The sequence below is a fragment of the Anticarsia gemmatalis genome, chromosome 4, assembly GCF_050436995.1.
Source record: "Anticarsia gemmatalis isolate Benzon Research Colony breed Stoneville strain chromosome 4, ilAntGemm2 primary, whole genome shotgun sequence".
In the NCBI taxonomy this organism is placed as follows: Eukaryota; Metazoa; Arthropoda; class Insecta; order Lepidoptera; family Erebidae; genus Anticarsia; species Anticarsia gemmatalis.
The window spans coordinates 11260340-11332428 of record NC_134748.1 but is presented as its reverse complement, the minus strand read 5'-3'; the positions used below and the strand labels follow the sequence as shown (position 1 = coordinate 11332428).

General features: G+C 33.0%; 1 protein-coding gene across 1 annotated transcript; it reads left to right on the top strand.

The window, feature by feature from the left end:
* The first annotated feature begins 13179 nt into the window (after positions 1–13179).
* Positions 13180–71709, top strand: LOC142987809 (uncharacterized). Its single transcript, XM_076136747.1, has 9 exons — positions 13180–13320; positions 64473–64555; positions 65950–66514; positions 67262–67370; positions 67536–67618; positions 68193–68329; positions 70330–70510; positions 70900–71051; positions 71575–71709. The coding sequence occupies exons 2-9, from the start codon at positions 64495–64497 to the stop codon at positions 71676–71678; spliced, it is 1392 nt and encodes a 463-aa protein (XP_075992862.1). The 5' UTR covers positions 13180–13320; positions 64473–64494; the 3' UTR covers positions 71679–71709.
* Positions 71710–72089: the final 380 nt, after the last annotated feature.

Genomic DNA, 72089 nt, shown 5'->3' with positions numbered 1-72089 from the left:
AACATTTATTATACGAATATGAATAATGTCAGAACAACGTAAGGTTTGTAGCACACATGACAACTCGTAAACAATCAAAACATATTGAGAGGTTCGGCACACTTTGTACGAAATCATCAGCGCATCATTTGTAACTCCTTCAAATGTCGAACTCTCGATACTTGCTGGTACCGACTGTATAGAATCACGCTACAGCATACGTATGGTGGCGTAATGTGTATCTCAGTTGACAACTAGTAAACGTCAAATTGATAGCCACTACGCAGTATTTTTTTCAAACAAACATACACTATTTGCCAAGCGGTACACAATTTGCATTTTGGATCTTCCTAAACGCCTTTGATTCTGGTTACCCAAGAAACAAATGATAATATCCCCAAACCTGATATTTAATCACTTGTGCGATCATAGATGTTACCTTGATATCCTTGAATCGTGACGAAATAATACATTATACAGAATGTTGAAAAAATATGGTTTATGAGACAAGTGTGCTACAAGCGTAAGTCACCATTGAATGCGAGATCAAGTCGTACATCGTGTAATGGATCAATAAGGCAATATCTTTGTGGAATATAAAAGAGCTTTGATGTTCGTATTCAGAGAGCGTCCGAACAAAATATGAAATACGACGTAAGTCTTTAAATATATCGTGGGAGTATTTTTTTGGTGAATTTAGACTTTTTATTTATTGATATTTTGGGAACATGCTGTATGTAGTATGTTACTTTTAAAGTATATTGTCGAAATCCATTCTTAAGATATGACTTAATTCTAAACTAAAGCTTTGTCACATGTTTACATGAATTTACTATCTGTTATTGGCAATTTTCCTATAGTCAGTAATTACTATTAAATACTGAGCCGACTTAATTTTTTTATATTATCCCATTTTGGCTGTCAAGATGCTTTATTTTGATAATATAGTCGATTCATTATGACAGACAGATGGTTCAATAAAAGAATTATTAAACAGATTAATTAAACTGAAACCAAAATATTATTATAGCAATAAGTTAAATTCTGACATCTGTAGACTGAAATCTAAATTTAATTTAGTTGAGAACCAAAACAAAAACAATAAAAATAACTTCAAAATTAATTCTAACAGCTGTTATTAGAAAAACACTAACCTACCTAATTTTGGTAGTTTTTTGTATCGTGGGTAGCTAAGCTTGAAGACCTAATTGAAGTATTCTTAAATTGAGTAAAACAATGGGAAAATTGAAAATCTCGGCTTTGGATTTTTTTATTGCATGATTAGTGGTCTACCTAAGTTGTTCAAGATGCCCGAAAGGGTTTTGACATAGCCCAACGGCTTTTAATGTTCTCTCTTAAAATAAATAAAACAAAATCAAGCCTGAAATTTGTCACTTACGAATAGAAAATAAATTTAGTCGCATCCATTACCGCAAAGCAGATTGTCCATTATCTAATAAACTTGAAACCTCATTCAAATATACATCCCACACTTCAATTTAGTTCCCAAACATAAGCTGCATACAGTCCAAGTTATAATTTATTAGTTTTGACAAAGTTAATACGTAAATTATTCATATTTGTTTGCAAAAACCGAATTAAAATACGGTTTATTCATCGTTTTCAAAGTTTTAACTCTTGTTTTCATTTGTCCCTAGTGGTATGTTTTGTTTTTCAAAATGGCTGATTTATTGTTGTGCTTGGGCAGTGACAATATAATATTATTATTTTGTTGTTTTTGTACTCAACTTAGATACGTTTTTAAAGTTAGCTTTTGATTTTATTATCTACAAAAACATGTCTAAAAAATAAACACACCGACTTAGTCTTTCGTTTTGTCCCGAACATACATATTGCCAGCGTGGTGGACTCAAGGCCTACCCTCGATTTCCTTGCCCAGCTTTAGGACGGTATTATGATACGTTTACTTCATGTGCTAAGTGAGCCACATTTGCTCAGTCGACTGTTTAGTAGCCAGATATTTTTTTTTCAATCATAATATTATTATAATAAGCATCCTCATTACCTACGATATTTTTTTGAACAAGAGACATATTACTATTGGAGATAATCCTGCATCAATGGTACACAAAGCCTAACTCAAACTATGCCGTAGTAACAATAGTAAATTAACATGACAGCTGTCAAACTTTCCACTACAACGCCCCGTGACATTTCATACGATAATCTCCACGTGTTTGTATATAACTAATAACTTGTTGTTCAAAATGATAGATATGACAGGGAGTATTACATAATATGTAGAAATTATTAGACACGTGTTAGGAAATGTATACACTTTAACCAGCTTTACACACACTCTATCGCACGTTCTTAGGAGCGTACAGGATTACGCGCGGGAAAGCCTCGCGATTTTTTTCTCGAGCACACCTATGATGACAGTATGCGTGGTCTTTCCTTTCCCCTTGCCCTTTAAACGCGCGCTCTTACACGTATGCTGTTTCAAAAATCTTCATAATCCATACTCAATTATTAAAATGAATTTCATAATTCCTTTAAACACCTATGCAAACACTTCTTAGGATATAAATGAAAACCGAATGATTCAAGCGGTGATGCAGAATGCGGAAATGAAGAATCCACATTTCCACTGCACACACGGTCTTCGATTCGTTTCTTGCGGATTAAACTCCGAGTCGACCCTGACTCCGGCTATGCGCAAAGTGCATGCTTATAATCCTAGTCCTCATTACGTATGTGTTAAATAATCTTCATCTACAACTAGAACATCTATTGCCATTATGAATTGAAATTGACATGAAAAACAATTTCTTTCAATGAAAAACTTAAATGTACTCAAATTTTCATAAAAATAACTATCCATTAACAAAAACATTTTGAAACACGTAATAGTTCTTTCACCAGTTTTACCAAGAATCAATTTACAGGGATAATACAATGAAGGCAAATATTGTGCCGTCGCGATATTGACGCTCACGGGTTCGAATCCGCGGTGCGGCCGTAAGCTCACGTAACGTACACAGCGTTGTACTTTAAACAGATACGGCCATGAATAATAATGATATCTTTTTTAATACATTTTTGAACTGAGTGTTAAGCTTCAGGCAAAATTGTAGTTAACGTGCTTAAATTGTGTTTATATTATATTGTATACTAGCTGAGCTCGCGCAACTTTGCTTGCGTCACATAAGAGAGAATGGGTCGAATTTGTGACATTTTAAACTAGTACTCTGCTCCTTTTGGTTGTAGTGTGATGATATATAGCCTAGCCTTCCTCAATTCATGGGCTATATAAAGCTGAAAGAATTTTTAAAATCGGACCAGTAGTTTCTGAGATTAGCGCATTCAAACAAACTTTTCAGCTTTATAATATTAGTACAGATTTAAATTTCCTTGGAAAATAAATTTTGGGTAAATAAAGATTCTTTTACAGCATGACATATAAAGTTACACACTGAACTTGTAGCTAAATATTCTTTCAATCCAAGGGATAAAAAACCACGAATATCATCCTTCAACTAAACGTGGTGTCATTTGGAGAAAGCGTCAAGAAATAAAACGTTAAAATCTTTAAAGATACGTAACATTAAAAGCCCTCATTTTATTATTTATTTATATGTATTTCCAATTTAGTTGTCAGTTACCACTAAACCGATTTTAATGCATTATAGCAAGATACTTCAAGATCTTTATTGAAACATAACCTATACACTTTTTTGGTTTAATGCAAATATTTTGGCAACATGAAACAGTAACCTCAAATAAGCCATAGTTGAAACTTGGCCAGCCATCCGTAAACCAACGCTCATTCATCGTACATCATTATAGCTTGTAATAATAAATTGTTATATATTAATTATGCCGTACGATAATTATGTTTCACGGGTAATTAGTTCGTCTACGGTTTTTGTAGTTATTAAGAGCTTTAGTTAATGAAGATAATGTGGAAAATAAGTTAATTTTGTGTTTTGCAAGTATGGTTTTTGCATGGATAACTTTATTACTGAATAAATGGGTCACAACTCTGATTGACAGAAGCTACAGATTTTTTAAAATATTTGAACACTTACAGTCAATTTGGGTAACTTTGAATCATTTGGGTAACATTGACAGTGGGAATTTGAACTAGTTTCGATTATTTTTTCATATGAAACCAACACAATTGATAAAACTTTGCAAAACTAAAATAAACCTTTCATTCCCACTGTCAATGTTACCCAAATGATTTAAAGTTACCCTAAGGAAAACTAAACAGAAATATGTTTTATATTGACATAATATTCTAAACGTAAATATAATGCTTTTGATGAAAAATCGAATAATATGGTAGAGTTGTTTACCCGACTGCACGATGCAAAGGGGGGTAATGTCTTTATCAATGTTTGTTCCTATTTAGTATTGTCGATGCTATATTATTTAAATAATTTAAGTGTAATATTCTTAAAACCCACTATTTCATGAGCTAGTAAGTCCATAATCTTAGTTCACCAACCTCGCCAAGTTAACTTTAGCAAAAATAAACCCTAGCTTTTCTCCCTTTCATTCCTTTAAATCATAAAAGATGGCTCTCTACCTCTCAATAAATAAGCGGAACCTAGATATTTATCTAGACGCGCTAAATGACTAGATTTACGATGCTATCGAACTAAAATTATTGTCTAACGGAACGGACGACAATAAAATGAGTCGACCATACTTGCTACTGATTTATCACTACCAAATGGTTTCCATTTGACAAAATGTCTCTGTTAAACAATGGGGATGTTGTGGATCCAATTTCGGGAACATTATTTATGTAGTTATATATATACTTTATCATTTCGTGTGTTTCCTCAAAGGGTTATGGAGGGGAAGAAGAAAGTACATTGACGCCAATTACAATTTTTGGTCGGACGGTATTGTTTAAAAGCCTTATCCACGCTTATTCGGTGACCGTGGCGATTTCCTACTGCGGTCGTCTGTCCACAAACTAACTATCAACTATAGCTATCTATATATTTTTATGAAAATCTGATCAGTTCTTTTAGCGGGTACCGTAGGAGCTAATTCGCAGCAGATTTTTAATGTCAATCACTCAATATTCGCTAGTACCAACTACCAGCTCTAGAAAATCGCACTACAGTAATTGCTTCAAACCAACAAAACACATTTAACGCTAAAATCTATCACACTTCCCCAAAACTTGGAAAATAATAGCCATACATTTACCCACTTTCTAGTGGGACCGATTAACCTAAACTTGCCGTCCATACTAAGTTGCGAGTCTAAGAACTTATAAAGGTCTGTAACTTGTACTGAAAGTTTCCCAACTCAGAGAGGTTTATTGTTACATACCTTTTGTGCGTGTGATATATGGCCAGTAAATTTCCCCCTAACAATAAGTATTGGCAAGGCTGTATAATCTTTGCGTGATGTTAAGAGCTTGTTAATTTTCGACCTTTTTTTGGTGTGACTTTGAAAATTCGGAGGTTTGTTGCAGCAGTGTTTTGTTGAGGAATGTTTGTTCCAGTTAAGAGTGTCGTAAGTTAATTATGTAAGTGGACTTTTAATTTGTTGCTCATGACAAATCAAAATAAGCACAAACGTCAACTTACTTAATGAAATACCTACATGTTTTCTCTACATAAATACATACACATGCACATATCTCAAGCGTTGTAATTGGTAACTCGACGCATGGTTGAAGATCCTAAGTAACACAAGAATAGAAAACAGCATTTTTTTTAAATAATAATCTTTTTTTATAGACGTTCTTCAAATCCACCACACTCCTTAATATTTATATCAATTAAACTTTGTATAATGACACAACATAACTTGAAACCGTTAACCTAGATTTCATTAAAACCTCAACAACATACCTACAAAAAGATACAAATAAAAGGCACACCACAATCGTCCCTCCAATAGTGACCTTCTAAAATCAATTTCCCGAAACATTTACTAGACCTTTTGTGGGCAGCCTATTTTCTGCCTACCGTCACAGGCTGTCAAGTGTGTTATTGACTTGTGGCCTGTGTATTGTATTTATGTATTGGTTTTGTAGTCTGAGCTGGGATTAAAATGCGGGCTTACAAGACAGTAAGCCCCTTATAGGAATCTAGGGGCGGTAAAATAGAATATTTTAAATTGCTTTCGATGATATTTTTTTGAGATTGACTTTTTTAAGTTTAATTATGTATATTATTGTTGTGGTTAGGTATTTTGTATAATTAGATACAGTTTTGACTTAGTAAAAAAAATAGGAAAAGAACGAATAGCGAAAATAAGAAGAAGCGAGTGCGATTTTCTGACATGTTAGAATTTGACATTTAAAATGCAATTCAATATTAGTTCCTATGGCACCCGCTAAAAGAAGGGATCAGATTTTCATACAGATGATAGTTTGCCGGTTTTTCGTTTTGGTAGAAAATTCACAACACCGCGTCGTCTATTTTAGCTATTGTCTAATCGTGAGCTGTGTGTGTAATTGGAAATTGCATGGCAACCCAATCTTTGTTTTTCTGTACCCTTAATTTATAACGATGTATGTAAAATACGCTTAACTATTTTTCTTCTTTTGTTCCGGTAAGAAAACAATCAAAAAAGTAAGTTTTTAAATTATACTTCTGACAGACTTGTTACATACTCTCTGAAGTATAAAGTATACCTACTCAGTACAGATACTGTTTTATGGTACCTACACAAAAAGTAAAAGTCTTCAAAGCCTACAAATTACCATGTCTCTGAAACTTATATTTTTACGATTAGATATGTAGTTCAGTCTGAATGTTTGTTCATGAAACTTTTTATGATTGCGACAGGCTGTACTCAATTCAGATCGTAAAACAAAAATGTTCTTCACAAGTCCCAAGACAGTGGGTAAAGGATTATTATCGTAAAGTTTAAGCTTACTAGTTTAATCTCAGTATAAAGAAGGCCCTGTTTATGTAAAACTTTGCAAGTTATACTGCTGGTACAGTTTTCTTTGAAATTGGGTAGGTTGTTAGCAGCAAGTTTGCTGAAATAGCCTAGATGCTGTTGGATGTGTATAGGTATTAAATCAAATATTCTACCACTTATTTTCGTTTACTTATCATAAACTTGAGTTTTTTAAAGTATACACAATTTCAGCAAGGTAGTTATTTTTTACACAGTGCAGAGGGCACTAGGTCGACGTATCAACCAATCAGATGATCGTCGCGTCTCGCAATTTTTTCCAAGCGGATTTAAACACCGCATCGTTCGCTGCGGTCCAACGTCATTATTCAAGTGGTCTGGCGGCACCAATTCTGCATTCAATCATAAGGTATAAGGTTTTATACGAATGGCGGGGATGACTACTCGCCCACTATAGTTCGACAACTTAGTAGAGAAACTTAGACTTGGTGTGCATGATTTATCTAGATGATAATTATTTTTTGTATTTTCAAAATAAAGTATCCGTATCTTTAGGGCCCCCTTCAGCTGCAAACACCTATGGATCAATGGTGGCACCTTGCACACAAGATAGCCTAGTGTTGTACTTAGTGAAGGACTATGAAGCTGAAGCTGTTAAAGCATGTATTGCCGGCTCTCCCACACCTAAAATAGGATAATAAGACTATATTTACTCCATATTAATGTTTAGTAAATATCATCCCACATCGCTTAAAAAAGACTTAACACCATACAAAACAAACGTTTTAAAAGTACTTTTCGCACATAAGGGCGCGTGTATATTGATTTTGTTCCTCTACACGTTCGTTTTTCATCCCACGCAAGTTAATTGAATGTAAACAAACAGTATGTTTTCCAAACCTTGGGCCTTATTTTTGATAAATCGATTCGAAAGTGGCACAATAAAATTAGAGTACTATGTAACGTTAGAATAAGAGCTTCTTCAGTCTATAGTATCGATAGTATTATATGAAAATTATCTTTCACCTATAGCTCTATTCGCTACCATTATCAATTCGCCGGCTAGCTTCGAGATTTTTTTATGAAAATCTGATCAGCGCCTCTAACGGGCGTCGTAGGAGCTATTTTGGCAGTAAATTTTAAAAGTCAAACTTTCGACACTCGGCAATAACGTAAATGGTAAAAATGTAGTTCGTTTGGAATATGTTAGGGCCGCTTACCTTTCAGTTTCTGTGGCTGGCACCCAGTACGAAAAGTTGAAATGCATTTTTTCCACGAAATAAAAAAAAAGATCGCAGTCTTTGGCTTTGAAATGTATTTAGTGACCTTTATTAAGCTTGGACATATTGAAAAGTAAAGAAAGGTTACATGTATGAACATATTATATTTATGTATAAAGGTAGAGAAAGGTGACATGCGTTATAAGAGAAAACCACTTAAACAAACCTGCCTTTTCGTTTTCTTCAAAAACATTTTGTTTTTCCAAACTTATTACACTTTTGTTAAATGGAATATAAAAAATTACCATAAAAATAACCCCCGAGTTTTAACTTTGGTTAAACAATTACCATATCTCATGTTGAAAATAAAACTTTAATCATTAATTTAGTATTTTTACTGCAAAATCCGCCATCTTAGTCTAGACGGGAGATAAGATTTAAAGGCGTGAAATAAAACACCCTTTACGTTTAGTGCAATATATTATAGGTATTTTAGTACTGAAGTGTCTGATAAGTGTGTAATATAACTTAGATAAAAAGTAGTAGGTATATAATTTACTTTTTTATTTTGATTAATGTCTCGAATCACCATCAAATTGAAAATAATAAGAATGATTTCCAGTTTGAATCACAAAATCAAAATTTTGAAAGTATTGTATTGCCTTGTCTGATTGACAGTTGAGAATGGCTTGTCTCACTTAACCCCGGTTTCAGTACCTCAGAAACCGAGGGATAGTGTGCTGAGAGCATAAATAAATTCCTTTTTGAGTTAGCTATCGTAATCTCAAATTTTCTACACTAGATTTAATCATATAAGTTACGTGTCGTCAGCTTGACAGAAAGCTTGAGTTATTTTTAAATGTTAGTTCCTTCGGTATATGCTGAGGGCGCTGATTAGTTTTTCCTAAAACAAATACTCTGCAGCTACTCAATACCTACTCAAGAGTCAAGCCAAAAAACGTGATAGAAGCCTCCCTACCACCCTATTTTATAATAATACAAACTCCTGGCGTCATATCTAAGAAATCTCTAGATAAACTGATCAGAATCTTTACGAAGAATTAACAGTACGTCAAACGCGTTTATAAAACATTTCATTGGAACTCAGCCTCTTGAATGTACTGCGCTGCTCTTGACTTGGGTTAGGTCCAACGCAAACACTACACATTCTTGTTAACCTTCCACCGTTCAGTGAAGTACTTGAAGCCGAGAAAATACTGACATGTGAATGTGTTCTTTGTAGGCTGTAGAGGGTTAAAAAGTGATAGTTCAATGATTAAGATCGACTAATAGATACTTAATATTAACGTATTTTGATTTTAAGATAAACGGTAGTATTGGCGAATTTGAATTTTGTTTTTGCGCATACAATAGTTATGGGGGTTTGAAATTTAATATTTTGGGCGTGTTGCCAAAGTAACTAACATACCCGTAGAATTGCCCATAATTTCCCACTTAAGCTGTAGACAAAGAAATGCTCGAATAAAAAAATAACCAAATAATGTTCTACGTCTATTGATCATGGATATTTTTTTCACAGACCCTAATTAAACGAGTAATAGATTTGTAAGTTACAGTTAGTTTTGTCATTGATCACTGCCATTTACAATAAGCATTTAAAGTTGAAATAAAAAAAAGTTTTAGAAATACAAATATTCAAATTCGAAATGTTGTAAACTTCGTACAAAGTATTTGAAAAAAAACATATAACAGAACGACAGATGACAGCTTAAGTTAAACTGACCCACTGAAAATACAAATTAATATAATTTAACAAAAATGCTGATTGCGTCTAAACAATAAAAAATATTATACATCTCTTTTTAATCTCTTTAGTACGTATAGCTGTAATTAATTATGAGTTATATTAATCTCTATGTTAATGATATAGTAATTAATACGAATGGCACAGACTGGGGTGCGTTTTTTTGGAAATTATCTTTCATATGACCTGTCTGGGATGTTTTTGGGATACAGTCGTGAGCATAAATAATATGTGCACATATAGTTATATACTAGGGACGCTCCCTTAGTGTTGTGGTTCGAAAGAAAATGAAATGACAAATATAAAGAATAAAATAAGAATGTATAGTTTGTACATCTTAGAGAAGGTTCAAATAGTCGATGACTCAGAATTTGGGCGGCAAGTAATTTATAATTTACTAGCGGCCGCTCACGATTTCGACCGCGTGTTCTATAGAGTTTCCGTTTCGCTACCTTTTTTTAAGTTAGGTAGGTACATCAGTTGGTCACTCAGTAACGGAATAGTTTCAATACAGTATATTGATTACCGCTTTCAAAAGTAATAGAGCACTATTACTCAAATTGTTTCAAAATGCCAAGTTACTATCATAATAATATCATATTTTAGTCATATAATATATTATTGTTTATATACATAAAACACATAATACGCTTCTCATTACCAAAACATTTCTCCCTTACCTTAACCCCGAAAGGGATAGAACTCCTCAAAACCAACACCATCACTGTTAGACAAGCATCGCCGAGTGTTTACACTAGCTGAGGGCACTTAACCCATCTTCTGAGAAAACAGCTAATTTAATTTCTCATGGGCTTGTTAACTTTTACTTTTTCCCTTTGGGAGTGCGTATTGGGTTTGGTGTTACTTTTCATTCTTTTGGGCTTTTATTTTGTCTGTGTTGTATGGAGGATGCTAATTTTCTTAATTAAGTAAATGTGCATAGATCATAAGTTTTCGATATAGCGTCATATTCTATGATTATTTTTTTAATCGTAAAAAGATTTAATTTTACTTTTTTTATTAGTAGTAGGTTCATTCATAAAAAGCTTTAGTTTTACTTTGCTTATTAAGAATAGGTGTCGATGGTCAATTGATGTTTTCAAAATCTGGATGTCAATGTTTAAGTCAGGCTAAATTCCTTTCATCCTAAGTTCTCGTATTAAATCTCATATTAAAAGCATCCGCGAAGACATGAATAGTAAGATCGCTAGATTGTCTCTTGTCAGCCAATTCTTAGACTGCGTTTAGAAAACAGGAGTTTTCAACACCAATAATATAATAAAAAAGACACTAAAGAATCACACACTTTGCGTAACCTTGTCCCAACCATAACTTTTAAACTCTCGCGTTGCATGTTTAATATATGTATAATAAAATACGGGCTTGTCCCAACGTCGGTCGTCACTGCAGTGCACATCAACCTTATAAGACAAATTGTCAATCATATGTTCCAATATTTGCCACCTGAATTATGCCTTACTAATAATATACGGTACCCACAAACATGGCGAGAATTTTAAAGTAATTGAACCCAGGTAGTACGGGTATATCTGTAAAGTGATTTCCACAAGGGTTTTTGCTTCAGCCAGTTACAGTTTGTTACCAAATGTTGTTCAGTACCCTTGAGTTTCTAGTTTTAAGGGACAAAAATGTTCATACATTTACTTGAGGTTGGTATTTTAACTGGGGTCGGGATAGTAGTTTTGTTTAGAAACTATAACTCGGAGTTGACAACGATCACTTAAGATAACGTCAGTTCTCCTAATTATAATTTAGTCATCTACATTATTTCTAGCTAATTTGATGTGTCCAATTAGAATGCTACCATCTTTAACTACGCAATACTTTTCCAGTCAAACTTAAAAGATTTGTGATAGGGGCAATATCACGCGGATATTACTGTAAGTGCGATTCGGAACGGTCGTATGTACAAATCTTTATCAAGAACACCGAAGTTTAAACAAATGAGCTACATTAAAAAAACGAAGATCCTATTTAAGTTCAAACTTACTAAACATAAAGCAGTTAAAAAGGCCCGACACCCTTACGTAAACTACATTTAACACTTTCGCTGGCAACAAACCTACTTAGTAGGTTTTCTGGACCCACCCGGTGAGTTGCTGGCAACCAATGTGTTAATGGCAATGTAACAACTAAAAAAACTGCAAATGTTTCATCAAATCTCCAGCCCAAATAACTGATGACGTGTTCCGACTAGAAGTTGATCAATCGTAAATACACACGTAAAGTAAATAATAAGAAATAACAGCCAATCAATCATTTATTAAGTCAATTCTATCTCCTATATCAAAGTTTGTTCGCACAAATAAATAACAAATTGATATCCAACTTTGTAGGCTGAAGGTATTTGGTTTCAGTTATCATGTTGAACTTTGTAGTTTTCCTACCAACCTCGTTTGTGAAACCTTAGAAATGTGGATAATATAGTAAATAATTTTATAACTTCTTGTTTTTATTATAACTTGTTCTTGCCTGTGATTCCGCTCGCGGATATATTGCTGTGTTATTCTGGTACGTAAGCTACAATACTGTCAAATTCCATTAAAATTCAATCAGGAGTTTTCAAAAATCTACGCATTATTCTCAAGCCTGGAGTTGCTTTTATTTACACAAAAATAAGGAGTGGGTTTGGAAATACTTTTTGGCCCAAATCTCATGGTATACTTTTTCTCAGAGATAATCACAGACTGAACTGTATAGTAAAAACGAATCTTATAGAAATAAATAAATCTTACAAAGGGCAGTAAATCTATTGGAAATCGAACCCCAAAACCGTGGTTCATTTCAGTAGTAGCATAGCAACTACGTTACCGCTTTTATTGCGAAATCAAAATGAAATCTTTATTCACACGGCATAAAGTAATTTTCCACACATTAAATGCTTCACAGATGTATTACTAAATAAAATGTAGGAGCTACATAAATCACACATCAACTCAAATTGCCATAAAAATACTTAAAGCGAGGTACAATTTCACCTCGTTATAACAGCGGGAGCAACCAATTTTCCCTCAAGGAAATTGAGGTTTCACATTAAAAACATGTTTTTTCATAATACACTCCACACAAAAGTATTATAGCCGTAGTACTTTTAATATAAACACATATTTTCCCCATTATTACGCAAGTTTAATTATTTTTCCGAGCGAAATTATTCTTCTTAATGTAAAAAGTTGTATATTAACCACATAAGAGGAAACTTCTATGAGCTTGCAAAGTATAAAATATGAGATGTTATATTCAAAAAGTTATGAATGTAATAGTTTCATTAAGTATCATTGGTGCGCGGCGTTTGCTACGACGCGTAGCAGTCAGTCGACTTCTGGTGGCGTAGAGGGCTACACGTCGTAGCCGATAAGCGTAGCGCTGTAGCCGCGTAGCAGATCGTGTAAGTTGGTGGGCGGGAAAGATAACAATTGGAGTGTTATGTTTTAAGTGTTGTGGTTTGAAATCGATGTTTTTATTATATTAGGGGTAAGTGTGCATATTTATTATGATAAGAAAATATGTAAAATATTGTTTAGTTACTAAGAAACTAAATTGAAACGAAACTTAATTGACATTACGTCTGCATTAATTAAAGAAATAAAAAAATTAAAGAATAATATAAAAATAAAATAATAAATTTAGTAATTTATTTTAAATGTTGTCATAGTATTATTAGCAAAAGAAATCAATAACAAAAGCAATAAAAATCAAACAATAAAATTATAATCCAAAAATAAAAATTTCAATACCAAAAAAAATTACATGCAAAAATATTTTTCTTTTAAAATAGTGAAAGTTTTATTTGTCAATTAGCGCGATCAGAAAGGTACGGTCGGACACACACGCCCAGTTTCAACACGCGATATGTCCATACTAGTTACTCGAACTAATTAAGTAATTAAAAACAATAATACGGCGTGTTGCTTGCTTTTATTCAAATTGATTCGTGTTTGTTTTAGTAGTAGTTATATAATTAGTGGCCAAATGTGTTGTACGAATTATCGGATTAAAAATAATTGGTACCTCATTATTTTTTTTATTTAATCATGATTCTTGATTAATTATTGCTGGCTTTGAATTCTCGGTTTAGTGTGGTGGATCCCATTTAGCTGAACCTCATTTACCAAGCTTACCCGCTACTTGAGATTTTTGAGACGAGACTGATATAAACATTTTTCCGACGGATTTGGAAATGAATATTCGTTTTTTTTAGGCATTTTTTATTGATTTATCTCATAAATCCTACTAATATTATAAATGCGAAAGTTTGTGAGTATATATGTATGTATGTATGGATGGATGAATGTTTGTTACTCTTTCACGCAAATACTACTCAATCGATTACGATTATATTCGGTATGTAGGTAGCCAAAGACCCAGAATAACACATAGGCTACTTTTTATCGCGAGCGGCCTCTAGTTATTTATAAAATTATTTATTTATAGAAATAATGGTAGTTACGAAGCCATGCACACTAGATATACCCTACATACTCTGTTTCTACAAATACCCTCATTTTATTCACATGATTGAATAGAAATAATATCGCCTTAAGTCTCTTGCTGCCTGCTGCTGCCAATCTTTGTATTCTTAATAGAGACATACTATCTACTATTTTACTGCAAACCCAAGCATTTGTAAATAATATTAGTCCATTCTAATCCGAGCTCGCGTCTTTTCAGCTGACAATTAGGCAAAATCAGTAATACAGTTAAGTACATACGGAACTATAGTTAGACGTTAATTTACACTAGCCAGTGCAGCAGGGCTTTGATTAGAAAAAGGTTTTAAATATTTACGATGTGAGTTATGTCGTTTTTCGTTGAGCCAAAAATAGGAAATACCGGTGTTCTTTCTATCAGTAAAGTAAAGACGTTCTCGAGTTCGGTAATGTGTCTAGCTTCTTCTTCTTATCGTATGGTAAGTGGTCAAAAGTCAGAGTTGTTCAAGCCGCCCGAAAGGCCTTTGACATGGCTTAACGACTGTTATCTTAGTAGACAACAACCGGGACCGATTTTTTACGTGCCCTCCGAAGCATGGAGACGCCCAGCTCAAATACCACTATGCGGTCACCCATCTATAGAATGACCGCGCCAATGGTTGCTTCACCTACAGATCGTTGTCATACCAGTGAGCCGAACTGGCTATGGGCGCCTCGCCCATGTAATGCGTCTAGCAAAAAAGTATGAGATAAAGAAGTAAACTCATAGATATTTTCTTTAAATTGTTTGTTTATTACTAAACAATTATTATAATACTACTAACTATGCAATCATAACTAATCGCCGCGATTACCGCAGCACGATATTCTTTACTCAGTACTATGGTATTGCTTCCATATCGACACTTAAGATTTACTTGAATTAATAGAAAGAAGCCTAATTTAGCTAAAGATTTCTAATTAGTTTTCTATACTGTATAGTGACTCGATACGTTGATAGAAGTAGGACATTGCCGTATACAATGAATGCACTGAATATATTCTTCAAGCATTCAGGAGCGGCTTTAAATTCGACACCGTATAATGAAAAATTCAAATCAACTAAGCATACTTCTTTGTCAAAACAGAACCTAATAATAACTGACTAGTATTCTAAGGGAAGCATCGTTTTTTACTTGTGCTTATTGATTTCTAATCATACTGGAGACGGCTGGCAGTCTAGTCTTAGGGCTTTTTCTACAGAGCCTAATTTTTGTTTTGGAGCAAATGGCTTTTATGATATGGTTAGAATAGGATTTGATAAGACAATATTGTTTTCTGTGACACGAATTTAAAAAATAATTTATTTAGTTACGAACTACATACATTTTATGGTCATGTTAGTATTTGGAACCCGCCTAAATCATAAAACTATTTCGAAAATGATTGATGATATGAAATATTTTTCAAAACTTTACGCTGTTATTAGATTACAAGCTGACCCGCGCAACTTCGCTTGCGTCACATAAGAAAGAATGAAAAAAAATTCCCCGTTTTTGTAACATTTTTCGTTGCTACTCCGCTCCTAATGGCCGTAGCGTGATGTTATATAGCCTTCCTCGATAAATGGTCTATCTAACACTGAAAGAATTTTTCAAATCGGACCAGTAATTCCTGAGATTAGCGCGTTCAAACAAACAAAGAAACGATCAAACTCTTCAGCTTTATAATATTTGTATGTATAGATTAGTGTAGATAATAACTAATAACAATACGATTACTTTTGTGCACTATTGGAGATATTCTAATGATTCTATTAGATTTTATTAAAATGTATTTTCCTCGTGTGAGGTTCAATAGATGTTCTCTAAAGTCATCATATTTCATGTTACATATATGTATTATTTCCTCAATAAGACTAATAAAATAACTATTTAACATTCAATTGTATTTTAGGCGTATTTCAAAATGAAAAAAATACGGGATGAAAGGTCCGGAGTATACCGTCGCCGTAGCTCAGCTGAAATTGGATCCTCGTGATCAGTTATAAGATTATCTGACAGATAAGCCGCTTCAAAGATAACGAAGTGAAGGCAATATAACTCACCATTTGAAAAAAAGGTAGGAGAGTTCACCGTTGAAAAATAATTGCTAGTTTTTATCATTGTTAATATTTCTGTTATCTCATAAGTCTGGTGTAAATTGTTAGTGTACGTAAAACGCTTGAGATTTACGATCATATATTTGAATTAATATTGAATAAAAATTGTACAGATAATATCTCCAGTTTGTGTTGTTTGTCATTAACGTTTTTGAAACTTGAAGCTATTCAAATTAACATTTTCGTAGGCAAAACACTATTGCAAGTTCAAACATATCTTGCAATATCAAGTATAGAACGCTACTAGTTGTCTCCAACTATCACTACAGATATAAAGTCAGTCCAAAACATATCTTGCTCTAACAACTCCGATCCAATCATCAGCAGCGCAATTCTGTATAATCTGTACTGTCGAGTATCGAAAGTTTGACATTTAGAATTTACAGCCAAAATAGTTCCTACGACGCGCGTCAGAGGCGCTGATCAAAATTTCATACATTTCTCGATGACAAGCCGGTTGTCGGTAGTCGATACTAGTAGGGATACGAGATACAGAAAACAAGAAATACCTACAGATGTTACAATATATGCCATGAACGTCTCCTATCAATGTAATCAGTCAATTTCTACACGCTGTCGAGCCTTCCCTTTCATTACTTACGCTACCTTTTCCCGGCTTCGTTTCGTTCATGAATCGAATACGTAAAAGTTGATGCATTTTCGTAAGAGTTTTATACTAATGATGTGTTATTTTCGTTTGATTACGTTTAATACCAAATTGGTTATTAGCAAAACATGGTTTTTGTATAGATTGATTCTTATTATTTTACTCGCTTCTAGCAACTACTTATCAGTAAAAATTCTGAATACTAAATTAAATGAGTGAAAAAAAGCTTTGATTTTAGTTTGAAATGGATACAAAACCTTGTAAATTAAAATACATGATGATATTGATATTATAGATGCATTAGTAATAAAGCCGAGAACGAATATGTCCGTGTATGTATAGGTATTACCGTGTAAACCAATTTAGACATGCAAGATATCTATGCTTTGCCAATTTGATACGGTGATAGCTTATGTCCCGGAGAAGATAAAAAGCGTTAAAATACGTAACACGCGGAAATAAATCGCCACAAAACAAAGCCAAGTCATAAAATAAAATTGGCAATACCGAAATTGTACCAACTGTTCAAATTTACACGACTCATAAATAAAAACATTTCCCATAAAACCTTTTCTAAAATCCCATTGAAAAAACGATTTACGGATCTCTAATAACTAGGAAACGGCGAAAACGTTTTTTCCGTACACTTTTTTTAAAATGAAATGCTGAAAATTCCATTTAGAACAATAGCGTCTATCAAAGGCAGTATACTTGTACATTAATCCACCCAAATTGGATCGCGGGTGCCGCTACTACAAGATGATGTTAATGGGTTTACCTTTAAAGGTAAATACGTATTAGAACTTTTGAAGAGAACGCTGCATTTGTAATGTTCTAGTGAATGATCGGTGCGTTGTGCTGTCAGTTAAGGCTCGTTGTGTTCAGTGAAGTAGATTGTGTTGAGTCAGTTAATTTTTGTTCACTAATATGGCAAAATTGAAATTTCTGGATAAAAAAATAAACATCATTGGAAAACTAACACTCAATCATATGATTCTAAATTATGCAAAGTTGTACTATGGTATTCAAATAAACATACTTAAATACTTATAAATACATACATATATAGGTAATTGACAATCAGGCTCAGAACGAATGCTCATGCTTATAATCATTTCTGTTACCCCGGCTGGGATTCGGACCTATGACACGCAGTGCTTTTATAACGGCAAACTGACCACGATAACCACTTGAAAATAAGCATATGATAAGAAAACTTAAAATCTACTATATCTATAACTTTGACGTACTCCATTGGCAGAAATTCTTCTGAACATTATACAAAATTGAGTCACGTTTTAATATTTGTCCGTTAGTTTGAAGAAAAGAGTATGAGCCTTTTATAAAACTAGGTATTTTCTTAGAAAAATAGAGTTTCTTCTAGACACTCTCACCTTCTTGTTTTTTTTCTTTTCTTTGTAACGGTCGCTTTTTACCTTTTACCTACGAGAATAACCACTGTTCGATAAAATGTTGCAACATTGCAAAAACTATCTCGAAAGCTTGCAACAAAGTACTCAGGCTGAGTTTACACTGCCGTGGTTAGAAATGGAATAGAAGCAAGAAATCAATGAAGAAAATGTAATCATTAAAATAGTACAATCAAAGTCCGCATTTCAAAAATGTTTTGTGTTTCGTGTTTCATATAACAGAGATTCGTTCTGTCACTTTTAAATGTTCGGTGTTACATAATATGCGTTACATGTAAATGGTCTAATATGTTTACACCTTTAATACCTCGTGGCTGTAGGGTACAAGCAAAAGTTGGTTTAGTTTGGTTTCGGATCTGTTTCAGACCGCATTTTAGGCTTTCCAACAATCTAGATTGTATGCCAAAGCCTTTGTGCTTTTGAAAAATTAGGACATAGGTAAACCTTTTGTTTATGTACTTAATAATGAACCGAGTTGAGGCTGGATCTATTTCTTTTTCTGTATTTTGTATGTCTGTAAAGTGTTTCGTTACATTCGAGACAATAACTTGTACAAGAAAAGTATTTTAATTTTATTAAAATTAGGTTGAGAATATATAAAATAAATCTATATCAGTTAGAAACAGTCGTAAAAAATCTGAAAGTGTAGTTGATAATAGCTCTAAGAAAACGATTAACTTTTAAAATAATAATCTAAAAATTCTACGAAAACTGTAAAAGCCTTTAAACAGAACCAAAAATGCGAAATCTAGATATTTTTAATTTTAGTTGGTATTTTTTCGCAGAATTGTCGTGCAGTCTACCTATTCTTGGATTAATGTATAATTTAGGTATTCAATGTAAATTTTAAATGTCTATCTCCATTGTATTCAAGGAAAGAAAATTGACTCGTTGATACAACCAACATAATATAACCCTAGCTTTAAAAAATATGTTTTTTTAAATGTAAAATTAGGCTAGTTTAATAAAACCTTTGCTAATCATAAAATGTGTGCTTTAGTTGCTTACTACATACATAATATACGGTTAGACATTGATCGGCCTAGCAAAACCGAATATGTGTAGATTGACTAAAATACTAAAATTAAATAAATTTGTGTGCACCAAGCTTAAGAAATATGAAACATTTTAATGGAATACAAATCAATTTTGCTACTGAATAAAGTATTCGGTTATAACACTTACAATAATGTATTTTTTTATATTCTCTTCGCAAACTACAATACACAATAACAAATGAATAGCCAAGCAGAAGTCGAATATAGTCTGACAATAATCTTTAGTAGGTATTCTAGCTATTCAGGGTTCGAGGTCAGAGCAGTGAAATGGACTGAAAGAATCCTAACGTACTGAGCAGAATGTATATGATTAAACTAGACTTCCCGCTGTTAGAATCAAATTGGGTTCTGCTGCTTATTTTTGTTGCCTTTTTGACTTCTGAAAGATTTTATTCTATTGATTGTTTTTCTGCGAGATTGCATCGCAGTTGAAAAAATCCAACATAATAAAAAAAAAACTAGCCATGGAAGTCTTGTGTGAAAACCTTATCAGCGTTTTATAGCGCATTCGGCAAAAAAATATATTTATATAAAAACATAAAGTGTAGGCAGAGTTGTATAAAATACACCCAAGTTTCGCCATTAACGACGCAACTAGTATTTTACAAATCATATTTTAACGACTAAAGTAATCATAATTGCATCTATACTAAATGTGTTTAAATGTTTTTTTTTGTGTAGCGTAACGTACGGAGTAGACTACACTGTGCACAGTTGAAAAGATCTTTTAACGCTTCTACGATAAAATATATTAGTTTGCATGTTTGCCAAACTCAAGCAAAGCCAAAGCAATAACTAGTAGAGAAATAAAGCTGCTCTGAATTTGTCAAACACTGCTACCAACTTATTATACACTCTCTAAATCTAAATGAGTCTCAGAGGCTTTGAACGCGAGTAAACGTTAGAAACTATTATGACTCTCTAAAGGCGTACTCGTAATTAAAACTGGGTGTCGATATCGTCTTAAAATAGATAGTCTTAATTTGAGACTGATGACAGTCTGTATTTATCTGAGACTAAATTGAGGTATTAAAATTATAGAGATTTCGTATTTTAATACAATATTTTTAGTTATTTGTGCCCGTGAAATAGCTATAGGCTAGCCTACTATTAACATTATTATTGGCGTAACGTGGGTGTATTTCATAAACCTCTGTCTACACTTAAGGTTTAACAGGCGTTATATATGTATGAATGTACATATTTGTAGTATTTCTGATTCCTTATCATTTAATGAGCAACCAGAAGCTAGTCATTATCATTAATGTTTCAAATCGGTAGAAATAGTATCGCTCTTAACATTTAATAATATAATATAACTACTATACTACTATATAATATAACTAAATATAATATAACTTTACACCTATTACTATTTTAGCTTAGCTTAATGGGTCAACTACAATGCAAGTATAATCTAATCTACGACGTTAACTATCTCTTAATATATATTTCAAACAATATCAATAAAAGCAGCAAAAACATAAAATGATCTGTCGCTAAAATAGGTAAACCAAAAGAGAGTGGGCGTAGAATTTGATTAAATCAACAAAAATGATGTATTTGGACGACCTCATTCTGTTCTCATCTCGAGGGATTAACACATACAGTTTAAAACCCCTGGATTTGGTTATGTAGGATAATCATAACATTTGGGACGAATAAAATCTAAAATTGTAGGTTGTTGATCTCTTACGGCTTGGGTTAGTTACATAACTATTCCATACTAGTTGTACCACGTAGTTTCACTCGCGTATAATCTGTGTAAAATGCCAATTTGTTGATAGGAGTTTGTTTTGACAAAATACTTGCCTAGTTTGTTATTTGGCCAACAACTACGCTTACCCTTTGACTAAACCGCTGTATGAATCTTAATAAACGTCAATATGTAGATAGTTGGGATACTCATAAGGACTATTTTTTTAAAAACATGCTCCTTAGAGCTGAATGAGATATTTTGTTTTAAGAGACCACCAGACATTTGATATTTGAACTAATTTTACAAAACCTACTTTAAACCTTTATCAGATATGTGAAAATCCACAACAAGCCTACAACAGGTCTTTGACCCAAAAATGGTATTCAAATGTTATTCATTAATTCAAAAAACCTTTTGTAGCAGTCTACTTGTTTATCGCAAAAGAAGAGTATTATAAAGTAGAATAAATATATTTAAAACAGCCTAAAATTAAGGTCTTGTTGAAAGGAATAAAAATTATACAGTGAAAACAACTGTTTTGAGAAGCTAATAAAATTTAATAGAAGTGGTAATAATCTTTAAGGCTTTATAAGTACTATCATTTAGCAATCTAGTTCAGACTTAAACAGCCATAACGCTGACGGGTCAGTAACCGAAAAGTAGGTTAAGGAACTTTTGGTGCGGACATTTTATGGATGGGTGACCATTGCTTCTTGTTTTTAATCTGCCCGGTTATTATTCTAAAAAGTAGTTATACCAACGGAATGATTTTAAAAGCCTTGAATAACTTAGCTGTTAACCAACCACAGGATAAATAAGTTGAGTATGTTATGGCAAATAATTATCTCTGTGTAAAGAAAGATATTTATTCGTATTTTATCGTTTAATTAACTGCACCAGTAGCAATTGCTTACGTAGACCAGACTTCGAATCCCGGGGCGGGCAAATTGTTATTGTGTTTTTATGTTAATATAAACGCGGTAGAAGATATTTTGAATTTCAAAATGTGGTCGTAAAATGGCAACACTCCAGCTGCAGGGAACAGTTTATTAAAATAAGGAAATGGAAAAACATTGTTTTTATCAGAAAATAACTGTAAGGAATAATAAAAGACATTAAAGTGCTAATAAAATCATGATAACCAATTTAAAGATATTCAACGTTTTTCTATAGACACTGTACAGTCAAAAGAGTTTACTTTTCTTTTTTAAGGTATTTTTTTTTTTCAAAAGTTTTCAGGTTAAGCTAAATCATCGAATACCGACTACCGAATAGTTGTTGTCATTGATATAAAGTTATTTGAAATTCAAATGTAAAAAAATTAAGAGATATCTTTTGTTGAATCAGGTTTTTAAAAACACCCATTGCTCAAAACTAAATAGTTCAAATGTGATATTCAACTACTTCCAATTTTACCATAATACAAGGATTTAGTACATTAAGTAGAGTATTTAAGAAGATAAACGAAGTGAAAACTTGGGTCTATTATTTCTTATCTTGATTGAAACTTGTCCGGATTACCAAGTGCTTACGAGTTGGCCTACTAACATAAGCCTAGGTAACTAATGCGATACAGTAGTTTTTACGTCTGGAAAAACAGCTGAAATACAGAGAGATTTTGTGTTGTAATAATTCTGCTACTGAAAAATATGTTTTTTGTTACAAAAAGAGTACAAAACCTGATTTTTCCCGTTCTAGAGTATAAAGATATTTTATAAAATGAAATTTTGTAAGTCGTTTTTATACATTTGCTGTCATTTTATCTGGGAGATTGGTTTAACTGACACGTATTTGGAGACTGAACTGGTAGGTATTAACGTCGATCTTATAATTAAAACTTATTTTTTTTTAATTCACGCAAGAATAAAGACAAAAGATAAAACATATTTAACAATTAACATTTATAAATTAGCTAAACTGAGCAAAAAAAATTATAATACCCATTTAAAAGAAAATACTCATATTGGTAGGTTGGTCAAAATCAAAATAGAAATATTTTAGTTTATTCTCGACAGTGAATGTGTCTGCAAGTGAATGTATTGCTAGTTCGAAAGATACAGCCAATCGAAATATCTGGCACGAAACTTAGTTCTCTTTAACAAAGTATCCGAAGCAAAACGCTTAGAAATATCACGCTTACAAATTACCCATTTATTCACATACAATTGTTTTACTTTTTTTGTAATAATGGTCTCTTTAGCCTGTCTCAAAACTACTGAACGGGATATAATGAAAGTTCATGGTACCGTAGTAGTTCATCTAAATAAATATATTATATGCGTAATGACTGTAATATTATGTGCTTGACCGCACTAATTTCGAAGTCGAATTAAGAAAATATTTTTGTGGGCGGGCCTTGTTGCGGTTAAATAGCATCACGCTATGACTCATAAGAGTGATGCAGTTGAAAAGAATATTGTAATAAGTCGAAAACTAAATTACACTCGAGTGAATTCGCAGGTAGCCACTAGTTTAGTATATTAGTCTTAAAACAGGCTTCTTAGAAAACAGGAGGAAAATCTCGACACGTTATAATATACGTTTTCTTCGTCGTCTCCAATATGCATGTGATTGCTCAACGTTGAAAATGATGAACGAGTAACTCGAGTTTCTTTCTTACTATTTATTACCTGCAATGAGTTCTGGGAAGTGTTGCCTTGTTCTACAATGACGGGGTTTTTCTCAGAGAAAATGAAAAACTGTTTCTTTGTTTAAAGCTCTTCTTAAACGGTTCGTAACGATTGTCATGAATGTCAACATTTGACCTGAATAAATGATCTGAAAAATTCACTATTATGGCTATAAATTGTTGAGCCAACAGTCACAATTTGTGTTTGAAATGATGACGTGAAACAAAAAATATATGTTAGTAGTCAATCGACCAGATAAAAAGAAATTCAAATAGGTAATTATCTCACAAAACTAGTTGAGTGGGAGCTAATTAATTTGGAATTACTTATAAGCTGCACGTATATGTGACGTCATGTGTTTATTCAAATCGAAATTACCGTTGTAATTTTTTGAAAAGCATTAAAAATGAAAATGACGTATACAAATTTTATAATAATCTATCAGCCGGACTAGTAAAAATTGGTGTTTTAACTTACTTTCGTGTTACATTTAGCCAAGAATCATGCAACGCGAAAGTTTCAAGACATTCTAAAACTAAAATCAGATGTGTTTTAAGTAAACGTGCAAAATTCTTAGCGCAGGCTTTAAGCTGTTCAAAACTAGGACAGATGCAGAGCGGTCGAACTCAAGTACCTATTATGAAAGAACGTGTTTGTTTTAGGCAAAAAGGAGTTTAGTGTTCGTAGAGAAGCAGTGTGAGGCTAATTAGGGTATAGGAGACATTATTTGGAATATAATATCTAAACTGATTTGGGAAAAAACTGGTGGAGTTATCATAGAAATTTTATTCTATTTTAGCCTGTGGTAGTTTGGAACATAGTTATACCCGATCGTTTGGGCCACAAATTGCCTGTATGTCAGTCCATTAACGGTTAAAAGTATTTAAGGAACATTTGACCTGCGAACTTTTAAAGAATGAAACCACAATCTAGATAAAATCCTTCAAGAATTAGCTCGTTCCAATAGTAAGATGAAAGCCCGACGGTCATACCGCACAAAGGCTTAAGCAGCGATATTGCACGTGAATCTTTTTAAGAAGACTTTAAATCTTTTGAAGGGAAGTAATTCTGTTTGCACCGTTTTTAATTTAGTATGCAAAGGAAAAGAACAGTGGCTTAGTATGAAATTGAATTGGTTTTTTTTAGCTCATTTCTTTGGTTTCCGTGATAATGGAAATAGAAAATAGTTTGTTGTTTCGTGGTAAATTAAATGTTAAGAAAAATGCTGTAAGGGATATAATAATACTTATTTTTTTCATTCGTTTTAAATAAAATCACACTTAGAAAATCAGAGTTAGCGCTTTTGATGTTCGAAACCATAAAACATCAAATTAAACCGTATTTATTCGGTTACTGCCCGAAAAAGGACCCTAACAACTTATGTGACTTTAACCGTAGCGTCATAATTTCCACCTATTTACTTTATTTCTCTAACATAAAACATATTTTGATTTATTTGTACAAATAAATTCTTATCTAAAAACATTTACAACACATTCACGCTACGCTAAACCACACGTCACTGTCATTCGTCACGGCGAAGCGCCGCGGACGCGAGCGTGACGGTACACAAATAACGTTGTCACGCTGTTGAAGTCACCACGGTGACGTCACAATTGTCTTTGTTACATGTAAATTCAGATGGTAATTACAGCATTTTGTAATTTACATGCAATTTGTTGAAATTGGATTTTCTGATAGATTCGTTTGTGATTGCTTGCCATGTCAATTACTGATGCAGTTTCGGATTTGTACGCTGTGTATATGTTTGCGAATCGACACATATAAAATATATATTTTGAATATGGTGAATTTTTTTGTGTCTTTTTTATAATAATATAATAATAATAAATTTAACCCATTAATATCCCACTGCTGGGCAAGGGTCTTCTCTCGTAATGAGGGAGGGGTTAGGCCTTGAGCCCACCACGCTGGCTAAGTGCGGGTTGGGGACTTTACATGCCCTCAATAAATGTATGAAACAAATTTTAGGCATGCAAGGTTTCCTCACGATGTTTTCCTTCACCGTTGGAGCATGTGATAATTATTTCTAATACACACATAACTTCGAAAAGTCATTGGTGTGTTGCCTCGGGTTCAAACCTGCGACCACTTGCGTGGGAGGTGTCAACTTATACCACTCGGCTATCACCGCTTTTTTAACTTTTTATAATTTAGACTTCTACAGCATTATAAACCACCACTACAAATCTTGACTTCTGCTTGAGCCTGAAAAATTATTTGAAAATGCTTTGAATGAGTAAACCCAGATAGATTTTCATGAAAATAAGTAAGACATTAATATGCTGAGTTAAAACCTCACTCAGTCTATTTATATAAGTTGTAACAAAAGCCTTATACAAAAGACTGCTGAATTAATTAACATACTAAAGATAAATATAATAAATACGACTAATTAATTATCAAAGTTACTTGAACAAGTAATTGTATGATAGTTTAAACACGCTAAACCACTTGTCACTGTCATTGTGTGTGTCACGTTGTGGACGCCACCGTGACACGGCACAAATAATGTTGTCACGCTGTGTGTAATCTAGCTGAAGTTACTATTACCTTCATTTGTCTTGCCAGCGTGTTGTGTACCGCGGAATATTGTGCTGTTCAATTGTTTTCATTGTATAACCGTCCTTATATATCAAAATAAATATCAAAATTGTCAGCAGCTTACCACATTAGTAGCTTGCTTGAACTTTAATAAACAGTTCAACCAAACTTGGAACGATAATTACTTTTTATGTTTCACAAATGTATGTATCGGAATTGAATACACGACCTTCATGTGTAGTAATTGTACCATGTTAGTCATAAACTTTTGCACCATAGTTGTTATCAGGCTTTCAGAAATTTGTCATACCTAATACCGTACTTACTTTTCAAAATCACCCGCTAAGAAAGAAAAATGAACTGCAAAAACCGCTTTAATTACTCTAATTCAATAAAGCCTTGTTCTAAAGCGAAACAAAAAACCATTCTTCATTCCTTCTGCAATTAATTATGTCATTAATTAACAGAAAACGGCAAAGTCCTTGGGAATTACATTTGACACGATTATCTTATAATTGGGTCAATAATTTTAATGAGTTTTAATTTCAAACACAATTATTTTCATTGTCGTTATTGATGGGTTATTTAGATAATACAGTTTTGAGGACAAAGAGTATTAAATAGTAGCTATTTATCTTACTATTTTGTTTGTCCTTTTCCAAAAAGCATAAGATTTTAGAAACAAGTTTTCGTTGCTACAAAGCGCGAGTTGGTTGTATTGTTCCTAAGAATTATTTGGGCACTTTATTACTACACTATTAGTAAATTAATTTATGACTCCCACGCTCAAAGTATCTTTTACTATCTATGTGACTTTTACGTTACGACCAAGCCACGCTTGTTAATTATGATCTAGTGCTTGTTGACTCAGAGAAAGAAGCTGAAAATTTACCGTAAGAGTCCGGCTGTTGATGAAATATGATACATTTTTTTTGCAATGCGCCTTGGCAACCTTTAAATAAGGTTTCGATGAATACAAGCATAAAATTACGCGTTTTTCAAATAGTGGTAGGCAGAGCCCAGAGGACGCCACTTGGTACGATACTTACAAACTTCCCTTGCCTCATTCACATCCATAGAATCAAAATAGTCAATTATACAGAGAGTGAATTTACCTTAGAAGAGCTGGCAGGAAACTTCTGATCATTCTTTTGAACAATACTATAAATCTGGTCACACAAGATTATGATTATTATTAGGCTTCAATATGTCTCCAAATTCCCAGTTTACTATCATCCGAACTAAACCAACAAGGTAAATTCTCCATTATGAGATGTGTTACCTAATAACAATTCAGTCAACGAAGATAGCGCAATTTGAACGCTTCGCTATTATGCATCATAATGATGGAAATAGCGTGACACAGGATTGCACCACGGTCTGACGTGAGCGCCGTGACGTCGTTCAATTGGAAACTGTCTTTAGGCATCAATATTTCAAGTTGATGTCGCTGTGAATGGGCTGGAATATGAGATGGATATTTCAAATGTTGTGGTATTATTGGTGGTTGGATAATTAAACCTGAAATGTGTTATTTCTGTGTGTTTTATAGTGGATATGTATTATATTTTATTATGTATCTTGCTAATATAAAACTTTATGTTTGAAAAAATATTTGAAAATCAATATTTTTTTATTGTGTACAGACTTATCACGGAGAAGGAATTATAATCAATAATTTAGTTTCAATAAACGGTGCAGTGATGTAATGGATAAGTGTTGATGCACCAGGCATTGCTTAATTATGCTTAAAGAATGGACCAATATAATAAAACCATAGTAATATGTGTGAAATGCTTTTACTATCGTAATGGAAACGACTTCTCTCAGAGTTGCAAGATAGTTTAACATAACAGATTTATGTCTCTGTAGCTTCGAAATACATCAAACAGTAGCGCGTTTCTGTACAGTCGTTAATTTCGAGTATCGGGAGTTTGACATTTAAAACGTACAACAAAAATAGTTTCTATGACTCCCTCTCCACGGTACAGAAATAACATATTAAATGTAAGTCCCAACAAAATGTCGTGTCAAAAACATAATTAACAAATTTCCAATTATAAAGCAAATCTTGTACACCTTCGCATAACAGTACATAATGACGTCACTCGCGTGTATTTAGACACCTTAAGCCCTCATGACCTTCGTCTAGACGTCATAAATATGCATGATACAAACATACAATGTTTTTGTGAAAATTTCGTGGAATCTATACTTACTAATATTATAAAGCTGAAGAGTTTGTTTGTTTGTTTGATTGTTTGTTTGTTTGTTTGAACGCGCTAATCTCAGGAACTACTGGTCCGATTTGAAAAATTATTTCAGTGTTAGATAGACCATTTATTGAGGAAGGCTTTAGGCTATATAACATCACGCTACGGCCATTAGGAGCGGAGTAGCAACGAAAAATGTTACAAAAACGGGGAATTTTTTTTCATTCTTTCTTATGTGACGCAAGCGAAGTTGCGTGGGTCAGCTAGTTCTTCAATAAACGTTATCAGGTGAATGAACAAATACGCCCACGTGGTATTTGTAGAGATTTGGATTCTAAATTATGTTTTCTAGGTATATTTTTTTTGTTTTATTACCTTATTTTAAGAACATTTTTTAAAGTAATATTTACTATAGGTAGAATATACAATTATCTTGATAACAGGACATTATGTTTTAACACTTGTTGGAAAGTCTTAATATGTAGCTAAACTCATGTTAAAGAAACTGATTTCTCATGAAGATTTTTTTGTAACTAACGCTTTCTGCACAAGGATAATAATTACTATAGGTGCTGTTAATGGCTTAGGAGCTAAAAATATTCTGAAAGAGAAATATTAAATATATAATAAACTTCGCTACAGCCAAAACTCGCAATTTTTTTAATTTTTTTTTATACGTGCATAGGCACCATTAGCTACTTATCTACTTATCCTTGAAGATCGTACATCCAGGCAGAGGTTCTACACCACATACGTACAGAAATTTACACAAAAAATACCTTAATAGTATAACCACACCTCAATCACCTTAAATTACAGTAAAACGTATCACCTTTATGGCTTCCCAGCCATTATAATAATACGTCTAGACTAAAACAAAACTATCAGGTGCAAAAGTCCTTCAAACGTCCCAATAACCTAACTCTAGTATAATTATTATTCTACTGTAAACTCTGGTATGACAATTAGTACAAACTAAGGTGATCTGAATTTAATAGTTTGAAGTAATGATAATGACTTTTGATAGAAGTGGGTTTTACTTCGTGTGAGTAATGTTTTCAACTTAACGATGAGTTGTAATGAAAAGGTAGGGGGTTAAATTCTGAGTAAATCCCTATTATCTATACTATACTAATATTATAAAGCTGAAGAGTTTGTTTGTTTGTTTGTTTGTTTGAACGCGCTAATCTCGGGAACTACTGGTCCGATTTGAAAAAATCTTTCAGTGTTAGATAGCTCATTTATCGAGGAAGGCTATAGGCTATATATCATCACGCTACGACCAATAGGAGCAGAGTAACAGTGAAAAATGTTACAAAAACGGGGAAAATTATGATTATCTTAAGTGACGCAAGCGAAGTTGCGCGGGTCGGGTAGTTATGTTATAAATTCAGATGTCTGTTTGTTTGTCAGTCTGTTAAGTTTTCATGTCAAATCGATTTTGTTTAATATTTGTGAAACGATTGTTGAAGTCCCGCGGTTAACTACGTAAGATGCAAGCTTAGAACACTCGGCTATCAGCTTTTATACTTTTGACTGTCTGATCTCGTTGTTCAAAAACCTGCCAAAAATTGGTACATTTTTAAACAACTTTCCATGGGTATGGTGTTTTTTCGACTACTTTAATTGCGAACGTATTGAATTTTTGTGACGCAATAATAATTATTTTTTCTGTAAAACCTTCATTTTGCTTTAGATTTTTGAAAAAAAAAACTGAGGGTATATTTTTAGTATTATTCAAAACTGCAATAAAAGAACTACGAATTTGTACTTGCTTACTTTGTATTACGCCTTTGTTAATCTGGGTGTGCGAAATATTCCGTTTTAATGACTGAAAACAGTATATTTGGATGTATTAACGTACAAAATACATTGCGCTTTGTATTCATTCGTATTTTTCGGATGTAATATATTGTAGGCAATGAATGCAAAATTATCGATACAGTCGAAAACGGGTTGTAATTACGTTGCTCATTTGGTATATTGTAGTGCAATTAGTTTTAAAATTGGAACACTTTATCTCCCATTGATGAGAGAGTTGCTCTTTAATAATTGAGTTTATTTTACGAAATAAAATTGAAATTACTTACGAAAATATTAATGGATACATATCTTAATTAAATCATTATTTTTGGAGTCAGCAATCACTCATGAGAAGCGAAATTTAATACGTAAAGATAACGAAACGAAAGTCCCAGAAAAGGTTACTTTTTATCAAAATCACGCGTTTTTTCCGCTCTGTCTACTTCTAAGTACGCAGAAACGAATAAACGCTACGATCCCTCCAAACTTTTATGGTTCATTTACATCTTGGATAGGACCACCGATTACTAGTTCAAAAAACACCTTATTTCATTCTCATAAAGACCCTGGCACGTTTAATTAAAAAAAAATCTACCAAAAAAATCTGAAATATCGAAAAAAAGAACTTCCCTCATATTTTTGATTTATGCATCAATTGGTTAGAGTCACAGTGCTAATCGAATCAAACTGAGTCGGCTGTGTGAACAGCCTGTATAAAGTTTGTTCGACAACGGCTACTAGCGACGCCAATCAACGAAATAGTTATTCTAGCGAAAATATAGATTTGAATTTGTGAAAAAATATTTCGACATTTTCTAGGTATCGTATTGCTTTCAACATACTTGAGTTATTGTGAGACCACCAAATCTTTAGGAAATTATTAATACTTATTTTGAAACAAAACGCCACCCGCGACTTCGTATGCGTGGGAACCCTTCCCGTAGAAATCCCGATCCCTCGCGAACTCCGGGATAAAAAGCCTATGTATTATTCTGGGTGTTCAGACTCTTTAGCTACTTACAAATTTCATCCTAATCGGTACAGTAGTATTTGCATGAAAGTGTAACACTGTAACAGTGTAAAAATCCATACAAACTAACAAACTTTTGCATTTATAATATTAGTAGGATGATGTTATAGAGGGCTCGTACCCATATATGTTACAAACAAGACATTTTGTATTTATATTGGTAACTATAACTAGGTAAATCAAACTAAATACAGTCATAAGCATAATAACATGAAAACAAGATTATTACAGTTATTATTCAAAAGTTATAACAAGCGGAACGAAACACTACTTTTTTGGTACAGTTAGCAAAAACTTTGCTGACAAAATTTAAATATTTCATTTATTTAACCTGCGTCAGTGCGACTATTCTCTGTTACCCAGTCCTCTTAGTCGCTTGTTTTATCTTGCCATCCCTCCAGAAACAAGATACCAAATTAATATACATATAATCAAAATACATGTATTTACCAAATCATTAAATGGTATAAGATCTCAGTTCTTCCGGAGTACTGGTAAATTACAGTGACCTGACATTTCGAGGCAAACGATAGCGCCATGACCGTAGCCAAACCCTAAATACCTCTATTTATTAATTGCATTTATATTTACTTAGACACTTAATCAGTAGCTATTTTTTTAAACTTATTTTATCAGACTGGACAGGCGGAGTCCAAAAACACCACTTTCCAAGCTTCTTACTTACAAATCCTTTATACGTCTAAACATTTACCGGTAAAGCATTCCTAGATCTATTCATATCACTCCAAGTAATCAGTAAAGCAGAACTTAAAATACGACATCAAAGTGACAAGTTTAAGTAGCACTCAGTACGTTTTAGTATTAGAACTTAAGTTGCTGTCTCTACTTAACCCTAAAATACGACATGCGATTCAGTAATTATATAGTTCTAACGTTTATGTACTTGGACTAAATAACATAGCTTTTATTTTATATTCGTTTGTGTTATTAATTAGTAACATTTGGTAGAACAATAATAAAGAATGTTATGACTTTATCAAGGTAGATGTGAAAGGTTTGGTTTAATTATGATTTATTATATTTTTATTTAACTATGTTTATTGTTCATACTAGGTACTTCTTTTTGCCTATTGTTGAATGAATCTGATTCTAGAACATACGTTTGCAGATAGTTCAGGTTAAGCGATTTGGCCGTGAGTAAAAGAAGCACCGTGCCTCGCGTCCGAGTGTCCTTTATCGTCAAGATCGAGTAATTAACGATTTTAAACTCTCGCGACTAGTACACCTTATAATATTATGAGAAACTTTGCATTCAAAACTATACTGCGCTCCTTGTGAACACGCTATGGGGTGTCTCGTTTTTTGATTTACGTTTTTTAATGTATAACTGTTACTGTTTACTAAATTTCCACGGACAAACTATCGAATTATAAGCAGTATAATAGTAGCAAACGTGGTAATTCAAGCTACTATAAGTAGACGTTTATGTTATACCGTATGTACATTCAAAATTACTAGTTCCAAGAGAAAACCCATACGCTTGAACAATAATATTATAATAATAACAAGACCTTACATGTACGTGTATACACTAATTAGTAATCTACATTAACATGCGTGTAGTGGCCTCAATAACAAGAAGCGCTACAGTAATTACAACAGAACATGCCAATTTCAAGTCGTTAGTTATACGAGTTCAAAATAATACAACACTTAGTACAGGTGTGAGCAAGAATACGTATACAAATTTTTGAAGAATTAATTTTTACCAGATATTTTCATAAAGTCAATGTGGAATGCTTGCATCAAATATTCACTTAATCACTTCGTAACCAAAAGTGAAAACTAAACTTTTTAATCATAAAGCTGTAAAATATGTACGTATACATTTTAAAATCTTGCTTTGCCTTTTTTATTTATAAAAAAAAATAACTATAACCCTCCCACTGACGAGCAAAGGTCTACTTTTGAACTGATTTAGGCTTTACTTCTCCAACATCAGCGTGGTGCACGCAAGGCCTTACTGCTTCACGAGAAAACCCTTCCTGGCAGTGCGACAGTCACACGGCTCGTTTGAACAGAATCAATCTATCAATACAGAATGCAAAAAAAAAAAGTATTATTTGTTGTAATTTAGTCACAAAGTTGGTATTAAAAGTATATACATGTTCGTGTTCGTGACTATACTTCGCAATTTGGCTTAGTGGATTGAAAATTGTATACAAGAGCCAATTAGGCATGTATACCTCGATGTATTCGGGGATTAGGGCTTCTGTTGAGAATGATTGATGTATTTTTTGTTAGTACTCTAATTAATAAAGTAAAATTGAATTTTTGTTTATCAAAAAAAGGTTCGCAATATTTTGACTACATTAATGTTTTTGTGCTATGCTGAATTCAGTTTCAATAATGTTTGGTTCCTTTTTTAAACTTGAAAGCTCTTTATTACATTTGGTACTATTATTATCAATATCAGAATCAATTATTTGATATTAAAATTTGTTTTGAAAATTAACTGTTCATTATTAGTACAACAATAGCGCTGATCAATGATAAATAATCATATTATTGGATGCAAATGTACCTAAGATTCCAACTCCAATGGCAATCCAATCCAACCTACTGATTGCCAAAGAATTTTTACAAACAATTTTTATAACAATCTGCAAAATAAAAGAACAACCTTTTTATCGTTGGTTTATTCATAAACAAAACACACTCGCTTTAAAACGCCACATATAACAATACACAAACACAAAAAGAAAGTAACATTTAAAACTTTTATCCCCAAACACATCACACGTTTTTCCTCATAATTTTCCCAATCCAACTCACTTCGGAAATACTTTAACTTTCGCCACCGAATTCCCAACATACACAGCGAAGTTATATCAAGCGATAGTTAGTCAATCATAAGTTCGACTAAGCGTTGTAAACTCGTCAAACATTACCACTAGAGGGCGTTAGTAGGTAATTTTCAAATGATGCGGTTTCTGCTTGTTTTTGCAATGTTTTTGATGTGGTTTTTGTTAAATGGAAGCGAATTGGTAAAGCAATGTTTCGTTTGTTTGGAGGTTGAAATAATAAGCGATTTGAAAGAGACGGGGAATTTATTTAAAATAATTATTCCTGAATTACCGGGAAATTGGTTGATGGATCCGTTAGTTTGGGTATTATTGCGTTTGTTTGTTTTTTAAACGAGACAAGATTCTACCACAGCCAGCTACTTCATACACCGACCATTTCGAACTATTTAGTAATATTAACGTACATAATTCTTCTGTAAGTGTGTATGTCACTGAACTTCTCTTAAATGACTGGACCGATTATGATGAAATTTTTTGTGTGTGTTCAAGGGGATCTGAGAATGGTTTACATTGACAATTTTGTCCGCTGGACAATATTTTTTGACGTGTAGACAGGACAGCGTCTGTCGGGTCCGCTAGTTTCATTATAAATGTCAAAGATATTTCCCAAATGAAGTTATGTGACGACGGAAAATAGACTCATAAAACCAGTCTATTTAAAAATAACTATTCAACAAACAAGTCTGAGAAACCATACATTTCAATAATGGTATTCAAGCCTTATCTGGTATTTACCCAAAAATACAAATTTCAACATGTCTAGAAAACTCAAAGGAAAATCTTTGAACGTACAGAAAACCTTTTTAGAAGATTACGGATTACTTAAAAATGCAAACACAACGGCACAAAGCGTCTTGCCACATACGCAAGTAAATACGTAACGCCATCTATACACAGACATTGGAAGCTTCAATTCTGAAACCACACGGGCGCGCGGGCGTGCAAACACTTCCATTCCTTTGAAATGTTCTATTGTAAGACTTAAACGGGCTGACATAATTGTCATTATATCCTCAAAGGGACAAATGAAATAGAAAAGAAAATTTTCATTTATATTGAAACTCTGTTCAAGGAAAAACATTTAAAATGTCGCGAGTTTGTCACAGAATTTGTTAATAAGGTGGTATTGTAGACGGACGATTTTTTGGTCCTTGAATTTTGTTCGACACGTGTATAGTAGTAGTTCGTTACATGAATTATGAAATGTATTGTAAAGACTGTTTTTATCCTCACAAAAATGTTTGTCCATACTCCAAAAACCGAAACTTAATAACGACAAGTATTTGAAATGTATCCAATAGTTAAAAACTATGTTTAATATCAATTTGAACCAGCGAACACTAGCTGCACTCAGCGCTATATCTTTTTTAATATTTTCACCGATTCAACCATTTAAGCTGAACTAAAAACCTTCCCTGTTAATAATTTTAGTATAAGTCAAATCTGATAAAAACACTATTTTATAGTAATTACAAAGATAGAGAGAGATAGAAATTAAATGAAACGCAAATTGACAGACGTGGATGAAAACAATATTTTATAATATGAAAATGTTTTTGTAGATTTTTCTGTCGGTCGTCTGCGTTCCTAAGTTATTCTTTTTGGACAGAAATTTCAATAATGTAGAAGCATAAGGTCTGGTCTCGAAAATGGATTTTTCCCGGCTGCCAAGATGATTATGATAACACGAAAATCGTTCATTCAAGTGTTGAATGGAGACCTATAAATATTTAAGAGCTTCCTTTATTCTGTGAGGTTATTTTTGTATAAAACGAAAATGTTCGTTCGATGAACTTATATGAGATTATTTAGTTTTTCTTGCGTGGACTGTTGCCAAGCGCTTCAGCTCTAAAATTTTAATATTATTGACTATATAGATAGTCGGTAATTTCTTAGAATGTGTTTGACCTTTTTGGAGGTTAATTTGGCTTTTAAAAAGGCTTTTTCCTGTTATAAAAATCTTGTTTTGTAGGCTTTTACAAACAACTGATCCAAAGAATGAGCAACTATGTGGAAAACGGATACAAAGTATAACCAGATTTTAAGCAACTACAAGTACACAAATATTTATTTGATCAGGGTTAGGAATGATACCTACAGCCTAAAATAACGGACTTAAAATGGTATCTCTGTTGCATGGCAACGTCTTAATTAGTACAAGATCAATTATAATAAATACTTTCAACTGCCGGCTGTGTTACTGGTCTGATTAAATCAGTAATAATGACGACATCTAAAAGATACAAAAAAAAATTGACAAGGAAAAATTCTATCACACCCTTGAGGTTTTGACACAGTAAAAGCAGCTGTTGAAAAAGCCATTACGGTATATCCTACAGCAGATATCGACAGAGCAATATCTAATCTTGAAAACAAAGTGCCTCTATCTAAGCCCTTAAAAACAAAAAGAAAGAAAACATTTATTCTCTCAAACAAGGAAGGAGAGCACGTTTGTTCAGAACATTCCCTTAGGGATGAAAGACGTGACGGTAATTTGTTAGTTTAAAAAGTAAAACGGTTTGTAACTGTTAAAGAAAATGCCAGGTGAAGCTTGAAGCTACTTGAAGGTTTCGACGGAAGAGATAGGGGAAATCTTTGATAAAAAAAACAATACCCGGTTCTTTGGTCACGTAGATATTTAAATATAATAGGTAAGCGATTAAAAAAGTCATTTACAATAATATTTTGGTATATTGTTAATGATAAAAAGACCGATCGATAAAATTGAAGGTTGATTCAATGTTCGGATTTAAATAGAGTTTGCAACAGAAAACTTGTTGTCGTTAAATTTATCTTATATCTTATATCCTATCTTACTTATTATTATTGCATTGAAAATAATTCAACAGACTGTCTCTTTTGTTTCTCTCAAACATACTGCTTCAAGCGTAAAGTTTTCCTCATATTGCATCACTGATCTAATACAACGAAACCAGTCACCGGCGAAATCGGCTGAATAGGACCATACCTACTTGATATAGGACGCTTCCGCTCCACTTTTCTGTAACGGCACAACTACCTTCCTTGTCTGAAGTACCCTAAGGCTAGTTGCACCTTTTTTGCTCGACTAAGCGTGCTAATTCTCCCTCTATCCTACTCAAACTATATACTATATCCTGGCCATCTGTACCATCCCTTTCTTATTTCAAAAATACCCGTGAAAATTTCCCCAAAAAAGTAAAAATTCTCCTTTCGAAATTCTTTTTTTTCTTGTTGACGTAATTCGATTCGTCGTTCCAGAAAGGCTGGGGAAATTGTTTCTTTGAATCCTTTAATTAAAATTCAATGTTAGATACTTATTTACTTTCCGTATTTCGGAATAATTAATAGGCTACATCAATTGCAAATTAGTTGTTAAGTTTGTGTTCAGAATTTCCCGGAAACAATCTAAATTGGTAATTATGTTAACTACAATTTAGTTAAAATCAATCAATCAACGAAAATTAATGATTCACTTTTTTTCAGAAGCTTAGTGAACCGCTTGGCTGCTCTCGCGTTTTTAATTAAATTCCTTATTTCGGCCCCTTAGAATTAAAATTTTTGAGTAAAATGTAGGCTATGACTTTGGTTTGCAATAATTTCAATGTTTAATTTTACCATCAGTTAAACAATTTATTCATGAAAGCGTAAGAATAAAACAAACAAGCTTTTGCATTTACAATATTAATATAGACGCATGGATATGACAATAAAATATTTCAAAAAGAATCAAACATACACAATTTCTTACCCAGTCTTACGCTACTTCCCAAAACCGTATCTAATAACCTACCCCTCAATAAATAGCCGTTTCTTGTACATTTTCCTCAAACAGTTATAACCGTTTCACTCACTCTGAATAGGTTTGAAACTTATCGACAAGTTAGACAACTGACTTGAAGGGACACGGTTATCGTATTGTTGGGCTACCTTTGTTTAGTTATTGGGAATGTGTGAGTGGTGGTACAAATGATTTGTATGTGTGAGTAAAGGATAGAGCGATAGATTTGAATAGTCAAACGATGTATGGAGGATTCTAAGGTATCATGGATGTACTGAGGAGTGTATTGAGATTTAGTAAGCACCCATTGTACACATGAGATATCGTTTAAACTCTTATTTATTAAATAAAACTAAATTCGTAGTTTTTAACAGCAGTTAAACCAAGGAATTCTATGTTTGGTCTCTATGAAAACGTCAATGTTTTTGTGAAATATCCCTCTTTCTGCAACATTTTTGTAGAAACATCTCAAAATTACTATAAGAAAACTTATAGTTTGCTGCTGAAATTATGTGCTGTAATTTTTTTATATTTTAATCTTAAACATTATTTTTACGAAACAGCATTAAAATAACTATTAACACAATTCTGTAACAAAACGCCACCAAAAAGTTGTCATTAAACTCAATTTTAATCAAGGGACAAAAGGGCAACAAACATTACCAACAAACCAAAATTTCCACAGCCTTTTCGCTATCCAAAATCCAAAAGTGTCCCAAACTATCAATACTAATCTATTGACAATACGAATTTCAATCAGGACAGCCCTTCATACAATATTTAAGTGGAAGCGTGAACGATAAAAAGCGATGAAACGATCACTGAATAAAATATGAGAGTGACGGCTACGCGTGTGTTTGATTAGGAAGATAGGAAATTGGCTTCTATACGCTTATGATCTTTGACAAGTACTTTTAAAACTACATATTGGTAGGGGGAAAATTGGTAGTAGGTCGTTCTTTTTACTTGAATGTGATGATTACTTATTTGCTATAGACTCTGGTTGTCTTTATCGAAAATATGCTATAGAAATTCGGTCGTGGATTAAACTTTTAAAGGTGTCATGGTCTCATATAAAATTTTAGGAGCTTTGATAAAATTAAATTTCCTGACGATAGTTTTCGGGTAAAGTGGACAGTGTAATTGGCTCTTAGTATATTTTGTTAGAAACTGTATAGTTAGATGACGAAATACCACTAATGATGACCTCTACAATATACTCTTAGATTGGATCATTAACTTTAGTATAATTTTTTCTGGTATAGTTAAAAATTCCGACAACTTCGTACATAGCCTCGTATGGTAGATATCAAACCATTTAGAACGTCTTTCATAAGGCTTAGGGAGCGGACGGTTGCTTTTTCGTTACGGCTACTTTTTTGAAAGTAAAATCAAAATTATATTTATCCCTAGTTACTCTATATTAATCGTTTATTCCAAAATGTTACTAACTTTTACTGACTGACTGACTATAATCAGACTGTAATATCGAATATAAAGTTGTGTGGAAAAAAAACGGCGTATCGATTCCTGAAAATCCGCTGAATCGTCGATACCACCAGTTTCACGGATAGTGTAAACAATCAATAGGCTCGCGTGTAATTTGAACACTGAAAAAAGTCTTCAAAAAGCCTTCTAAAATTCACGCGATAACAGATAGTTGGAAACCACGGTCTTTAACTATGTATCTCTCTGACGAATTTCATAAAAATACAGGCTTAGAGTTCGTGAAAGCGTAGACAGACAGATCAGTAGACTTTCGTATTTATAATTTTACTTAACTGTGAAGTGTAAATACTGTAAAATTACAATTATCTGTCCTCTGGCTATGTCAAAACATCAAAATTATTATTAACGCAAAAAAAATCTCACCATAAATTGGAAATATGTTTAACAAACAATACACAGCCCTAGAAAGACGTAAAAATAAGCTACAATTTCAAATGAATCACAATAAAAATAGTGTTGAAATTCTCGTGGCGTTGTGAACGTGTGATGTACGTGCTTTCGGCTCTAAATGAATCTTTAAAACTAAGCACTACGTACTAAGCTTAAGTGCTGTACCATGATTTTTCGTTGTTAGTTTTTATTTTGGATCGTTGATATTTGAATTTACTTTAGACTTCTAAGGCAGACAACATTTTTACAAAACACTTCAAAGACAGGCTGCTTCTAGATAGTCAATAATGTGATGTGATGTCAATAATGATGTGTGACAATAACAGCGCATAGGAAATTAGAGGTATTTAAAAGATTGCATTTAATTATACGTTACGTCTACTGTAATAATATCGTTTTGAAAATATTATGTTTTTTGTACATTTATAGCAATTTATTGTTGTTACTTATTTTTAACCGTTTAGGGTTTAAATAATATGCTTATTATTTAATCAATTTACAATTAAGGTGACGTTCTCTTTGATTTTGAAACATACGAAAACGAGAATATACTTGACTATGTGTGACAAATCTGTTTTAAGCTAGTCTTTTGCGCTGAGCCTAAAAATAATTCTAAGTTACGTCAGAAATCTTTTTAAGTTTTTTTTTGGCAACACGTTACCGGTTTCTCAAGTAGTTCGTGATCACCCATCTGTTGTCGTTCACACCTTAGCAACGCTTTCAATTAATACTCTCTACCTGTACAATCAACACTTTGAAGGATACCTTATTAATGACGCTTGAACGCGCTCATGATTTAAGCCGTTTTCTATTATTAGTCACGATTTACCTTTACCACAGCAGAAACTAGATATAATATACACAGCCCAATTCTATTCGCTGCTCGGAAAAGACCTTAAGAGGTCTTAATTCGACTTAGAAATGTTTAGGCTACTCTTTCTGATGTTTTGCTAGTCTTATTGAGGTGTTTTTGTCAAGGTCTGGTACCGGAAATCAAACATAAAATAGTATAATTCACGCAAAGTATTACCTAACACAATAACATACTATTAATTTATACATAATACAATTCGCACTATTAATAATTCAATTATTATGAATCAATATACCTAAACTGGCCCTGATGCGATCAAATCCTGATCGGTACAAAATCTAAGTCACTACAGTATTTTTTTTTGAGTAATAAATCGACTACCCAGTTGCGTTTTGGATCTAGACACTACAAACACTATTTCAGCAGACTCGCGTCCTCATATTTCTATCATGTCTGATCTTGTTCACGCGACAACCTCAACGTTTCCCGAGAGACACATACACGGCTGGAATCAAAATCAATACGACACTGTACTACTGTTTTATAAAGGAGTATACACAACAAACTCGCCGACAAACGTTGCTTGTCGGCGGCTTTATTTTAAAAGAATTTAATGGGCTATTTGTTTCCGGCGACATTTTACTGAGATAGGTATGCGTTCATTCGTTCGCCCATGCTCTACAATAGTGATGATTTTAATTGCATTTATTCATATCACTAACGTCGTTTCCCTACTTGAACAAGTTAGCACCGAATAACCCACCGACAAAAAGTCGACAACTAATGTCAGTGGGTCGGCGAGTTTGGTGTGTAGACGGCTTAAAGTGAGAATATAAATCGCGAATTGAAATACTCCCATTTTTATGGTCAGCTGAATTCCCAAGCCGTACCCAAATATATGGTGACGTGTAAGTTAAAAATGTGCCGAAAAACCGTATATTTTTTCAGTTACAGAGCGCGGAATTGGCAAAATGGTGGGTTTTTTGAACGTCCAAAATTGTCAGTTTCAAAATGTATGTGTCTAAATTTTTAGACCAATTGTTTATTCTCATTTGACAGTCATCTATGGTTATAGAAATCATAGACGAAGAACTACTTTAATATCCTTGCACTTACAATCTGCCCGACCGCTTACAAACTTTATTTCTCATATTTCAACTTCTGATCGGGTGATTCTTGGAAAAGATACCTGTACTCGACCCCAGGTCCTTAACTATCACTATACAAAGTTTCATCTAAATCTATTCAGCAGTTAAGCCGTGAAAACTTAACAGACCGACAGAACTTTTGCATTTATAAAGTCTATATTTAAAGCCCGTTTAAACGTGCAAGTCTACCCAAAACCAAAATCCTCCGCACTATTAGAACGTAACATAATATCATGCATTGACACAACTATCTAACTCATTCAAAATTTTAATAAAACAACGCCCGAAGGATTAAACTCGCTCTAAATATAACAAAACGTATTCACTTGGACATTATTATTCATACAAGCTTATCTACATCCCGCAGTTTCCTAGGAAGTCGCGTTTGCATAGACATACCGAGTTACCTACTGTTAACCCAGTTACATATGTGCGGGTCTTGGCAAGAATGTTCTATGGTTTACTTGCTTTAGAATTGTTTTTAAAATGCTGAACGAAAAATATAGTAAACTAGCTGACCCGGCAAACGTTGTTTTGCCATGTAAATTAAAAAAAATATATTGTCACTTAGGGGTATGAAAAATAGATGTTGGCCGATTCTCAGACCTACTCAATATGCTCACAAAATTTCATGAAAATCGGTCAAGCCGTTTCGGAGGAGTATGGCAACGAAAACTGTGACGCGAGAATTTTATATACTTATATATATATTTTTTTTGTGAATCTAACCCATTCTCAGATCCCCTTGAACACACACAAAAAATTTCATCAAAATCGGTCCAGTCGTTTAAGAGAAGTTCAGTGACATACACACTTATAGAAGAATTATATATATAAAAGATAGCCTTATAGATGTAGCTATAGTACATCAAAAATATTTTTAAATCCGACTTACAATTCCATTGGTTTCTGCGTTGACTTTTGCGTTAAAAAAAGCCTGTGTATCCTTTCTACATTTGAATAGATCAAGTGAATATTTCGATGAGTTAAAATTTGTATATACATCCATGAATAGGATCCAGTAAGAATAAATCTATACTAATAATATAAAGCTCAAAAGATTGTTTCAATGAACGCGCTAATCTTTGGAAAATCTGATTCAATTTGTTATTTTTAGTGTTGAATAGTCAATATGCTAAGGAAGAATGTATGGCATTGCGCTCTGATTAATAGGAGTTTAAGAGCAAAAAAATGTTATGCGGGATGAGAACAGGGAAAAGTAAAAAAGTAACTAAATTCCACGCGGACAAAGTCGTGGGCAGCCGCTAGTAAAGAATAAATAAATAATATCACTATTAATTAGAATAATTTAGTGACACGTGTAGAATTAGCGCTACGTTTCATGTTTTAATTACAACTATAAATAAGCCTAATTATTTCAAAACAATATTGTTTTCAAACGATATTTTATATTAATTTTAGCCACTAAAACATCAATCTATACTAATATTATAAAGCTGAAGAGTTTGTTTGTTTGTTTGTTTGTTTGTTTGTTTGTTTGAACGCGCTAATCTCAAGAACTACTGGTCCGATTTGAAAAATTCTTTCAGTGTTAGATAGCCCATTTATCGAGGAAGGCTATAGGCTATATAACATCACGCTAAGGTCATTAGGAGCGGAGTAGCAACGAAAAATGTTACAAAAACGGGGAAAATTTTGACCCATTCTCAAAGGTGACGCAAGCGAAGTTGCGCGGGTCAGCTAGTGCTAAATAATAATAAACACATTTACAAATTCTAATTATTCAAAATTGCGTTTGAATAAATCACAGTAACGATACATATCAATTTGGTAATTAATAATCAAACAATAATAATGACTACTAGTCGATTTCAGATTACGGCTGTGTATGATACAGCGTGTTAGGCAAACGATTGTCCGGGTCCTGTCTTCACTCACACTTCACAACTTAAATTAGGACTCACCAATTGGGAGTTATAATGCTTTTATAACCTATTTATTATAATTTCCAATTAATAAACTGGTAAAACGAAATATTTTTTATGTGTTTATTAATTATTTTTGTTTTGTTACTGACTGGAGCTCATAGAATTAAAATCCTTATTTAAATAAAGATTAAAAAAAAACTCTGTCACATACTTTATTTAATAAATTCATGTAATACATAACTATAATGTATATTCGCTTCAAGCAATTCCTTGTCCTGTCTCAACAAACTCACCCGTGCGTCCACAGCCGAAACAGTTAACCCACTTACATACTAGCGAGCAGTAACGCAATAAACTGGAATTGTTAAGGTTCTAAGATTACGAAACACTGTTTTGATTTAGTGTAGGCGAGGTTTTATTTTCCTTGGTAAATAAGTTAAGGCTTTGTTCGGCTTCCTTTTGTAAATGAAAATGTGGGTAGTTTTATATTTCATGATTTTTGCGTTTGAAATTTGTAAAGCTTGGTTGGTTTCACAATCAAATCATTATTGTTTTATATAGCGTGGAGGCAGGATTTTGAAATACCAGGCCCGTTATTATGAGAATACGCTAGCCAATGATAGGTATAAAATGGACAAACACGACGTATTTTGTACATCTCTGCTTTCAAAATCGAGTGTAACTAGCGTGATGATATAAATAAAAAAACGTATTTTTTATGATATTTTTATGTCATTCTGTACTCTAAAATTTGCATTAACATTTTTGTATCCACCACTTTTAAAATCCCCATACATTTAGTTCTAAAACGACTTATGTATTAAAGAAAAATAATAACGTTATTCCCTTCTAGCAACACGGTATACGGTTACAAAAGTTAGCACATTACAGACTTCAGAACTGAACGTGTACAGTCGTGTAACATGAGTACTTACTCGTAAGGCTTTTATTCTTTATCATTAAGGCTTGTTTTACGATGTTTTTATGAAAATCTACGTTATGTCTTGTTTTGTGAATGTTTGTGAACTCGTTTTTATCAGATATTTTTTTGATTTCAAGCGAATTTTCGTCAAATTATGATTTGAAGCATTTTCGCATTTACCTTTTTATTTTTTGTCATTTAGTGGACATATGTATATTATCTGTGCCCATTTATTGGCTAAAATATTAAACTAATATTCATCTATAAAATAACCACATAACATCACGCCTATTATACGCGAAGGTGTATGAAACTTAAGTACATTTCGTCTTTAATAATATTAGAGGCACATGCAATAGGGGACGAGTTTCTTGCCAAAAACCAGACTTGATACCAAACTCCGGGTAACATTCGAAAATACTCTTAATTTAATAAAAAAAATATCAACAGCATTTTACCTGGCCTGGGAATCGAATCCGAAAACTCGTCATAGCAACAATTAACATGTAGCAATGCTTTACACTAACGCACAGACTACTAGATCAAAGATTACCTGTATCATATTTTCAGTTGTAAAACACAACCACGAAACGCAATTAACAGCATCTCTATTAGATTACATACCACTAATCTGTAGTACGCTAATTAAATTTAGGTGTCTTGTAAATTAATTGGTTCCCTGTTAATTAGTAATGGGATAATTGTTTGTCTAGAATTATATACAGGTGAGAGTGTTAGGAAATTTAATAGGGAATTGTAATATACAGAAATTGTTGAGTGTATTTAGGTGACTAGTTTGTAAGGCCCTATTTTATATAATGAAATAGGGCTATAAGACCATTTCGAGGTTTTAACAGACAAAGAAAAAATCTGTCCTTTTGTTGATCTCTTAAGATAATGCAGAAGACGCCGCTAGATCTTTAACAAGCCGTATATAACACCAAAAATATACATATTCAGAAAAAAATATTATGCATTATCAAAGATATCGACTGAAAGACACAGATCAAAAGCAGACTCTTTTCTAAAAATGTGTTTAAAGTACAATTAAACTGAATACGTCTACGAATGAAATATTTAGTTGATAAGAACACTTTGTAGTAGTATAATTAGAAAAAGGTACAATGGGAATGGCATCGTCATTCAAATGTACAAAAATCCCTTGTAATAAATAAAGATTTTAAAAAAATCTACGAATAAAACGGTAACTGTTATTCAATGTAGGGAAAATTCATGTTGACATCGTATTGATTTGTATATCTAATTTATATTGTACTTATTACCTTTAAGTTTAGTAAATGTGCCTTGAAATCTTTTAAAGCTCTTCAACAAGATAAAAACCAGCAACGCTTTCCTTTTACCAAACTGGTACATAATCCACGCAATACATAAGTAAAGCAATATTATATTTTATCCCCTAACTCCATAGACACGGTACAAGCAGCCATAATTCTTTATTCCACACACATATAACAAAATTTCTCAATATAATACAACATAAATATGTACAGAACGGGTATCAAACCGAACACAACGAATTTACGTGCTGCGAAATTGTTATTTCCATATAACATGTTGGGATCGACGCGTTTAACATAATTTGTACGCACCCTGTATATGCGACACGCGCCTAATCGCGACTGTCAATATTTTTCCTACACCCTGTGTAATTTAGTCATGGAAATCATTTTATCCTTTCAGATTTTGTTCTTACCTTATTGCTTAAAGAAATGTAGATTGAATCATGAAAAAGAAAGTTACTTACGACGGCTTCTTCAGTACATAGACGGTTATACCATTTAACCAATCTTTGTATGGAATAGTTGAAGTCAAGGGGTAAAACAAACATGCTAGTTTCATAACATATGGTTAAGAGTCGGATAACCTATCCATTAGATAAAATGACAGCAAATTTAATAGAAAAAAAATTGCCCAAAATTATAAGCATTTCGATACTCATTCAATATTTGTGAAACGCATTAACTTTCTGATAATAACACGAATAAATTTATGGACGGTCGCACCTAGTTACTTATTATAATTTTGATTTACTACCTTAAATGATGATAAAACAGAATTTGGCTTCACACGCAGAAAAAATACTCGTTTCTACATTTAAATAAATTTAACCGAACGATTTTCTACAAAAAGCTTCACAAAACCCCTTTAGATATCAGTAACATCACAAATAATTACGATAACAAGAGAAACTGCTGATAAAAGCGAACAGAATTTACGTGCTGTGAGATTATTATTATCATATAACATTGTGCGAGTTTAGCATAATTCCAAAAGGGCGTATCGCGATCGGAATTAAATTGCGTTTACGTCTTCTCGTGTTTTAGTACAAAGGCCTTGAATAAATGTGGTTGGAACGTGTGTTCTACATATTTTGTGGGCGATTGTGGGTTAGTTCACTAGCTGAGAGATGCTGAGAAATATTTGATGATAGCTGATACATATCTACAATTTCGAATTGCTATTGGCTATCATTCAACTTATAACCATAAAAAACCTTTAAACATTATCATTGGCTTTAATTTTAACTTTTTAAGAATACGACAATTTTCATTTTGTTTCAAGCATTTTCGTTCTGTTTAAAATATTATCTTATTGACAAATTCATGATTTCAGCGTGTAGGAAGCTAGCTATCCCTTCATGTTTTTATAAGTGTTTAGTTTAAGTAAAGGTCCGTTATGCCAATAACTATCTATAATTGTTTTTTTTTTGTTGCTTTATTAAGGTACTACTTTTATACATATACCTACGATAATTGGCATGGCGGCCATCTAAAGAAAAACTACAGTGTCGCAGACTCTTTTATTAACTCTTATCCAGCATGTACCAATCTAATTGTAAATTTTCCAATATTTTTCTTGCTTTTCACACACTTTATAACGGTTCAAGAGCTTTTTGTTTTATTTATCGGCACGTGTCGGTTTTCGACAGATACCGAGAATTCTCTGACACACTGACTATAAAGGCATTCTGGGAATCGCTCGCGAGTTTTCATAAGTGAGGTTTATCAGAAAGGAGCTTATAAGATGAAAATATATTTTATGTTTTCAATACATTTTAAAAGAACAACTTTCGCAACTTAAAATCTTATTGCAGGGGCTTTTATTATGCAAAGAAGTAAACAAAGGACAAAAGGTGAGGCTACATTAATTTAATCTACCATAGTCCGTAGATAGTTAGATACGAATAGGTAACTATAATGATAGATCTGTGTGAGAATCCTATTATTTTCTGGCACAGGGCCAGATACATCTTGGGTGATCGTGTTAATTACAGACGCCATATATAAAAATGAGAACAAAACTATTGTCTCGACTTATCTCCTGAATATATACCTACCATAACCATTTACACGTATGAACAAAGAATATAATAGTATTTTGTGTACTGTCAGTATTATTTTAATAATATTATGTTGATGTCAATTTTAAACACTGAAACGGCGTTTAAATATTTAAACTCCTATTACACAGATAACATACGCAAATAACATAAATTCCTTTCTTTTTTAAATTAACAATATAGACGCAGATCGTGAATTTGAACGACTTTTATTTAAGAAAAAATATTTAATGTAAATAATATAATAGTACAATATCAAAGCAATCTTAATACATTCGAGGATTATTTTTCACGTAAAGTTTCGTATTTTTAAACAAAGGTAGTAAAAGGTTATACGCCCTTATACGGTGGATATATGACTTCAAAAACATAGGTAAAGATTATTTATACAAATCTGAAGACTGTATATTATCTAAGTGTGAAAAACAGTCGTTTATTAATTTAAAAACCTAAGGTGTAAACTAACGAACACAGGAGTGGAATTATAATATTTACGTGATTAAAATCTACTCACTCTATGTACTTATTTTGCTTTTAACACGAAATATTCCTTAGCAAAAATTCCACAAAAGACAAAGTCATATAATTCCCAGCAACATATTTCAAAACAGCTCAGCTCCAAAAGAAACCCAATCACTTTAAAAGCACTACATTGGCAGGTGACATTTATTTGACGGACGAGAGCCAAAGCGGTAATTGCTTGATTTATTTCGGTGAAAACGAACGTTTATATCAATGGACTCTGCGAAAAAAGGTGAAGCATAAAATTGTATTGGAACTACCCTTTGATACTAACTCCATGGGTTTGAGTTTCTCCGGACATATAGCTCTGAAAGGCGGAATTTAGAAGAGTTTTTGAAACGAATACCTTTTTTCTTCACTCGAAATTTCGACTAAGAGTATCCTGGTGTAGAATTTACATAAATGTTTTTTGGATAGGAAATTACTGTATTTTTTATGAGTTTGTTAAAATTGATTAATTATTATTAAGTTCTTTAGTATTTTGAAACTAGTTGACATAAAAGATAAGCAAATAAAAGGTTGTAACTAGAAGATCAATTATAAAGCGATTTTGGTGATATGAACTAACGAGAATGTGATATTTTAATTACTTAAAACTTAGTTCCAACGGCACACGCTTGAAGCGCTGCTTACGTTCATTAATCAAATAAAATGTATCAATAGCCACTTGGTTAACGATAGTTCAGATACAATTCAGACATCGATCGATTTTCGACAGTTTACCCAGTACTGAGTACCAAGTAGTAAATGTACTAAAAAAGTAGTTCCCACTGTGCCCGCTAGGGGCGCTGATGTACCTGATGCAAGATTTGTGTATAGCAGCGGCTAAAAATCTCGCTACTGGTTTCCTTAGTCAGTACTAGTCGAAAACCCATACATTATAGTTTATTTTATCCCAGTTTATCCCTATAATACATATCAACCGTACTATAAAGGAATGCTGGACATAACGAGCTGACCTTTTTAGAACCATGACCATATATCCTGCCTACCACATGTGTGTTTTAGTAGTTCAGTGCGAAAATATTTGAAGAAATATTAGCGTTTATTCCTAGCTTTATTTAATATAAATATGTATGGAAAATATTAGTATTGGGCCTTGTGGATTATGAGCTCTGAGTGTGTAGATTTCTTAGAAAATATTGGGGCAAATAAGTTGCTTTTAATGTGTGTGTGAGAGTATGTGTTTATGTATGAGTGTGCACGTTTCCACAGGGTCTTAATTACACAAAATTATCATATCTTAATAACCTACTTTAGTCCAAACTATATGTATGCTTTCGAGCTTTTGAAATTAGGTTATCTTGTTATGTAGGTTATATTGAGCTGTGATATTGATTTAAGTAAATATTGAAAAAAATAAGCACTTACTTTTGTTTCTTTTAACCCATTAATTCAGCAGTTCGCAAGGGAGACCGATACACGAGACCGCGAAGAGACTGTGAAGGAAAGTAATATAATTCTTAAATAAAATTAACCCATTAAGGAGAGGATTGACCACCACGCTGGCCAAGTGGCGGGTTTGAGACTTAGCATGCCCTCAATAAATGTATTAAACAAATTTTTGGGCATGCAAGGTTTCCTCACGATGTTTTCTTTCACCGTCGGAACAAGTGATAATTATTTCTAATAATCACATAACTTTGAAAAGTCATTGATGTGTTGCCTCGGGTTCGAACCTGCAACCACTTGCGTGGGAGGTGTCAACTTATATCACTCGGCTATCACTGCTCATTCTTACATATTATTATTTATAGATCTCAGATTAGATTACTCGAATAACCTGACATTTAAACTAAGCTCTTTATATTAAAGTCTGCAAAGTTTCCGAACTATCTGACCGAAGCAGTAAAATGGACCATTCATAACGATACTAAACAATAGCGGTACAACGTTGTTTTATACTGAAACTGATGTAGAACTCACTTTGAGTTTTATTAGTGAAAATTCTAGACTCAACAGTAGATATTTTTGTTATAATATACTAGTATTTTCATTGGATTACAAAGCAAATTGTGTTTTAGATGGTTTCTATCGTAGGAATATTTTTAATTTTGTCAAGCCACTTATTGTTAGTTGTTTAAGATTAGCAAAGGATTCTTTAATATAAACTTCAAGGACCTACTTTTAACAGGGTACAAATAAATCTCGACCATGTTACATTTTTATTGAAAGTACTCGATACAAGTTCCTTTACTCACTGATCATTTACCCATCGTCCAAAGGCATGAATCAATTTCAGCATCACATAGATTTTTTTACTAGAAATAGAATACCAGTTGGTATGAGATATGTAATTTATCCAGAATTTAGCATCAATCGATTGTTTTGGTCGAAACCATAGTAAAATTATTTTATCTATCAGATCCTTCACCGTTCTTTAGATATACCTCTAGACATAACTGCTTCAAGTTTTGAATCAAATAACTTAGAGTAAAAATAACTTTAAATTCCAAAATATGTCGCAAGACTCCATTAACCCCATTACCTTATCACCTCAATTAAAGTAAAGCCATACTTATCATACATTATTACACTTATAATCGTATTAAATTATACCAAGTACTTAAACCTAGGTTTAACGCCTGTCGCCGCTTAAATTCATTATGCTCGAGGCCAAATTATGCTTAAACCGAAAGTGCTGAGTTAAAAATATTAAAATGACTTTTATAATGCATATTTTTAACTTAAAACGCTTTAATATGCAAATTTTAAAGTTTATTAATAGTTGTTTTAAATTGTGTTTTATCGGTTTTGTAGTTCATTATATTATTTAATTAATTACAGTTATGTTCTTACCATAAATTTTCTTTACACTTTCGCGTTGCATGTTGATAATCGAAAATTATACTGTAATTAAAGTGAATACGGTCTTTTTTTCTTGGATTTCTTGACGTTCTGGCGCAGGAAATACGACTCGTGGTTAAGCTAACTGCTTGTTAATTTGCGTTGCTTGTTCCATAGAATGTATGTTCTAATAATCCCGCTTAATAGAACTACATTTACGAAAGTATAATTAGGGCTTTATTTCAGTAATTTTTAATAGCTTTTCTGAAAAATTTAGGAACTTCTCTCTTGGTAAAATAAATAGGCTTTTTGCAAAATTATATAAATCATCAACCTTGATATCTATTAAAAATGAATCCGTTTTTCCATTATATTTCCATTAGCCTGCTCTAGCAAAAAGTACTAAAATGTAGCTGCTTCAATATCCTTTTCTTATTTCATATTTTTACTTTACTCCTATAATACGGTTCTAAGAATATCTGATACTTGATTAACGTGCTGAAGCCTGGTAATTACATACTGTTACTAAGTAAATAGCTTTCATTTTACGCATTTGAACTGACAGGTCTTTATTACTGAGTTACTAATTAATTTTGCGTGTATTATTTGGACTAGCTTCTGCTAGCGGCGTGGTAAGTGTAAAAGAAAACCTCGTCGTAAAAATTATTATAGATAGATACTATTCGGGGTAAAAACCACTGGGGTATCAAATTTCATTAAAATTATTTTAGTTTCGACATAATACCATATGGTAAATTTATCTGTAATGTACCATATGGTTTTACCTGTAGATTTACCATGGTTACCGGCCTAGCGTCAATTTTATACCCGTGAAAGTCATTTTCAACAAAATATTTTACTAACTAATATGTAACATAGTGTATTTGCATAGCATTGAGATAGCAACAATGGGTAAAATTAATTGTTTTAAATATATCCACGTAGTTAAAATTCAAATAAATAAACTTAAACCCAAGTGAAACCGTCTTAAAACATTGTTCAACAAGGCCTAAGTTATGTGCACATAAAACCTGGCACTGCTTCCATAAATAAGAATAAATAATTTAAAAAAAGTCCGTTGGCTACAATCCAACTAGGTTCACGTTCCGTTTCACGGTAACTGCACACGTAACACCGTGTCGATGTAACAAAAGTTCATTATGAACGTTAATTGATGTTTTGAATTGTATTTATTTTGTAACTAATAGCTTTTGTAAGCGAATTTGCGTGATTTATTGAGTTCGTGTTCCAGATTTCAGTACGTTACTTCTGTTAAATTTTGCTTGAAGCTACCAGTTATTACACATGAACTAACTTAGAAAGATGTATGTATCTATCGATTTTCATCAACATGCAATTCATACCAACTTTCAATTGGGTTGGTTACTCAATTAAAAGTTAGAAAAAACCGACAATTAAAACTGTTTTATTAGATTGGTTACATATTTTCCATATTCTTGGTGTCAAATCATTTCATATGGCGCTCCCTTATTTCATAGAAAAAAAAATTAGGGCTCCAAAAAAATGGCGCCTATAAAAATACGAATTAGATTATAAATTCTAAATTTCCAAAATGAAATATCGACCTTTTCGATAAATCAAAATAAAATATAATCCGCTCGAAGCTAATATCAGTGAAACATTGTTGCTATTTACTATTACGCGTTGATTTCGATACATAGAAGTACCTGATTTATGTACCCTTTGGGAATTTGATCCCGAACACCTCATATTGAGTTATAGGTAATAATCTAATGAAGCTTCTATTTTAGTCTGAAATGTATGAAAGTTTTTCCATGAAAAATATCTTTAAGGTATAATTGGTATGTTCTGGGAATAGTTGTGCTAGGAAATTTTTTTTTTTGAGAAGACTAAAATAACTGAATTAAGAGTGAAACAATTGTAATTTAACTGAAGAATGTCTGATTATTTGAAAGTACAAACGTTTTCGTTTTCTGATTTTGAATTTTCAACGAAATCCATGCTTAAATTAAACAGACATACGACAAATTGTTCAGTTTTTAGCCTTTATCACGTAAAAAGGGGCAGATTTTGGCACTTGCTATATTAATATGGAAGTATGGATCAGAAAAAATAGTTTAAGAGTACAATACGCTAACTAAGATAACGCTACGATTGAAAGCAAAGTAATCACCATAAATGCAAGCAAAACTGTGAAACACGACTTATAGATAACATCTAACAAAGTGCAAAGACAACTGAAAGTGTGAAGTATAAAGTATTTTGTTACTGCGATAAGGTTCCATTACTGCAGCGTATACGAACCATTATACACCTTAAAGTCGTTAAGATAGGAGTGAAAATTGCATGTAACGTGACGGCAATTAGCGTTCCAGTTGCATTACAAACTAAAGTAAGTAGTACTACTAGTATGGGAATTATGATAAATGATGACGCTATTAATAGAAAGGAGGTTGATTAATGGATCGAGTGTTATTTGTTGCAATAGGTTGTACAACTACGTTAAAGCAGCAATATACTGAATAGAGACTATCAATTTGACGCAAAAAGCTTATCTAGATTATGTCTACGGTTCGTCCTTATTATATAAACCAATCACTCTATCTATCTGAATGCGAATCAAACCTTAAATAATCACAGTCACACTGTGGTACTTGGAAAATTCTGTATTATCTTACGTCTCTCCAAGGCACACAGGTCACCTTAACTTCCTAGCTACGGGCGATCCAGTAATCATTTTTTAACAAAAAACTGAGGAACCGAATTTTGACCAGCCTTGGGCTACCGACTCGAAACCTCAACGCCGCAGTCGTTTACACCACAGACTGCGCCAAAGAAGCAGGTTTACAGACTTTCTGCGACTTTAACATTATAATAAAAACAAATACTACAAACTATAAAACATATACGATCACAAAACCCAAGTACCGCTTTCTCAAAGGCATTGTCAACTCGATCTTCGGTATTTGCACTTTACAATGAGATGCTTTGTGTCTGCTCTAGAGCTGAGCTTCCGTTTAAAGCAGACGCAGTTTGTTAGCGCCATCCTGACTAAATATCCTGTTAGCATCTACGTGATGTATTGTAGCTCGGTCGTTTGCAATGCTATGGAGATTCATTGGAGAACACATTTTTTGCTTGGTTGGTTTGTTAGAACTTGGAGAAGAAAGTTATGAGAAATTTTCGTGACTACAGCAATATATTTGTGGGTACATTTATGTAGACTGGTAAATAAAACACATGTTCTTAAATTGTTTAAAAGTCTATAATCTTCTTGTTGCCTTAAATTCTCTACTCGTCTTTTCGTCTTCACCCTATCGTTTTTTTATTGCCTTTCTCACTCATTCTGATTTCCCATTTAATCTCCTTCAATCATACATCCTGATCACTCTGATACTCTGTCTTTTCTTAACACCTATTTTGTAACGCCGCCGTTAAAATGTTTCCACTTGCCATCTGTCGCCTTTTTCAAATCTTAAAAATTAAATTTTTGGTAACGTTGTTAAAAATAAGTCATTAGGTATATTTAGTTATTTTCTGTGTAGAGATTCGTTGTAAAGCACTCAAGTTACAAAACTGCCTAATTATTAAAGTAAACCATTTTTAAGATTATCTAACTGGAAAACAAGAACTAAGACTATAATCTTAACTGCGATAAAAATGCCTCAAAATGATCACATTCAACAGTAATTTAGCGACGATTTTAGCAGTTAAAATAAAACATTATTTAATCTTATCTACTAGATAAAACAAAATGCCTTCAATATCTCAGACTTATCTCAAACATCATCTACCTCTAATGCGATTTGCAATTCAGCTATAACATCGAAATATTCCTTTCTTTATCTATAATACAACGCTTGAAACATTTGTCCATAATTACGTCCATTCAAAACAAACATTAAGATAAAATCTATCAGAAATATCAAAAACATTAAGTACAAATGGAGAATTGTTAAGAAAATTCGATTTCTATAATCTAAAATACCGGTTAATCTGACGAATGTTAGTATCTTGTTATCAGAAGGCTTGAATAGACATTGGTATACGTAAGGTTTGGTTTAAGTAATGTAGTTACCGATGTTTTTTTAGATTTTGGCATACATGCTTAAGTAGAAATACCGGAGAAAAATGATGCCTAAGAAATTTTTTGTTAGAACGATTACGACAAATCAATGGTTTCGCATAGAATAGACAGAATTGGTCCTTTCGAAATTCTAACTACGATAGCTAAGAAATAGAATATAATTATTATAAAGTCTTCATTATTAATATTTATGTACTTTAGTATTGAGTATTTTTCATCGAATATCACTAAACAATATTAGGTTCCTTCAAAATCTACTAGGAGCACTAATCGATGTTCTACATAAAATGTTTAGATAGCTACACAATAACGGTTTGTTATCAAGACACAGTGTTTTGATTGACATATTTTTTAATTACCGGCGAACGAATAACGAATGGTGAAAACATAAAAATGTTTTGTATCTAAAAATATTATCATTGACATTTCGAAAAACTCTTTGTCTGCTTCATAGGACCGGGTATAGATATAAAAGAATATTAATGACATTTTTCCGTTATAAAACCGTTTTTACTTTAAAAATTCAACGTGTATTTTATTTGCATATGAGTCAGGGCTTGTTTTAAATTTTTGATCCTTTTGGAGGCATCGCCACTGGGTTGTAACAGTTTTGATATTGGTCAATATTTTATAAAAATGTTTATTGGATGAAAACTTACAATTTTATTTTGTTTAACTTTGTCTGCAAAGAATTCCTAGATTAAAGTACTGTAAATATTCAAGATTTTATTATTTGTAAAGATAATAAAGCAATCAAGGAAAATCCAAACAATGTCATTTTTAAATTTAATTTCATGCAAATTATAATTCACCACTAGGAGATCATCTGAACAACAGTACTATGGACAGAAAGATAACTTATAAATGACTACAAATACGCAAATAACCAAGAAAAATATCGCAATTACATAAATAGATAAACAACAATATCTAAATCTAAATTTAAAGACCCTACCTCTTCATTGGTTCCGGTAGCACACTTCCAAACAGAAATTATCAAACAAAATGACTCAGAGTCTCGTGAAGCGAAACACCAACATTTTACTTCGTACAATGAATATCCATTAACTCCTCGGTCTGAAGTTCCATTCAAATTACCAATTGATCTTCTATTTATCGTTTAAGAGAACCCATTCATTGCAAATCTTGTTACATGAGCTGGAATACTGAAAGGAAATCATAAAGTTGAAGAACCCATTGAATTCAGAATGATGATTGGACTTTATTAATGTTATTTCTAACTTGTTAAAAAGTTTTATTGGAGAGAAACGAGTGATTTTAGAAATAACTGTTGGGATTTGCTATAAATGTCGAATGGACAGAAAACAATGAAGATTTTAAAAGACAAATGACTATTACGAAGCAAAACAATTGAATCAAAATGAACCTAAAACCTATTGCTGACAATAAGTTTACTACTACCAATATTTTGATTGAGTTCAGCAGGTACCTACTAGGTAATCTACCTGTAATGTAACAAAACATTTTTCAAAATATTGTTTCATAAAAACATATAATTATTATAGTCAAAAACTTATTTCAATATCGTTTTGGCTTTTGAATCCTATAAATGTCTTAAGCAGCTCCTTTATATTAAAATACTAGTTCATTAACATATAAATATGTTTTCTAAATAACTTATCAAAGAAATTACTAGAAACCTGCAAGAAATTTTAAAGCCGAATCATATAATTCTCGCAAAAAAAACAAAGTAAACAATTCAACAAAAAAAGCTTGATTCAATAGTCCATGACAATATTCACATACAAACGTCAGGAACGAAAGCACAGTTAATATAAAGTCCAAATACGGAAGGGAAACAGTAAAAAAATATGAAATTGCAAGAGAAATACTACCGGCCATCTGTCACGTGGCTAACAGAGTTAGATGTGAGTTATCGGTGTTAGCTCGGGGCTCGAAATATGGACGGAAACTCGTTGAACGTCACAAAATATACTGATATTTAAAAATAACGGTTTTTCTGCTATTGCTAGGTATGGAAAAATGTAGGCTGTGTTGATAAAGTCTTGATGAATTGGAGAGGATTTTGTTTATCTAATATTGTCCTAAACTTTTATTGTTTTGAAATTACTTGAATAAAATTTGTTTGTACTATTATTGGATCTCATACTTTTGCTATTTTGACTTTAGTTAAGTAAATAGCTGTACTCCGTAGAACTGGTTTTTAGCTAGTAAATTGTAATTGTTAAAGAAAATTGTTCCAAGTAAGTTTTTTAAATAAAAACTATATATTTCTCATCTGTCAACGATAATATTTTAATAGGTTTTCATCCACATTTACTTTAAAAATTGCAGCAATACCTACATAAATAGGTGTAAGCCAAGGCATTCACTGTTACCACTACTATCAAGAACACTCAAGAGAATATCGATCTAATTAATCAAAGGCTGAACAAACTTGTTGTATACTTCTTTCACCCACATCAACATTCAATTCATTGTTCAAACAAACTGCGCATACATTAGGCCTAGATGGTACAGAACAAACATTAAGGCCTATTTAAACATGTACCCAGTAAGAACATCCAACTAATCTAATTTACATCGGGGACTTAAGATAATTAATTGTTTATCAAGACGATGTAAAGTTAGTTGTTTTGTGAGGCAATAAAATACTCAAGTTGGACAAACTTCATCACAACTTGTTTGTTTTGGAAAGACAATTTTACAAGTACAATTTGTTTTGCGGTTGCTTAAAAAATAAATGGATTAATCCATATTTAGTTTAATGTTAATCTACATTGCTAGAACGATTGAAGAAGTCAGAGATAGTTTGAAAATATATTTCTTCTTCTGAGACTCGAGATTTTTTTATTAGTATTATTGTTTATCGATCATTCACGTTATTAATAAGGAGGTCCTTATTAGTAACGTGAATGATGGTCTCAGTACGTTGTTTTAAAGCTACAAATGTACCAGACCTAAACGTCGGAGTTTTGAGCTTGTTGTCATTGATATGGCATGATTATTCAAATTTGAAGGACAAGAAAAAGTTGATTATGCTCATGCATTTTATTATAAAAGAAATATGAGATCAAATCACATGCTCTTTGCATACGGTATCAAAAACTGTAATCCCATCACTTTTACAAACTCTATCTTCAAATCCATCGGTAGCAAGATTCGATTTCAAAATACGTTCTCTCAAGTCTTCATAACCTCACACAGATACGTCTTAGCCTTTAAGCTATCAGCGCTCAATGCCTCATTATGCATAGAGTAAATGAGATTATGGAAGGTGTAATGCGTCTTTCGAGCGCACTTGAGCCGTCTGAGGTGGCACTTCGGGCTTATGGAGTGGAATTATGTTGTGAATAATTTATTTATGGTAATTGTATTTTTTGTCGCTTCTTGCGGGGCTGTTTTAAGTTCTTGTGACGTAATTTTTTTATACCTATTTATTTTTTTACGCTCGTTTTAGCGACGTATTAAAGAAGCTTCGTTTTCTTTGTTTGGAGTTCTCAAGGACTGTATTTACTTACGTTTGTATGCTTATAAATGCTCTGGAGGTGTAAAGATTTTATCGTTTAAATTACATTTCTTTATTCTGAATGACTATCGTTTCGTTTCTTTGAGCAGTTATTCTGTAGTGCGATTTTCTACAGTCAGCATTATTGACTGGCGAACGTTAGACATTTATATTCGAAGGATATTGTGTTCTTTCAAAGTATGCTAGAGGCCCTAATCTAACCCTGATATTAACCGGTATTTAGCCGTAAAACGTAGAAGCCTCTAAATTCTAGTTATTGTACGCCTGATTTCAATCAAGACGTATGTAAGCCACCTTGACGCGTCGCTAACGGCAGATCCATGTTAACTAATGTTGTTACCATGGCAACGCTTTAGATAGACGAGCGATCTCACGGATTAATTACTACAATACTAGCAAGAACTGACAGGCTGAGTGAGGAAATAAGCTGCATACGTACATTTGATAAGCTTCCAACCGTGACTTCGACAGCGAAGAAAGAAATGGTGCAGTAAATTATGTGTATTTTATAATATGTTACTCATAATTTATTCCGCAGTTTTTGGGTAAAAGTGGCAAAAGACCTACACATTAAAAACAAATATTTGCATATTGCATGCAAATATTTATTTATGGCGCCATAAAAGGATTTGGTTCAGCATGCTGTTAGAGTAAAAGTCTAATACTGACCTTCTTTCGAGACCTTATTGTGTGTGTGTACAATATAAGTAATTGGACGAGGAATAAAACGAACTGCTTCCAATTTAAAAGAAATCATTTTTTTAAACGAAAATACATTACACCTAATTTCTCTATCTCTAATCACACAGTAATATTCATCCAGAATAAAAATTGTTTCAAAAGTCATTGCCTTCAAAATGACTGCAGACCAAAACACGCGGCAATCAATTTTGTGTTCGTACAACAATATATTCTGGGATTGAATCTAAGCCCTAAGGAATACCCACCATCGATTACAATACGCGTAGAAACAATGATAAACTACCTCCTTTCAGATTCACTGTTATTTTTGCTTAGTTATATTTTTCTTTTTCATAAGCTTGTAAAAGTTGCAAAAATCCCAAGATACTTTTGGTTCTTTTTAATTTAAAATAAAATATTGATCAAATTCTGATTTATCTTGCTGAAACTGTCATCGAGAAATCATTTAGTGCATTGGGGTGCAATACACACCATGTGTAAGGTACTCGTAAAGGGAGACAAAAAATTCTGGATTTAGAACATTGTCTCTCGCATTGTTAGATGGCTTTACTTTATTTTGGAAATGAATTATGTTTGTAATCTAACGAATCGTGCATGCTAAGATATCTATAAAATATTGATTGTCGTATTGTCGAACTGTACTACGTATTTAACTACTGTTCCCAAGATAAGAAAACTGCTGCGTACACCTAAATGTACCTAATTAGGAACGGTATTAACTTAATGATAACCATTTATTCAAAATCACAATCGGATTTCTTGATGATGTCCTAATTAAGTTAGTTATCATGTTAACCAACTTGACTCCGCAGACTTAGATTTCGAAATATTTGGTAGCCTATCATAATCCTCTATTTTATTCATTTATTATAACAAGTGATGAAGTTGTCTAAGCATTTTCTCCCCAGCAAGATAATTTTTAATATAAATACAATTTTTTGTATGATTTTCTAAGAAAACCGAAAACATTATCATAATAATAATGTTGCGTTAGCGTCCCACTCCGAAGTTTCGAGGACTTTACTTAGAACGGCCTCGTGAAATGTTATTTATTTAGTTGCTACGTTGAAGATAACATTAAGACATAGTCTAGTCTATTATAGTTGCGTAAGAACCTACTTTTCTATTTATACAAGATAACGAATTTAAGGTCTAGTAGATTCAATAGTAAGTAAAAAGTTTTTTTCTGTCAATGTACTTAAAACTTCTGGTCAACTCATGAACCTTAAATTAATACTTATTACGTGGTAGCTTAACAGACATACAAATTGTCAAAATCCGTTTTTTGCTAGTGTTATATTATGAATTTGAATCAGCCTTCTTCACTTTTACAGCTACTACGTCTACTTACGTCGAAGTATTCTTTACCCAAATTTTGTGCGACATTAGCTTGGCAAGCTAGTTAGACAAACAAAAATTTGATGAAAATTTACACTTATTATAATACCAAAGTCCTACAAACGACAAAACAAACCATGGTAAATGAAACTTTCGCGTTAATATTAGAAAATACACACAAAACAAAAACATAATTTAAAATGTAACACCACACATCTCTACCACCATCGAAGTAACCAAAATGTAAATCGTACAGTCCAATTTACAATAATTCCCGAATAAAGGTCTCCGAAGCAAAACTTTCAGAACTGTTTAGAATCTAACCACGTTATCTAACGTAATCTTCTTGTAGAACCGTGTCAAACGGTGGCACTCTATAACCGTATTCCGGTTCCCATTGTTAGTTCCAGTTTCTAAGTACTTGCACCAAAGTTTCGGGCTTCTTGTGAGGGCCAATTTGAACTACCATATCTAGTGTACCCGGCTTTAAAGTACTGGTGGCAATTTAATTAACACTGTTCTTCGTATCCACTTAGTGACAAAAGTTTGGGCTGGCGATTATTTCTGGAGTTACGTTTATAAAGACTGTTGTGTACTATTTAGAATGGAATGGTTCTCAGGTGAGGTAATTGGATTGTGTGTCGTTTTTGAGTTTTATTATTGCCACTAATTTGAGTTTTGTCTTCTATTTGATTAAAGGTTTATTAGTTGTATAAGTTTGATACCAGACATAATTATATTGTTAAAACCATTTGGCGATTAAAATGAGTGGCCAGGAGTGTCTTGCCAGCTCTTCTCATTGGCCCTAACTCGAACTTGCGGTAAATTCACTCTCTGTATCATTGACTATCATAAGTGTCAGCATGTGACCTAAATGAATAAATGATTTGATTTTGATTTGATTTTTTTGATTTTGAGATTCTTTGGTTTAGAAAAAATACCTAAAGCCTTAACTTGATGTTGACTACGATTTGAATCGAGACCAAACTTTTTGCCATCATTGGTTTCTAGAATAAGTTTATATGACAATCTTAAATAGGTATATTGCTAACTCAGGCGAATTAATTATAGAATATTAAATGATGATAGTACACGAAAATTTTGCAATGAACGAGAACTATTTCATTTATACCTTACATACATCACGTATTTTAGTTACAAGATTAACAGAATATAATAAATATGTACGTACAGTCTACGAACCGAGGGAAACGAGTAATAGATGATTACTATCTGATTAATATAAAGGCTTCCACACTCCACTTTCCTTAATACAGCTTTCAGTAATACACTCATTTTTGTGAAGAGGCGACGAACATTCGTTACCGTAATGAGATCTCCGAAATTAAAAACATGAGTATCCGGATTTTCTGTTGACGAAATTTTTTCATTAATATTCATATTGCTTGATGGAAAACTTCAATTTAATTATTTTCGTCTCGTGTGCGGTGGTTGAGGCCTGTTAACAGTAAACGTTCGGATCGTAAGAGCGGGGTTTCACTGGCGTAATGCCATAATTGAGTATTTTGATCGTACAGTCATTTATATGGGGAAATTATGATAAAAGTCATCATTGTAGTGAAAAAATTACCTGGATGAGTATTATATTAATAAAAGTAAAATAGTTGTTAATTTCAGTTTCTTCTAAACAAACTTTCTAAGAATAAAAGTTTCAGAGATAATTATAATTAAAAAAATCAAAATTTATGAGTAGATTCTCAAGACTTACGACCTTACCGTAATTAAATAATTGTCAATTCGAATTTTTTACTAAATTTTCTTTTCCAATGAAACTATTAAAATGATGACACAAAAATATAGTTATTTAAATTATAATAAAACTATGTACCCAGTATCAAGAGTGGTACCTTGCGGTACTCCAATCCACGAGTAAATCGTTTTTACATCAAACATATTAGAACTAACTTAACTAAGTTATCAGAAAGTGTACAGAACTCTATTTATCTTGTTTTAAAACTGAATATTAATATTACACGTGTATCTTTAAGGTGGTAATGATTCAAAGGCAGAGATGAAACTTTTCATGTGAAATTAAAAAACTTTTCTATGTGAACATTTTTCTTTGCGAGATGCGATGCGGACATTAAATTGCGCTCATATTGCAACTTAAGTGTAATATTCAGGCTTTTTTACATTATTTTTGTTAGGGTTTAAGTAAGAAGGAGCTATTTACCCTGTTCAAAGATTCAAAGATAAGTACGATATTGACATCAATCAAAATATAACTGTCATTTGTTAATTAATCGTACGGTTATGGTGGTCCTATTGTCAACGTTGTTCATGCCGCTCGTAGGCATTTTGAATAGCTAAATACACACACTATAAGCCTATTTTAGTTAAAAAACTACTATGATATGTTTTCTCCTTTTCATTTCGCTAAGGAGTGAAAGAAACAAAACTCTTTATAAGCCTTTCATAACTTCATGTATTTTTATGAACGACTAGCTGACCCGCGCAACTTCGCTTGCGTCACATAAGAGAGAAAAGGTCAGGATTTTCCCCGTTTTTTAGCCTATAGCCTTCCTGACCATCGGCCTGAAGTTCCTGAGATTAGCGCGTTCAAACAAACAAACTTCAGCTTTATAATATTAGTATAGATTGACAACAACCAGGACTGATGTTTTGCATGCCCTCCAAAGCTTCACATGTATAGAACATCCGCGCTAGTCGCTCTGATCGTTAACATACTGGTGACCGCAACTATAATATGCTTTTGCTCAAGTCTTACACAAATTTAAAGACATCATCATACACAAAATCATTGCTTGATTTATATCAGAGACTACATACCGACAGGTGAACAGAACCGACAACGAGCTACTACCGCCTACGTTTAATAATACAATATCGTTAAAAGTAGAAAAACCTCGGATTTTTTCAAATCCCTCTTGTTTACGTAAAATGTATCGAATGAATGTAAATTATTCAACAAGCGTATTTAGGAAATTAAGAAACGCAGGGAAATTGAAAGCGAACGTGGGCGTTTCAATCACAAGAAAAGCCTGAATTACAATACATTTGCAAAAATCTCTGTCTAATTTGTAGCTGCTCATTTTTTATTTCGTGTCGGGAATGATATTCAATCCTTCTGTTTAATACCTCAAGTCGTTAGTGGGCTAAAACTATGGACTAATGTTTTTTGATCTGCGGCAAAAAATACATAAGTACGCCAAATCTAACAATACTGATATTTTGAAATTTTAAAATTTATGCTTTATTTCAGAACCGCAGGCGTATAAATGTAAACCTTTGGCCAAAAATATATAATATATGTTATAATACTTCTTACATAAATATTTTTGAACTATAAACAAACTAATACATATTTTATTATTGTTGCCTTCGACACACTATATTCGACATACATTATCATCCAATCTTACGGCGCGAGTGATTAGATATTCTATACTCCTTGACAGTATTCTCACAATATTTTCTCACTTGTTTCAGTGTCAATGAGGATGTAGTAGCGATGTGCGCGCCGGCCACCGCGGCGCTGTTGCTCGCCGCTCTGGCCGCACTCCCTTGCCGAGGTATATTATATACTACTATATTTTCTTCACTTCGATGCACATAACATGTTTATTATCTAATAATAGCGGCCAGCCTCGGTTTTGCTCGGGTTACAGACTTATTTTACACTAAACCTTTACAAATTATTGATAAAACCTTGCTCGAGAATCGCTCTTTTTATTGGTAAAAGTCTTATGAAAATCCGTTCAGTAGATTTTACGTTTGTACATGGTGAGAAATCTTTGTTTAATATTTTGCAAAATATGTACCTTTAGGAATTAAAGCAAACATACATCTTTGATTGAATTACATGCAAAGAGCACTGTGGTCATAAGTTTATGAATATAACTAGTTTTGGTTCATAATATTCCCAATCATACCTTAGCCTATTCTAACTATCACAGCGTAAGACATAATGTAGTTGACATTTGCTTTTAGCCAGCCTGAACAGACTTTATACAAGATGTAATCTAAAGGAGCGATAACTTAATTATTCAGAAACCGAGGTAAATCTCTCCAAATAGCAAACGTCTGACTGATTCACTTGTTTATGTTTTACAAACAAAACTAGTTCGTACGATTTCAAGCTAACTTCATTACTTATAAGTTTGTTTATTTCTACACTACTACGGTGTTCATTTTGAACGACATTTTTAAGTTCACTTATGTTCAAAAACCTCAAAAGTATTTTCAAATTGTACCCCAAAAATTAACTTCTTTTGAGCAACACTTACAAAAAGTGCCAAAACGAGACCAAAGGGTCCCATTTCTTAAGCTGTGGAACATTTAAAAATATTTTCTTTACGCGCGTCTCACAAATTAAATTGCAAATTCTTGAGAGCTCTTAACTTGTATTCGCAAGTGCCCTTATTATATTTTAATTCCTAGAGAGATTTTAAATAAACTGTGCAGGAAGCTCTCGGAAATTGCTCAAAATTCTCAAAGACAAACGGTAATATAATTTCACATGACGACTTGATGATTCAATTTATAAGTTATCTCTTCATTTACATCGAAATGTAGCTCACTTAACGAGCTGATTTTATTTCAAAGTTACGCAGTATTAGCGCGAGGAACAAACAAAGCTTAACAAACAAAAGGAAATAACACAAAGGAGCATAGTATCTCAGAAACTAACACAAGCTCCCATCAACAATGCCACGTGAAGAAATAAGATATTTTGAGAACAAAACCCTAAATCTACTGTTTACTTCGCTAACTCAAAACTCGAGATTTAAACAAGCTCCCCAAAAACACCTTTTGTACAACGTTGAAGGTAGCAAACAGAAACTAAAGTAGAAACTGAACAACAGAAAACTCACAGCTTGTTCTCAAACGAAAAGGTTAAATGTACCCAGACAGACCCGAATAGTTGATTGTTTATCGAGTCTAAAATTTACATTTCCATTTACAGGAACCGACGCCGACGTCGCCTCGAGGATATTGAACGAGACCAACAATTTTCAGGAGACTGGCTCCCAACCAACAATAAACAAACTCTATCAAATGTTACATACTAACACAGACTTACATAATCAGAGCAAACTTGTCGAAAACTTTAATTACTCTAGTGTTAATCTGACGCATAGTTTTAACTTGTACAACAATCTTAAGTATCCCACGAGAATAGATAAGAACCATATTGAGTGTTGTCTAAATATTGATCAAGTTGATACTAAAAGCAATGTAAGTTTACCAAACGAGGGTGCTAAAGTTATTGTAGATGAAGTGAATGAACTTGATGTTAGGAAAAATAGGAAAAGACGGGTTGTGAATGTAGTGCGGACCGATGTGGAAGCGTCCACTAGCGATACGAGAAGATACGTGGAGGGGACGACTCTGTCCTGGTTGTCCAGTCAGTCCCCTATGATGATGGAGAGGCGACGAAAGCCAGGAGAAACTGGATCCAGTGCTCCGCTTCTTAATTACATATTTGATACCTTCCATTCTTCTAACACACATCAACATAGAAATGAAAAGTAAGTATACAAATTAACCAATAAAATAAAACCACGCAGCAACAGTTCCCATTGCTCACTTTTTGTTTCGTACTTTGATCAAAAATTAAATTAATTTCACGAGAACATTGTTCCAACTTAGGATCTGGCCAACCCGAACAAACAAACTCCAAATTTCCACTTGGAATAACAAAACTACCTTTATTTACACTGGCATGGCGGTTGATAAGATACATTGTGTACATAAATACCTAAATCTGACTCGACAATCTCTAAACAACCCTTGTATACTTTATCACAAATATATACATCTACAATAGAATTGATGAACCAACGTCAATGTTTGGCCGGCGTTTTGTAACAAAACAATGTTTGCCCAAGCCTAATGGTTTGGCAAAACGAGACTACTAAAATTAATTCAATTTTGTTGATTTTGCGAGGAGCCAACTGTAACGATGAATAATATGAAATTTTAAACATCCAAATAACTTTACGAATATAACATTTGGAATGGAATACTCAAAAACGTTTTGATTGAAAGAAAACTTCCTGAACATAATTTTGGTCCATTTGTCTTTCTTATTGTAGCGAAAAATTTTTGCCGCATTTGAAATTATTAAATCATTTCGGAAACGGCTTTAAGGTAAACATTTCAGAATTAAAAACTTTTGGAAGCACCTTTGAGATTTCTTAGAGAAACTTTTGAATTCCTCAGATGAATATTTCGGTTTGAAATGCCTTCATTACTAACGAATTCTGTATAACTAGAGCCGGGAACGGGAACAGCATTTATGCGGCGGCGGCACCGGAGATCGAAGCGTTGGTAGGATCCACGGCGCACTTAGACTGCAAAGTGGACGCTCTCCATGATAAACTGGTAATAAGTATGTTTCTATTACAGATTCATTCGCTTCCATTGAACTGGTTTTGTTTCCTTCACTTCTCTGTCAAAATCATTTCCATTTTATTTATTTGCTGTAACACATTTGAGCAATACTAAAACACAACATTATTTGTCCTAATTCGAAATCTTGGTATCTAGGTTTCTTGGGTGCGACGGAAAAACGACGAACAGCCCATGGAACTGCTTACAACTGGTACCCAACAGTACACAGCTGATGACAGGTAAATAACGAGTTAATAAAATAAAATCACCCGCTTATTGCAGTGAATTATCTTGACAACAGGAAGAAACTTTTTAATATATTGCTCTTGAATAAACTCACAACAAAGTTAGGGGAAAGGAAAATATAAATAAGTGTGTACCTTCCGTAGGATAAGAAGTCCCGCTTTTGAAACTGTGCGAAATTATGTACGGCAAAGTATTCTTGCACGCTCAAAGATAATTTTGAAATACTGTAGGATACGTGTAGTCAAACCTCTTTATTTATTTTATGAGATACTTTCCTTTGAGTTTCCGTTAAGGAAGTCAAACTTTGTGAAGTAGTTATATAATAGAGTTTAGTAATTTATTACATTTTTTTACCCCTTTTTGTCGCAGTGCTGTGTATCATAGATATATTACAACATCGAAAATAATATTTTCCATGGATTCAAAGCCTATTTGCCTCATTCTAGAACGTAAATATTTTTAGCAAAAGCATAGTTCTTCAAAAAATTTATTCTTTGGAAATTTTTGGTTCCCATGAAGTTTTCTTGACCGTAAATAGAAATTCACACACAGTTTGCATTTGTCCAGGTATTCAGCTCGTTTCATACCACCAGACATCTGGAGATTAGAAGTAAAAGAAGTGCGGCCGTCTGATGCTGCACATTATGACTGCCAACTCTCTGCTCACCCGCCTCGCACTGCGAGAGTTACGCTAAGAGTCCCTGGTAAGAAAATATCAAATTATTACTTGACTTACTCCACTCACGTTCATATTTTCCCCTATTTTTACCCCATTATGAATTAAAAAACGTTTTCAATCTTTATATAAATCCGAGAAAAAAAATGAGTTAGAACAGGCGTATCTAATATTTATTCACATTTCATAGGTCACTAGTTTTTGCCCCCCATTCATGTAAACAGCGATTGATAAGATTGAAATAATTTATGATGATCTACACAGACACTCAGAGCTACTTTTGCTTCATAATACTACTGTTTGTTCTACTAACTAACATATAATACACGAACTTGTTAAACTAATCCAGCGTATTCAATTACTAACTTTGCCGACTCAAAATCAACTTGGCAAGTCAAAATATTGGTTTGAGTAATCATAAGTGCTATTAAAACTTTGTGTGAAATCTGGGGGCACGGAAGTGCCCCCGCAAGTCGAGCAAAAAAAAGCGGCACGGCCGTAACATAACATCCTTTTCTCGAAGCAATTCGGGCTATTTTTGACACCCCTATAATTTCGTTGTGGATAAAACAAGAAGCCTGGATTTTCAGCAACTAATCAGTCATTGTATAAACACGGTATATTTAAAATTTCAGTTAATTTGAACCAGTAGTTTAAGAATGACAACTTGTTAAAATTTTGAATTTTGTCACTCACTGATTCACTGACTCACTGACTCACTGACTCACCGATCATCAAAAGTCTAAGGTACTTCTAGCAGACTTAGAAGCTTAAAATTTAGAATACAAATAGGGTTTAGTGTCTTAATCATGGGAAAAATTTATTTTTTTCTAATTTCGGTCCAATTTTCTAAATACACCAACTGCAACAATAACTTTGTAATCCCATATAAATGTATAAGATTACAAGGTTACATTTGCAGTTAATGAATTTTTATTACTGTAGAAAATAAAATAAATAGGTGTAAATAGGTACCTACTATATGAGGCATAACGGGAGGGGGTATAGGGTGGGTAAGGGTGTTTAGCCCATGAAACTGAACAACATTCCCATAGGAAAATATGTTGAATTATGAAAAAAACCGTCTTTCCATACAAATTGTACTTATGTTCGCTCTACAAAAAGAAGTTAGATCCCATCAAAAACATTCTGTAAAAACCTCAAGTCTCGCCGTAAAAAGTTGTGAGATCTATATAATACCAAGTCGATTAATCTATTTAGTCTCTACTTAAAGGACCTTCTGTCTTAAGTTATTACGTATGTTATTATCATGCCAATTTAAAAAAAAAACCTTTAAAACAAATAGATCGACTTGGTCATCGCAAGAAAACACAAATTTGCCATTAACATTTCAGGAGCATTAACTTCTCGTCGTGCTGTGTAGTGTGATACATACTAATAATCAAATCATGCGATGGCCAGGTCGGTCTATTTGTTTTAAAGGTTTTTTTTAAAAAATTGGCATGATAATAACATACGTAATAACTTAAGACAGAAGGTCCTTTAAGTAGAGACTAAATAGATTAATCGACTTGGTATTATATAGATCTCACAACTTTTTACGGCGAGACTTCAGGTTTTGACAGAATGTTTTTGATGGGATAAAAATTACTTCCACTTTGACAAGTTTGAAACATCCATCGAACGCTAAGTTAATATTTGAGAGAAAAGTCACGATTCAAGTACCGACTTGGTTTAAAAACAAAACGGAGTTGACAAATTGTTTCTTTTAAGGTGTTTCTTGTTTTTGTTTTTTTCCTTGAGTTTTTTTTCTTTGGGGGAACAAGGGAATTGTTTTATTACTTGACTCATTTAAAAGTTAGAGGTTTTTGTTTAGTGATCATAAGGTTATTATATCAAATTGAAAACAATTAGATTTACTGCAAGCAAGGTGTTGTCAATTCACAAATATGAAAATACTTACTGTCATAGCTGGCATAAATCCAAATAAAACAGGCCTCTAGTATATACTGATCTTCACTTTTAAACACTGATACTCTTATATGTTCTTCATTGTACGTGAAACAGAAGTGTCAGTACGCATTGTGGACGGCGCCGGCGCAGACTCGAAAGAGCAAGTGTGTGAGATTGGCAGCACTGTCGCTTTACGCTGTGAGGTCAACGGCCTGAAGATGGAAGGTGGACCCTCACTACTTTGGTACAGGAAAGACGACCTCCTGAATGATGATACTACTAGAGGTGGGATAAGGTAAGAAATATTTTAATATATTTAAATCTTTATTTGACTTTTAGAAAAAAATAAACAGCCCCGCATAGGGCCATATAAAAAAACCTAATTTTATTAGTTGGGTTCTATATCTCTGATTAGGCCTCAATAAAATTATTAGTAGTCCAAGGGTCTAAAGCACTACAGCTGTGGGGAAGGAATTGGTGAAGGCTACAGTTGCTCGGCTATATCGGGAATGCTTGTCCGAATAATGTCTCTATTATATTATTGTGCAGATCCCTGGTCATAGGTACAGACATCCCTGACACAACGTACAACGAAGAAAATAATAATAAATACACAGTGGGTTAAATAAATCTTGTCAGGAAATTGTATTACTCTCGTAATTCATGTGGTTGTCATCTCCACAGTGTCCGCACAGAGTTTGGCACTAACGGTGCCAACTCAGTACTTCGTGTTGCGCGCGTACGTATGGACGACGCGGGTCCGTACACCTGCGCGGTGGCCCGAGCTCCTCCACCCTCACCGCCGCCTGCGCATGTCATGTTACATGTTATTAAAGGTAAGATTTATAATTTCGAACTCTTTTAAAACGATTACACACATAACTGGTGTGTTGCCTCGGGTTCGTTTACCGCTCGGCTATCACTGTTGTTAATTATAGTTGTAATTTGCACTGATATTAAAATAAAGTTAATGAAATCATAAAGTAAAGAGAGCTTTTAGGGTAAAGTTTATCGTTTTTGCAATAACTGTTACTTACTAGACCTAAGATCAATATTAAAACTAATTAGATAGTTTGAAAGCAAATATGTAAGCGTATATTCCTTACATGACTTGTCATCTTAACATATAAAATTACCATAAAACTATACCTACTGTAATTGCGTACTGCCTAAAGAGGAGTTACATTTCCGGATTTGACAACCTAATTTGGTTTGTTTTAACGCATAATTTAGAATTAAAATAAAGGCAAATGTAATAAAACATACATAAGAATACATACCGACTGAATTAAGAATCCCCTCTTTTGCGGAATTGCTTCATAAAGACGATGTAATACTAATGAAATCCTATTTGTCTAGGTGAAAGCCTCGCCGAGCTACATCAAGGCAGTCCCCCAACATCCGCGAGCGGTGCGTGGGTGCTGACACTGGCGCTGTGTGCCATTCTACGAGCCTACTACTGAATTTGTTTATTAATAAATTGTTCGTATTTTATACGTGTTTCATTTTCTACTTGAAATACAAACCTAATGTACTGTGCTTAAAATACCTACGTAAAAAACTTAGTACGTTGTTTTGTAATTTTGTAAAGTTGTTCTACATAATAATATGTGTAATCCAGATCTTTCAATTTATCTTCGAAATTGAATGAGATAAATGCATTTTCAATCACAATGCACTAATCTCTTGTTAGTGTAACCTTTGCTTATAGTAGGGCCGCTGAGTAATTACCGATTTGACAGATTATTCTTTAAATTAATCGATATAACCTTGCACGAGCGTCACATTTGCGGAATGATTTAGAATACCTCTTTAATATAAAACTTTATGTCAAAATATCAGAATTAAGTAATTTTCCAATAAACACTGTTTCA

Excerpts from the sequence above, each read along its gene's own strand:
- LOC142987809 (XM_076136747.1), top strand. The coding sequence starts at position 64,495 with ATGTGCGCGCCGGCCACCGCGGCGCTGTTGCTCGCCGCTCTGGCCGCA. Across the intron at positions 64,556-65,949 it reads GGCCGCACTCCCTTGCCGAG|GAACCGACGCCGACGTCGCC; the intron begins GTATATTATATA and ends TTCCATTTACAG. Across the intron at positions 71,052-71,574 it reads CATGTTACATGTTATTAAAG|GTGAAAGCCTCGCCGAGCTA; the intron begins GTAAGATTTATA and ends CTATTTGTCTAG.